This window comes from Elaeis guineensis, chromosome 10 (assembly GCF_000442705.2).
Source record: "Elaeis guineensis isolate ETL-2024a chromosome 10, EG11, whole genome shotgun sequence".
Lineage (NCBI taxonomy): Eukaryota > Viridiplantae > Streptophyta > Magnoliopsida > Arecales > Arecaceae > Elaeis > Elaeis guineensis.
In genome coordinates this window covers 30442611-30514485 of record NC_026002.2, presented here as the reverse complement: position 1 = coordinate 30514485, position 71875 = coordinate 30442611, and the positions used below count along the sequence as shown (strand labels likewise).

Genomic DNA, 71875 nt, shown 5'->3' with positions numbered 1-71875 from the left:
ATAATGATGATATGCCGCTTCATTCTATGCATTTATTAAGATTGTTGCATGACTCACAAAACGATAAAATATCTAGATACTCCTTCCTGAGACAGCAATACATACTAGGCAACTGAAAAGACAACTCGTCAGAGATATATCAAAAATCGAGGTCAAAAAAATGATGGGATTACTCTTTTCATCCAAAATGGCAAAATCATCTCGGACTCAGGAGTGGAGGGCAACTGTTGAGGTGTCTACTCGGAATCTCGACCTCAAATAGATACCGAGAAGAATTTTTGAGACCTAGCTAACATATCTTCAACTATAAAAGTTTCACAGAAACATCCCAACTACTTAAGAATCAACTAATGGCTCAGAATGGAAACATGCTATATAACTAGGTGCAAGAAACTGAAATTCATCTCAGCATCCAATCGACTAGGTACTCGAGTTCTAATCGACCTTGTTCTATAACTAATGATCCAGAAAAATAAGAATTAGGGATGCAATTATGGAATGCAAAGACATATTAACTATCCATGATGACATCATCATGGTTATATTAACTGACTATGATGACATGATCAAGAGGATATTAACTACTGACTACGATCGCTATTACATCCGTAGCTTCTATGCCCCAGGAGGCAAAATTTATGGGATAACGGTAAGAATCTGAACTTTATATCAAGAAATGTGAAAGGCGGACCAAGGATAAGTTTTTTCTAACCTACTCTTGTGATTTTCTCTTTCGATTATTTTCTAAACTCTAGCTAACTTAATCATCAAAAGATCCCCCGCTGGACATATTCGGACAAGTGGATGTTTTTTGCAAGTCCATCAGCCCTCATGAATAGCTTGAATCCTTTACGATGCCTATTTAATCTCCAGACATATCATCTCTTAGGATTTAACAGCAACAGATTGGTGCACCAAGTAGGAGGGCAATGTGCCTCCGATGGACTATGATGCACCTCCCATAATTTTGCCCAGAGTCTCCCTTGATTAGGAGGTATGTTGTAATATAGGAAGGAGGGCATCATTAATCTCACAATGGTTGGGAGTCAAGAAAAATTTTGGCTTATATGGGATGAAACTTTCTCTCCTCTATGAAACGTCTTTTAAAGGACAAAACCGTGAGGCCCCATGCCATAACGTTCAAAGGCTAAAACAGACAATACCTCATGTACTCAGGAGCAAAGAGCGACTCGCCAAGGTATCAGTTGTTAGCCTAGCAAAACTTATATGATACCGATCTGAGTCCGATTAACTTCCTTGGCACAATTTTAGTTTTTTTTCTATTTATTGCATCTATTCTTCTTGCATTTTCTGACTAACCTTTTTGCTCTGCTTTTGCACTCATGAAGCCTACCACCGAGATGATTTGGAACATGGAGAAGAAGAGATTGGGGTCTTCCTAAGGAGATTCTTCTCGAGAGACTTCAATCTCTAAGAAGCAAAGTCAAGAATCCTTTAGCACAGAGGACAACTCCTGAACCAACAAGAGCTGCTCCACCTCCACCAATCTTGAGGTCTGAGACTTCAAGCTCAGCCCACATTAGTGTCGAGGATGACCTCATGGTCATCAAAGCAGTTCCATCAAAACAACTTCACCAGCATCTTCAGAGCTAAGCTCATCTCGAGCTCTTGCTTCACCTCTTCGGTGCTTGTCTATACCAGAGTCTTCTATTGCACCAACAGGATTGACGTCGAGCGCAAACTAAGGAAAGGCACCCTAATTCTCTTCGAAGCTTGCCGATCATCCTCTTCTAGATCTATCTGAGGAGGGCTTCATTGTCCTGGGGATGAGAGTCCGTGCCGACAACTCTGCTCTCCACAACCATCAGCTTGTCCAGGGGCTAATGAAGATGACCTTATTACTTGCTGACTAGTCAAAAAGAGAAGCTGATCCTTTGGATGAGATTATGTCTACTTGTTATACATCACTTCTTAGGGTAAGTCTGCTTCACTTTTCCTCTTTTGTTTTATCAGTATTCTAATCTCTTAACTTAGTTGCTTCTTTTATTCTTTTGTAATTGATGCATGACATAATTGTTATGCATGAGGGACTAACCAGTTTCAGCTGTGTAGTCACTCATTGGAATAAAGGGCCTAGCTCTTAAAGCTTGAGCCAAAGTTGCCGAAGAACTCCTCAGAGCTATTGAGCAAGAGAAGAAGAATGAAGAAGAAAGGGCTTGACTTGATGTCGAGCTCAATGCTAGTTGGGAGAAAGTGGCTGCTCAAGACTCAGCTAACGAAAGAGAAGAAGACCATCACCGAGCTCGAGAAAGAGTTCGATCTCTATGAGCAACTATCATGGCTTTGGAGGAAAAACAGATCATCGCTAAGAAGGCTGCTAAGGCTGTCTAAGATAGGACATCTGCTGCTGAGGACTTTGCTTAAGATGTTGCTGCTTGAACGATCGCCGATTTCAAAAATTCTCAGGACTTTGTAGAAGAAGTCGTCGAGGGATCGATAGAGGCTTATTAGCTCGGCTTTGAAAACTATAAGGCTCAAGTTGCTCAGTTGTTACCTAAAGTCGATTTGAGCAAAATTGGAGTTGCAAATAAAGCTGAAGAAAAACTAGGAGTAGCCTCGGAGTAGCTGTAGGCAGAGTCCGAGATCACCAAGGATGCCACCAAGCACATTGTCGATGAAGTCGTAGAACCCTCAACTGACCCACATGCCGAGGTGGTCGTTGATGCCTCTATGAAAGCTTAATCTTTTGTATTGCTTTTCTTTTGGACTTTGCAATGAAAAGAACTTATAATGAAGCCTTTGTGAATAAAAACTTTCTCTTTGGTTGAAATATTCACTTTATATTCCATGCAGCCAACCTCCTGTCCCTTCTGTGGGCACCTCATCGACTATGATCAAGTCAAAGCCTCTCTAGAGGAGAAGGTTCAAAAAGTCGATACTTGGATGAAGACTCTCGAGGAAGAGGCAATCAAGAAAATAAAAAAGACAATGAAAGAAGAAAAAAAGGCCACTGAGGAGATAGCTCGGCTCAAGACCGAGGTTCTTACTACTATAGAAAACATAACCTCCTTTGAGCATACAATTGAACTGGAGAGGTCGGTGGTGAAGGAGCTCAGGAAGAAGATTAAGCTGCACAAGGAGCATGCCGCCGCTAAGAAGGTCAAGGCCGTAGTTGAGGCTATAAAGATCTCTCTGTGGGCTTTTGACCTCGATTTTGATGAATGCGAGACCATGGTCCGACAGTTTTATTCCATGGCCAATGCCGATCTTCTGACCCCTTAAACCCCAGCGAGGACAGCTGATTCCTAAGGTAGCTCCTCCACAAGTTGATGATGTTGGCACTCGCAAAATCTAAGTTCACCTTTTTTGTTGTTCTTGTTTTTGCTTCTTATTCTCGAAATTTCTCCATACTTGCAAGGATAGCTTTCTTAGTAATAAAAGTTTCACTTTTGCTTTCGTTTGTAGCTTGCCTAAAATTTTTTCCAAGTAATGTAGTCAATATTTCATCGAGTAGCTTTTACAATTGTGGGGGACTTGTAGTCGTATAGATGTTGGAAAAAATTAATTTATAAAATATCCAAGTATTCAAATATTAAAGTTGGGTTTATCAATTTTTCATAATCAAAAGCTAACTGATTACTCCAGTCAGATATCGGCCAACTATTATTTCTAACACTATGGTCGGGTGTTAGCCGACCAAATTTGTCAGCTTTTCACCATATATTGTAGTAGATGTCATGACTTATTTGTTAAGTCATTGTTGCTAAAGCAGACAACTTTTTCTGTAGTCGATTTTTATTAGATAAAAAGTTGTGCATAAATAAAATATTTTATTATGTAATTAATTTAAAATAAAATTTACTGATAATATATTCGAAGATTTTCAACATCCTAAGTTCAAAAAATTTGAGAGTTATCAAAATTTTCAATCTTGTGTGCTCCAGATCTGAGTACATCTTTGATTCTATAAGAATCTTTTCAATTCAAAATTAATTTCTCTTATTCCACCGGTTTAAAAATTTCAACTCTTCTTAAGATAAAGTCTCCTTGATGATTCTTCGTAGTCTTCATCTTCTTGCTCTTTTTGGCGATGTTGTAATATTCTTCATCACCAACAGTGCAGTTCAACACACCAACCGACACGGCAAGAACATCAATTAACCTTTGGATGCTGGTCAGCAAGGTCTTGGTACGTTTACAACTTGGTAGACAAGTCAATAGTACCTGCACAAGTGATGCGCAACTTTGTTGCCAACCTCCGCAAATTTTATCATATTTTTTTCACATCCTAGCTCCAGGTTCCAATAACAAATCCAGGTCAAGCCTCATGTTTGAAAGAGAGGGTTTTTTTGAAATCGCCACTTCAAGTGAAGATTTCATGGTCACCTAAGCCCACCTCTTGTCCACCTGGCGAGATGAGATGGATAAAATTGAAATCACCATTTGAAGCGGTGATTTCATAAAAACGCCAGGTAAGGTAGCGATGTCTTGATTTCAATTTTCCTTCTTATTTTTGAGGGAGGGGGGGAGGGGGGGCCGAGCGGCGGAGAATGCACCGTGAGGGAGAGGGGGTGGGGAGCATGCAGGCGGTCGGTGGAAATGCAGGTGGTCAGGGGGCAGTGCGGGGGGCCGTGGGGATCAGGGGGGTGGGTAAGGATGGCGACGCAGGCAGATAGAGGTGGCTGCGAAGGGTGCATGGTGCGAGAGACGAAGGATTGGGGGGTTTTGTGTTCGTGCAGACGGTCGTTGGAACCCGAGAGGGAAGGAAGGAGGGGTGGTGGTCGCACGAAGGTGGAGGTGGACTATAGATTCAACGCAGATGGCGACGAGGCGGGGTCGCAGCAAGTGCCTTGCAAGGAGAGAGGGAGGCAGCCCATGGTGGGGCGGAACGGGCGAGAGACCCATGGCGGCCGATGCGGAGGACGGTGGCAAGGTGGGACTGTAGGGGGGGTGTGGCGAACGATGGGGGAGTGGCGGAGAATGCACCGCGAGGGAGAGGGGGTGGGGAGCAAGCGGGTGCCTTGCAAGGAGAGAGGGAGGCAGCCCACGGTGGGGCGGAACGGGCGAGAGACCCATGGCGGCCGATGCGGAGGACGGTGGCAAGGTGGGACCGTAGGGGGGGTGTGGCGAACGATGGGGGAGTGGCGGAGAATGCACCGCGAGGGAGAGGGGGTGGGGAGCATGCGGGCGGTCGGTGGAAGTGCAGGTGGTCAGGGGGCAGTGCGGGGGGCCGTGGGGATCAGGGGGGTAGGTAAGGGTGGCGACGCAGGCAGATAGAGGCAGCTGCGAAGGGTGCAGGGTGCGAGAGATGAAGGATTGGGGGGTTTTGTGTTCGTGCAGACAGTCGTTGGAACCCGAGAGGGAAGGAAGGAGGGGTGGTGGTCGCACAGAGATGGAGGTGGACGATAGATGCAACGCAGATGGCGACGAAGCGAGGTCGCAGCAGGTGCCTTACAAGGAGAGAGGGAGGCAGCCCACGGTGGGGCGGAACGGGCGAGAGACCCATGGCGGCCGATGCGGAGGATGGTGGCAAGGTGGGACCGTAGGGGGGTGTGGCGAACGATGGGGGAGCGGCGGAGAATGCACCGCAAGGGAGAGGGGGTGGGGAGTATGCGGGCGGTCGGTGGAAGTGCAGGTGGTCAGGGGGTAGTGCGGGGGGCCATGGGGATCAGGGGGGTGGGTAAGGGTGGCGACGCAGGCAGATAGAGGTGGCTGCGAAGGGTGCAGGGTGCGAGAGACGAAGGATTGGGGGGTTTTGTGTTCGTGCAGACGGTCGTTGGAACCTGAGAGGGAAGGAAGGAGGGGTGGTGGTCGCACGGAGATAGAGGTGGACGATAGATGCAACACAGATGGCGACGAGGAGGGGTCGCAGTAGGTGCCTTACAAGGAGAGAGGGAGGCAGCCCACGGTGGGGCGGAACGGACGAGAGACCCATGGCGGCCGATGCGGAAGATGGTGGCAAGGTGGGACCGTAGGTGGTGTGCCAGAGGGGGGTGGGTGTAGGTCGGCTGCCGGCAGAGGGAGGTCAATCGGAGGGGTGGGAAGAAGAGAAGAGAGAAACGAGGGGCAAAAAAAAGAAAAGATAAATATAAATATAAATTATAAATAATTTTGAAAAAAAATATTTTAAAAATTATTTTTTAAAAATTATTTTTTAAATTAATAATTTATTATTATTTTAAAATTTTATTTTGAAATATTATTATTTAATTAGTAATTAAATATTATTATTTTATTAATAAAAAAATATTATTATTTGATTAGTAAAAATATTATTTTTATTTATTATTGAAATCACCACTTGGGTGTGCGATTTCACTGAAATCGCCACTTGGGTCGGTGATTTTACTGTAAAATATTATTTTTAAAAAATAATTTTGAAAAAAATGCTTAAGGTCCGGAGATACAGTGGGTGGGGTGTCGGCACAGGGGATAGGGTGCACGAAGTCGGAGATGTGATGGGGGGAGGTGCCATAGGGGATAGGGTGCGTAGAGCAACCAAGGGTGGGAAGAAGAAGAACTGTGATTTACAGTCGATGGTGGATGCTATTATTATTGGTGAGGAGTTGATGCCACATAAGAGAGGCAAGAGTACACTAGACATCTCAGTCCATGATGAGTCTGAGTCTACTGCAGTTGCAACACAGATCAAATAGAGATGCGATGAATGGGGTGCCAATATGGGCAGATAGGGTGCACGGAACAACCGGGGGTGGGGGTGGTGTGACATGCAAGTAAAGGAGAAGGAAAAAAAATATATAAATAAATATTAATATTAATATTAAAAATAATAATAAATTATTAAAAAAAATTTAAAATATGTCGGCCCGTTAGGGGGAGGTGGTGGGGTTTAGGGGCCGACGTGCGGGGGTCAGGGGGATGCACGGAGCAGCAGCCGGCATGCGAGGGGCTAGGGGAATGCATGGAGGAGAAGGAAGAAGCCCCAAAAAAAATAAAAATAAAATAATTTTAAAAATAATAATAATAAAATATTAATTTTTGAAAATAATTCAATATTATTTTTTAAAAAATAATATTTGATTATTATTTTCATTGAAATAATTTAATATTATTTTTAAAAGTAATATTTATTATTATTTAAAAAAATTATTTTTTAAAATAAAATATTATTTTTAAAATAATTTTTAAAAAAAATATTTTTAAAAAAATTATTTTTAAAATTAATAATTTATTATTTTAAATTAGTAATAAAATATTATTTTTTAAAAAATAATTTTAAAAAAATATTTAAATATTTTTAAAATTATTTTTAAATTAATATGTTATTATTATTTTAAAAAAATTTCTTCTCCTCCTGCAACTCAATGTCGCTCCGATCTTTTTTTAAATTATCTTCTAAAATTAATATATTATTATCTTTATTATTTTTATTTTTATTTTTATTTTTATTTTTAGATCTTTTCTTTCTCCTCCGCACACCCCCCGCATGCCGATCGCTGCTCTATACACCCGTTATAATTATTTTAAAAATAATTATAAAATATTAATTTTAAAAGATAATAATTTTTCAACAATCAACTATAATATTTTTTAAAATTTTTATTTTTATTTTTATTTTTTTGGGGTTTAATAATAATAATAATAATTTTGAAAATAATTATTAATTTTAAAAAATAATTTTTAAAAAATAATTATTAATCTAAAAAATTTCAAAAAAATATTTTTTAAAAAAATAATTTTTAAAATATTTTTTCAAAATTATTTATAATTTATATTTATCTTTTTTTTTCTTCATTTTTTCCTTCTCTTCCTTCCTCCCCCATCCTTTCGTATGGCACCACTACCATCCCTCCATGCCTCCCCTCTCGCGACTGCGTCGTCCATTGCTGCGCTCTCCTCCCTCCGCAGCCTCCCAACTATCGCACCTCCGACCCCACCCCCCGGGCCACATTTCCCTCCCAACATCGCTCCCTGGCTCCTCGGCCGCACTCCCTTCCCTTCTGTTCGTCCAAAAAAAAAAAAATTCATCGACGCCAATGTGGATATGAAATCGCCGATGCAACCGATGATTTCAACGTGGACGGCAATTTTAGAAATAAAATGAGAGATGGTAATTTTAAAAATTAAAAAAAAAAAATCCTGAAAGAGAAGCCAAAAGTGCCACAAAGTAGGCAGCCAACTGGGCCAATTCCTCGTGCAAATGGCACACGTTTAGCATAAGCCTCGTACCATTAGAATCAATTAAAAAGGCCATGAGGGTCCTCTTGGTTGTCACTCCTTTTGGCATGGGATGGGCGTTTGAAGGGGTCTGAATTTGTGATAGCTAGCGTCGGTTGATTTGTACTACGTTTGACATGCATTCACCCGCATACCGCGTAGCATTTTGTCTTGCAACTTGCAGCAGCAGAACTGGCCAATTTGATGAATTTCAAATCCAAGCTCATTATTTCGGATCTCATACGAAAAAGAGGCCTCATTCTACGTAAATCAAAATTTTTTTTTTAACTCATAATTAATATAAAATTAATAATATTCTTTCTCCTACACCACAATATTTTATCTTTCAATCAAAAAAAAATCTAAATAAAATTACCAAAAGTACACTATAATTTATCGAAGATATATCAATAAATTTACATACGTAAAGGATTGTCCGCTTTAATCTCTAACCGTTATAACATGGGGCCTTATAATTTTATCTTTCAAAAAATTTCTCACAGGAGAGAGAATGTTGCATCCCATATAAGCCAAAATCCTCTTTAACTCACAATCAATATAAAATTAACGATGCTTTTCTTCCCACATCATAACATAACTCTTTTTCTAAGAATAAAATTTTTATAGTCGGACTGACCATGAAAGTGCGGGAACATCCATCAAAAGATGGGTGACCGCACGAGCTTACACGCACATGTTAAAATATTAAAAAAAATAGATAAATCCTAGAGATATTTGAATAGTTTAGATAAACATCACATAACCGTCTTTTTTTTATGGATGTCCTAATATATGTACGTAGCAGATGATGGCGGTCCGATCATAATTCCTTCTATGATCGGACCAATGACAGAATTTTTTTCCCCTTTCTAGTATGCCAATATTATAATCATGGGCTTATGGTTCGAATGAATCGATCTCCGCATACGTGAGGTATTGTCCATTTCAGTCTCTGACTATATGGTACAGAATGTCACAATTTTATCTTTCAAAAGAGGCCTCACAGCGAAAAAAATATTACATCCCATATAAATTATTTTTTTTTATTCATAATTAATATAAAATTAATGATACTCTCCTTCCTATATCATAATATTTAGTTTGATCTTGCTAATGATTTTATACTAAATCCAATACTTCCACTTTTTGGGTTGATTGCAAAATTCGGAATGCAATAAAAATATTCTTTTCATATCTTTTATTTGCCTGGAGTAAGTCTAATTTCGAAAAAAAAAAAGTTTTTTTATCAAAAAAAAAAAAAAATGGACCTCTTGGTAATGTGATCCAGCATACCTATACTTCCACGTGACGGAAAACTGATGGATAGCCTACTAAATCAATAAAAATAAAAAAAGTGAAAGCGAAATATCGCTAGCCGATTAAACTACCAAAATGCCAGAGGTACTTGCATGAACCCTAGAGGGTCCTTCCTGCGTGTGGGTCGCAGTTAAAAACAAAAAAAAAAAAAAAAGGAGTAAAAAAAAAAGAGGAAAAGGGGAGGAGGGGAGGGGGGGAGAGAGAGACAGAGGTGATGGCGTAGGAGCGTACGAGTGAGGCATGAACGTAGTTAATACGCCGGAGGCTCGTCGCTCCCTCCCCTCCACGCAGTTGCGCTCAGAGACATTAAATACGGGGAGTTGGGTTGGGGGGCCTCCTAGGAAAATGGAACGCAGGAATAGGGCTCAGGCTCATTTAATATGGGGGGTTGGGGATTCTCAAGAGGCAAACAGGAATCCCAAGCAACCACACCCTACCTTCCATTCAAATGGCTCGACTCCCATATGGTTTCCAGCTAGCTAAAACCGCGTTTGCCCCAACCAAAACCCTGGACAAACTAACGTGGTCTTTTTTTTCCTTTTTTTTTTTTTTTTTTTTTCTTATGGGGAAGAGTCCTCTTCTATTTGTTAGTGGTGGATATTCTGAGTTCTGATTTGTGGGTGATTATAAGATAACTATTTGTTTTTTTGAAAAATTTTTGTGTTTGTTTGGCACTCTTATACCCCAATAGAGGTTTGCCAAACTAATAGAGATCTTTACTTTCATTAAAACTAAATAAAATTACTACATTAATCCTCCATTTATACGAATAAAATTTATAGTTGCACATTCAGGTTGGATTGCCCTTCTTCTCAGAAGAATTGCAACTTTTTCTTGATAGCCGTGGCTAGTAAAAATGATTATGAAAAATTAAATTTTTTTTAGAGCTAAATAAAACTTTTACTTTGATTGATTTGTTCCGAAATGCAAAAATCATGGTAAAATTATGTCCATTGCATGCAATAAACCCATTAGTACGCATGAAAAGCTCTGTTTTGGCTACTGGCATGGTGCCATGCCGAAAATGGACATTATTATGATAAATTTATGACTTTCAAAAGTCATGGTTGGCGGCTAGTGCTGGATACGGTGGATCTTCTAATTTTTTTCTAAACTTAGTCAAAATTAAGTTTAGTGAATATCCTAGATCACTATCAAAATACAATACAGAACTCAAATGGTTTAAGATAATGCGATTCTATTTTATTATTTTATCCAAATAATAATTTTTTTAAAAAAACTCCCAAACAACAACAACTACAACAGCAACAATGACAATTTTGAGAGCATTGTAATAATATCACAGCATCTCGTCCCTATAATGGTATATAATAGCCTACCACCAATGACTGTTATGATTTAACATGATCACTATATTATTTTGCTGTTATGAGTTGTTATATGCCATCATAATTCATACTTGCTATTATAATGTTGCACTCAAGTAATTTAAAATATTGTTTTGATTATATTTTGCCAAATTATCTCTGCTATAGAAATATAAAAGACCTTTGACTACGGATTTACAATGACCTTAAATGGTAGCTTCTCACGTACGTGTGTTGATGCTTTGCAGTTTACTCATTGATTTGATAATAATTGTTACTAATATACTACAAATCCTAATAGCAACTATACAGTCATGAGTTGTTATTTCACTTGCAATTTATTTCAATACTTTTTACTAAACAACTCTCTATTTGTAACGTTATTCAAGATTAAAGTATATGTTTGAGAAAATGGCTCAAAAAATCTACTAAGTTGAAGGAGATTATTTTTTCTTTTATCTATGCTACTTGTTTCAACAATAAAATATATAACTGCAATTCATACATAGTCCAGTTTTAGTGTGAATTCATAGTTGATCCCTTCATTAACCAGAATATAACTTTTAGTCTTTGTTATTAAGACTCCTACTCGAACAAAAATCATATGGGGTGGGCACTATAAAATATCATATGAGATGGGCTTCACAATATGACATGTGTCTCTTAATACTAATCTTAAAGAATAAGTTTAAAAGTTAAAGACTTTATCTACTAACGGAGTTAGTAGTTTCATGATTAAAGCATTTTTTTTCTCATTTTCAAGACATAGCGATACATACTATATGATCATATGATACACACTAAATAGACAATCAGGTGATACATATTGTAAGCTTTTTTGATATACATTTAGAAATAACCCAATATACATCTATAGCTAAATTGATATATAGTTTACCAAACTTAATATTCACCAATATATAGTATATGACTAGTTGATACATATCTAATAAAATATTCATCCAACATTCTATTACACATCTCTAAGTAAAGTAATACACAGTTTTCAAAATATAGCATTCATCAGCATACAGCATATGAACAAATGATACATACTAGATGACTTATTGATGTATACTATAAGCTTTTTTAATACACACCCAGTAATAATTCAATACACATCTCGAGGTTCTTTCTTCTCTTTTAAATTTTTTTATAAGATTTTTGCATCTAAAAATTTACAAAAACTATGTATCATTTTATCCAGAAGTATGTATTGGGACATCGGATGAATATTGTGCTAGATATGTATCAACTGACTATATACTGTGTACAAGTAAATAGTAAGTTCGATAAACTATGAATCAATTTATCTATAGATATAATTAGATCATTACTGGGTGTATATCAAAAAAACTTACACTATATATCAATAAGTTATCTAATGTGTATCATTTATTCATGTGCTATATATTGATAAATATAATATTTTAAAAATTATGTATCGCTTTATGTAAAGATGTGTTTTGAGATATTGGATGAATATTTTACTATGTGTGTATCAACTAGTTATATATCCTGTACTGATGAAACTAAGTTCGATAAAATATGAATCAATGTAATTAATATTTATTGGATCATTACTTGGTATATACTAAAAAAATTTATAGTATATATCATTTGGTTATATATTTAATATATATCATATAATCATATAGTATGTATCGCTATGTGCTAAAAATGAGGAAGAAAGAGAATACCTTAATTATGGGACTAATAACTCCATTAATAGAAAAAAATTTTGACTTTTAAACTTATTCTTTAATATTAGTATTAAAAGATACGTGGCACACTATTAAGACCACCCCATATGATATTTTATAGTGCCCATCCCATATGATTTTTATTCCTCCTACCCTAAGTTTCAAAGTTTCTTTAGTTTTCCATTCTTGATGGCTATACACATCTATAGCCTACTGTACAGTTGCAAATAATTGTGCATACACATATATAAGTGTGCCCAAAGATAATAAAAATGTGTGCAATTAATCACAATATAACCATATAACATTCTCAAATATATACAATATAAGGATAATATAAATGTGTGCAATGACAATATAAGGACATAACAAGCTTAGATATATACAATATAAGTATAAATACCATAAAACTGTGTGCAAGACTAAAACTTAAATGCTAGTGGTCAAGAGACCGCTATTAGAGTCCAGTTGCTAATTTTATTTGGCGTTTGGACGGGTAGGGGTTGCAAAAGTAGTATGAAAATCATGATTAAAGTTAACCTTACGACAGAAGGCCAACTTTATTTGAACCTTATCTATAAAAACTTGATTGCGATTATTAATTAACTTTGTTAGAAGAAGAACATTTTGTTTTTTTTTTAATATACACAAATAGAATGATGTATTTAGTAACTAATTGACATACCCTAGTTTCTGAAATGTATGAATAACGTTTAGCATCAATTGGGCCAAGGGCTCCATCTATGGCAACTCATATACAGAAAATTAAATTGTAATCATTCGAAGCATAATTAATTATATCTTAGAATCATGTGTCTCTTTTCTTTATAAATGAACCATGCACTTCCTAAATATGGTTCTTACTTGCCCTTCAAATACAATCCAAATTATATCAAATGGAGCTTTTCTTGCTCCCATCTTAGACGTGCATGGTATCCAAATTTGTCTCTCTTTTAATCAACAATGTTTTTGCCACAAAATATACTTGAAAATAATACTAACAAGTATAACGGGATGGAATGTTCTATAAAAGTGCCTTATTTTTCTTTATAATTATTATCAGGAACCCGATGACAATTACCACAATAGGGTAAATAAATACTTCAGTTGTATCCACATGTATATTTATGTGTACACAGTTCGTATCTTCATCAAGAACCATGTGAATACTTCCTAACAGGTGACAAAAAAAAAGTAGAGCTTCTCTGCAACTCGGTATACTTTGGAGTACGTAGCCATCATCCCTTTCACTACCCATCTTGTGGAAAATTTTAAAGCAAATACTCTCTCTCTCCCTCTCACTCTCTCTCTCTCTCTCTCTCTCTGGATGAAGCAATTACACCACTCTCTCTCAATAAATGCAATTGCACCCTCTCAATACGCACTGCAATAATTCCTCCTCACCACATCCTCTCCGCCTGTTCCCCTTTCTCCTTTCTCTTCCTTCTCTCTTTCCCTTTACCCTTTTCCACTTCCCCTCACCTTCTTTCACCCTTCTAATGGCTTCTTTCGTGGTGCCTTCTCCTCAAAAACCTATCTAGTCTCTTCCTTGCATGCACTAAATCCTTTTTTTTTCCCCTTATTTTTTCCCAAAAAGAAAGCCCGAGAGAGAAAGAGTCATAGAGCTCAAGTGAGATTTGTCGTTTATTTTCTTCCCTTTATCTTGGTTATGTCTAGTCATCCGGTGTCAAAGGCTCTATGCATCTCTCCTCTCTTCTCCCTCCTTCTATGCCCAGTGAATACCTTGGAAACCAAAGGCTCTCAACATGTAATTAAGCCACTGATCAGCTCTGCCCACGAGCCGAAGCCCATTTGAAAGGAAAAGAAGTCGGAAAAGAGCAACAGAGGTAGAGATACACAGAAAGAGAAGGTGAGGGGTATTAGAATTAGGGTTTGGTGGACAGAAATATGCCTGCAGGTATCATGATTCCGGCAAGAAACGTGCCGTCGATGATCGGAAGGAATACCGGTGCTGGCTATGGGTCCTCATCAGCACTGTCCCTTGGCCAGGTCTGCATGTGAAAATTTTTCTGAGTTCTTCTTTAGATTTTTTTTTTTTTTCCCCAAAGTGTGGTGTGGATGGTCTCTACGTAGAGAGAATATGCAGCGTGTGTGAGGCTTGTATCGGTGCTTGTAATTGGGACTCTCTATATTCCTCGTCGTTTTGCTTGGCTTCTGGGCTTTTTCTATTTATCTTTTGGGTTTTAGAGGTGTGCTGGTTGTTATTAGCTGGGTGTTTTGAGCCATTTGACGTTAAATCCTCCTCGGTTTCTGAGAAGCAAAGTGAGAGGTGAATCGTCTGATACTGCTCTTTATACAGAACAAGAGGCTAGCCCTTTCATACCCTTCAAACCTGTTATATTTCCCACTTCTCTATACATAGATCTCAATAGTAATATAAAGGGCAGTCTTTTTTTTGAATCCAAAAAAAAAAAAAAAAAAAGGACAGTCTTCTTTCATTCTTCTCTCCACTCCCCACTTCATACATGTACTCATAGAGGAAGACAGAAAGACTTGTACTCTCTTATCTTCCTTATTTTCTTCTTGATCTCTTGTGTGTGCGCACCAGCGAAAGAGAGGTCGGGGGCGGAGCTTTCTTGGTATGACATAGATCTCGATTAGTAATATAAAAGTATAGTTTCCTCTTCTCCACTCCATTCTTGACTTCATAGATTGACTTTCAAAATTTATTGTGAAACCGTCAAACTTCTGGAGCTTTCTTTGTAGATCTAAGCTGTTTTGGTAGGAGATTTATCTTTCTCCTTCCATCTTCTTTTTCAAATTTACCTATTCCTTCAAGAGGTGGGCATTAAAAGACCATTAGAAATAGTAATATTCTTTCCTTTGGATGCTTCTAAACATGTGCTTTTATCTGTATTTTCTTTCTTTCTTCCATGTTTTCTTTCTGTCTTTCGAAGGGAAGCTGATAACTGGGCGGAAAAAAATGGAAGTTTTATTTATTTATTCTTTTTTTTTTTTGCAAATATTTGCAGCCAAACATTTTGGAGGGGCAGCAACTGCCACTCCAACACCAGCATCAGCTTGTGGAGATCCCGCAGGCAACCACGGCGGAGAGCGAGATGATGAGGGCTCGGGAGGAGGACTTCGAGAGCAAGTCGGGAAGTGAGAATATAGAGGGGGCATCCGGTGATGACCAGGATGCCAACCAGCGGCCGCGAAAGAAGCGTTACCATCGCCATACCCAACATCAGATCCAAGAGATGGAAGCGTAATTTTCTGACTCCAATTCCTCTGGCCGAAGAAATCAGAGGAAAAAATGATGTTTATTCCTAATATCCCATCGTTTTACTCTCCAAAATCTCATTTTCGTTTTGCTTTTACACCAAACAAATTGAACTAAAAAATTACTTCTATTTAGTATTGCACGCCCCACAACTCCATCATTTCTTACTCTTTAACTCACGTTTTTCCTTGGACTTGATGTCATTTTTTTCTGAACATATATAGAACTATCATCAAAGGAGAAACTTCTTCTCGTTTTTCCTTTTTAGCTTTAAATTTCCACTTTTCTTGTTGGAAAAGAGAGAAATAGAAAACAAGAGAAATCCAATTCCAGTTTTATTTCGATTTTTTCTCTTCTAGCAATCTATATTCTCTTGGCTTGTGAATTATTCTGCAGTTTTCTCAACACAACCAAATTAGAACAAGAAGGCCTACTTTTAATTCTTCTCCTCCTCTTTTGATGGTAATCCGCCGATCTTACTCTTTATTTCCTTTCAGTTTCTTCAAGGAATGCCCCCACCCTGATGACAAGCAGCGAAAGGAGCTGAGCCGTGAGCTTGGATTAGAGCCCCTCCAAATCAAGTTCTGGTTCCAAAACAAGCGCACCCAAATGAAGGTTTAAGCCCCCATCCACATACAAAGGAACAAAAAAAAAATTCAAAGGGAGAAAGAGAAATAAATACAAAAGAATACCACCTTTTTATTTCATTGCGCTGCATATCAGCCACTGATGACAACGTTCTTGCTAAATATATTTATATTTTTAGACATCCTCTATTAGTGTATCAGTCTATCTTATGCTGGGTAGGCATTCATAGTAATAATCACTCTATCCTTCTTTTATGTCTTCCTCTAAACTCTCCTTTCCTCCTACTTCCCTCGTAGACTCAACATGAGCGACAGGAGAACGCTCATCTAAGGGCCGAGAATGAGAAGCTCCGGACTGAGAACTTGAGGTACAAGGAAGCCCTCAGCAATGCCTCATGCCCCAACTGTGGTGGCCCCGCTGCTCTTGGAGAGATGTCCTTCGACGAACACCATCTGAGAATCGAGAATGCTCGGTTAAGGGAGGAGGTAAGTGATTCATATAATCTCAATAAAAAAGCTTAAAGAGCTTCAGTGAGTTGCATTCCTTTTAACACTCTTCTTCTTGTGTTAAATAGATCGATCGCATATCTGGAATCGCTGCAAAGTACGTCGGGAAGCCAGTGGTCTCATACCCGCTACTCTCTCCTCCAATAGCTTCACGCTCGCCGCTGGATCTTGGGGTGACCGGGGGCTTTGGAGTCCAACCAGGCATTGGAAGTGAAACATTTGGTGCTGGGGAGCTACTTAGGAGTGTTTCATGCCAGCCTGAGTTCGAGAAGCCAATGGTTATAGAGCTCGCGGTGGCTGCAATGGAGGAGCTCATTCGAATGGCACAGCTTGGTGAGCCACTTTGGACCCCGGGCCTCGATAACTCTACTGAGACCCTAAATGAAGAGGAATATGTTAGGACGTTTCCGAGAGGGATTGGTCCGAAACCATTTGGGTTCAAGTCAGAGGCCTCTCGGGAGACTGCGGTGGTCATTATGAATCACATCAATCTTGTTGAGATACTTATGGATGTGGTATGATAACTATGAAGTTATTGCTTTGTTCTTTGGTTATGGACTTGTATTTAATTATCTAACCGCTTGATCTTTTATAGAATCAATGGTCCACGGTGTTTTCTAGCATTGTGTCGAGAGCTATGACTTTTGAAGTGCTGTCAACTGGAGTTGCAGGAAACTATAATGGAGCACTGCAAGTGGTCTCTCTCTCTCTCTCTCTCTCTCTCTCTCTCTCTCTGTAGGATCTTTTATTTTGAAGTTATTGTAACATTAATAACTTCATAATCCTTGAAGTAGTACATGGTCTGGCAAGATACAATATTCCTTTTTTTTCCCCCTTAGAGACATAGTTATTATTTTGTGCTATTCTATGTATCAATAGCTAAATATGGGGATAATTAGGAAAAAAAATCAGTCTTCAAGGCTAACATTTTACTTTAAGTGATATATATTTTGACTTGTTTTTATTCTAGTGGCTTGCTGATAACTAATTATTCTGGCTAATTTCAATACTTTAAAGGAAATAAAATGTCATTTAAATTGTAATAATTATGTAATGTGGCATGTTCTGACATGATAGAGCTTCCTAATGTTTGTGTTGTGTATCAATAGCTAATTTTCTGAAAACAGTCCTTTAAAAATATTTAGTTTTCCAAAATGTTTGTGTTCTAAATTGCATGTATCTAGGCCAACATAATAGTAAATACTATATTATATTTTTATGTTATTATATGACATTTTGTACTTATAAATGATATTTGCCAATGAATTGATATCTAAATGTGTAACGTATTACCATTGCATGACTAGTTTGCTATGATTATTGGTATGAGTAGAATTTGTATGAGTTTTTAGTAATTGTAATCGGTGAGGTATTTTAGACCGCAGTATCATGGTCATTGATGAGGGTCTAAAAAATGGAGCTTGCACAAATGAAGATGTGAGGTATGATATATATGAATTGTGAGTAGAAGTATATGTTGTATAACCTCCAAATAGATAGAATTAAACTCATAAAACCGTATCTAATAAAAAACTGCACTGGCAATAGTTGTTGCAACATAATCCACAAGGGAGGAGTTTCTGAGTTCAAATCTTGGACATGTTTGCCGCACTTATATCCTTAATAATTCTAACAAGTGGTATACTGAAAAACTTATAAAGATTCTAGAACTAAACTAAGTAAAACTTCTTAAGCATCTGATTTATGTAGAACTTCATACTAAAATTTAACCAATGTTTGAAAGTTGATAAAAGATATTGATAATTTAGATTAAATATTCATGATTTTATTTTCTTGAGAATAATGATGGGGAACAACAAATTACTTCATAGAAATGGTGGAAGAATTACTCATGCCAAACTCTTTGGGAAACAACAACATAAAAGCTCCTCCTGATGGAAGATGGTGCAACCACAAGAGGATGGCCCCGTTTAAGATGGGTTTTAAATTTCTTTTAGATGAAACTGGGTTTCGATTGTTTGAGGCTAATGATATGGAAATCTGTCCATGAGGTTGTTAAACATATAGTACATCTATGCCTGCAGTCAGGGATGCATTAATTTAGCTATTACTGATATCAATTTCTTTTTTCAAGAATTTGCATGCAGATAGTCATTGATTTAACGTTTTGCAAAACCATGCTAGTATGTACAATCTTATATATGCTCTGATATTGTTTCTTTTTGGAAAATAATGTAATTACTAGTAGTGATAGGTTCAAAGTTATTAAAGGTCATAGAGAGAGGCAAAGAAAGATAATATGAAATATATAAATGTGAAAAGATTCACCTTGAAGAACACCAGAGGGTTCTCATTGTCACAAGGTAACTCAAATAATGAGCATATAGCTTTTCCCTTTCCTTTCAGTCTATAGCCAAAGAAATAGAAATTGTACGATGGAGGAGCTATGTGAGACATCTACAATAGGAACACTAAAATCGAACAGTACAATAAATTAAAATTTGATATGAAGTTAATTTAGATAACTTTCATTTGCTCAAAAAAAATAAAATCCAGTTCATCACGTTATTGTTCACAAGACTGTTTTCTGATTTCTCACCTTTAAATTTTTTATGGCAAGTTCTTAACTCGACACCAGCAAAATCTAGTAGCCTTATAAACTCCTGTTACTTGACTCCACGCCTCTTTGATCCGTAAGTGTGAGCAGACAACACAATAATGTAAATTTATATGGATAAAACTCAAAATTAGCTTAATGTAGCCTTGGAGATTATGTACTCAAATTTATGTAGCCTCTCTACATCAGAAAGACCTCCAAAATGTTCTCTAGGAGAATACCATCTGTATCATGTATTTAAAACTTTGCTTACGACTTATTTACAGCTTCCTTTCTTCTTAAAAGAATATCTAATGTTAGTTCTTTTAACAAGTTTTTCTTCCAGTTTAACAAGTTTTTCTTCCAGTTTAACAAGAACAAAGCCTTTTAACATTCTGAACTGTCAGATGTCAGCGGAATTCCAAGTACCGTCTCCACTGGTTCCAACTCGTGAGAGTTTATTTGTGAGGTATTGCAAGCAACATGCTGATGGAACCTGGGCAGTAGTTGATGTTTCCTTGGACAGCTTGCGCCCCAGCCCTCTATTGAGATGTCGAAGAAGGCCATCAGGCTGCTTGATTCAAGAAATGCCAAATGGTTACTCAAAGGTAAATACTCACATATGAATAGATTAGTCATGTTAATTTCATATCTAGATCATAACCATATCAATCTTTTCCCAACTATCTGTAATCAGCCCGATGAGTTCTTATATTTGCCGCTTGATAATATCAAATTTACCTCTGGCTGCATTATATCATCTCTATCTTATTGATACTAATACAGCACTGTAATCAGCTCTATGAGTTTTGATTTACCACCTGATAATATGAAATTTACCTCTGGCTACATTGTATCATCTCTATCTAATATTGATATTAATACAGCACTTCTTTTTATTTTAATATTTTACAGGTGATTTGGGTTGAACATGTTGAAGTAGATGATAGGTCTGTTCACAATATATACAAGCCTTTGGTTAACTCAGGCCTAGCATTTGGTGCGAAACGGTGGGTCAGTACTCTGGATCGACAATGTGAGCGCCTAGCAAGTGTAATGGCTAGTAGCATCCCCTCTGGGGACATTGGTGGTAATAAACCATTCTTTTGTTTCAAACTGAATTCACTGATGATCTGAAGTATATTGCATGTGAAGGTATATGATTTTCTCTTAGATGGATGACTTATATATTAATATTCTTTTGTTTTGATAATTTGGCATCACAGTAATAACTACTCCAGACGGGAGGAAGAGCATGCTGAAGCTAGCTGAGAGGATGGTTATGAGCTTTTGTGGTGGTGTGACTGCCTCAACTACACATCAGTGGACTACTTTATCTGGTAGTGGGGCAGAGGATGTAAGGGTTATGACCAGAAAGAGCGTTGATGATCCTGGCAGGCCACCTGGTATCGTCCTCAATGCCGCCACTTCCTTCTGGCTTCCTGTTCCACCGAAGAGGGTCTTCGATTTCCTCCGCGATGAGAGCTCTCGTAGTGAGGTATATCGATCAGAATAATTAAATATATTCTTTGTTCTCTTCAACATGAGGATGGCATATGCTTAGATTTCATTTCAAAATTGCAGTAGAATAAGTGATGCTACTGATCCTGAGACCTAGTTCTCATTTTAATAAAGACATCTCTTTGTTAGACTAATATAATTTGCTGTTACAATTACAATACTTGTATTTTTTTTTATTGTATGTGATGTAGGATACTAATATAATAATACCTTTTTGAAGTTCTTCAAGATACCAATAGTCATATTCAGGTTTTTTAACCTTTTCTTATTAGTTTCTAAGAGCATTGCCATTAAATTCTAGTAGTCCCGCCTTCAGTCATCTGTAGCAAAATAAGCTGTCATGGTACGTCCACTATGAGTATATTTGGTGAGTTTTAAGTGTTGGGACAAAATTTTTCCATGCAGGGCTTGCTGTGTTTATAACATTACTATGTAACACATATTCGAGGTGCCATTATGTAGTAAATTCCCTCATTTCTTTCATTAGCATGATTCTTATTTATACTATTCAACCACATTATGGTGATGACGTTACGGTAGCTATCATTATGAACATCAGACGTTCATTACCTGACTATGTTCACTGAAGTTTATTTTATATATAATTCTGATTGATCCAATTCTTCATTTGGGAAGGAACCATACTTTACCCTGAGTTGGTGGTTGTCCTCTATTTTTTTTCTTTTTTGGGTACACTGCTTATTCTCTATTTGTTATAGTACTGCATGATGTCATATGATCCATCCAGTTGTATTTACCCATGCTACAAAACCTTCTAAGCAAACACTACTATAAAGCATTTGCTTGTCTTACCAAGACCACTTCTTCTACCACAATTCTTTGGAGATGATATATTTGTATGCAAAGGGGAGATAAGAAGCATAAATCTTCTCACTTCTCTCTGGATTATGGATGTATTTACAGTGGGATATCCTCTCTAATGGTGGTGTAGTTCAGGAAATGGCTCACATCGCCAATGGCCGAGATCATGGCAACTGCGTCTCCCTCCTCCGTGTCAATGTAAGCTCATAACCATCAAAAAATTGTTCAGTTTCTTGTGCTTTTCGCAACTGGATTGCACTTTCATGTCATCATGCATTCAGTCCAATTTCAGATAACCAAAATCTAGTTCATCTTTATCAACTATTTGCTTTTATGAATCTCATGTACATACTTATTTTTCACTACTCGAATTAAATATGCTAAACATAACTTATTCAATGATATGATCTTAGAGCGCAAACTCAAACCAGAGTAACATGCTGATACTACAAGAGAGCTGCACCGACCCGACGGGCTCCTATGTGATCTATGCACCAGTAGATTTTGTTGCAATGAATGTGGTTCTAAATGGTGGTGACCCCAACTATGTTGCACTTCTGCCATCAGGCTTTGCCATCCTCCCTGATGGTCCTACTGGGAGTATAGGAGAGGTCGGTTCTGGTGGATCTCTCCTGACCGTTGCGTTCCAAATCCTGGTTGACTCAGTCCCAACTGCCAAACTCTCGCTTGGTTCAGTAGCAACCGTCAACAGCCTCATTGCATGTACTGTTGAAAGAATCAAGGCTGCAGTCTCGGGTGAAAATGCCCAGCAAGCCTAAAGACTATTATATAAAGGTGAGTTACTGTTTTCATAACTTGGGAATCTTAAGGTAGTTTTCTTTCCCACCTCAAAAGAGGTTTACTTCTTTTGAAATTAGGTTCTTCTATTGGTATTAAAGATAGGAGCAGTGGGTTCCAATGCAGAGTTCATAACATGAGAATTTTGAAGGTTTTTGGAGATCGAATGCAAATGGAAGTGGCTGGAGGGTGTAGAAGCTTAATTGTTCATATGGTTTTTTGGTTTGAAATTATTATGTTCCTGAATCTTTATTGCGTTCTATATTGGAAATTAAAAGCTTAAGAAACTTAAGTACCATGGTTGGGATATTTTAAAAATATGGATATGGATTTTTAGGAAGTGGCGTAGGGACTTGAACATGTTCTGTTTCTTAATCTGATTTTCTTTGCAAAATTTACTTATATAAGGCCTGAAGTTTTCTTAGGATTGTGAAATTTTAACATTTGTCATGTTAATTTTTCTAGTCTTCCTTTCTGAAAATTTTGCTGTCTCACAAAAACAAGTTGATGGTAAGTAATTTTTTCTAAAGTTTGTATTAATCCTAAAACCATTTGCATCATCTGGTTTTGCTAGTTATATTTACTGTCCATTCAAAATCTCTTTTTCTTGATGGCTTGCACTGCTCTCCTGGTAATTTGCATCTCCATTAGTTAATAATTTAGTCTGTCCAGCCTCTGACCAATGTTTTCCTGATGAGCAGGAGAAGGAGAGGAGTATGGAGCTTTATTTGTGGCAAGTCAAGAGCGCACCTCAGATTCTCCTTGCCATGTGGTGCTGGTTGTTCTGTTTGTTGTTCAATTCAATTACAAGCACTATCCCACCACCACTATGCAAGGGGGGTTGGTTCGGGTATTGACTTCCCTTTGGTTGATCACTAGTACCTCTCTCAGTTTTGCAGCACCTTAAGTTTTCTTTGTAATGCTCTCATTTCAAGTGTTTTCCCCCTCCATTTGTGAACAAACATGATGCACTTCGTGCCTCTCTGTAACTTTCTTCAGTCAATTTCATCCCTCTTTATTGTGTTGGTGGTCTGCAGGAGAGCTGCACCTAATCCACCAAGTGACCTTGCTTCCTTTTCTATTATAAAAGTTTCTGTAGACCATGTTGGTATGATATTTAATCTCTCTTTGTGCCCTTGAAATGATGGCTGAGATGGGTTGTTTCCCGTTCCTCCACCCCAAGAAAATAATATTTAGGAGGTGCTTGATTCATGACCGGAATCAAAATTGATTGGATTAAGAATCAGAATGATCAAATCCCCAAAATTAGAATCGAAATAAAAATTTGAATCCATAGAAGAGGGTGGAGATTGAGTTTTAGATAGATTGAGACATTCTTATTTCATTCCGAAATCAAAATCGGAATAGAACTCTCCCCAATCAAACAGCTGGAATGAGTGTCACTCATTCCAATTCTCATTCCAGACCTCTATCCCCCCAACCTAGTACCTCCTAATGATAGTTCCACATGATTTACTTTCACTAGTCCAGTGGTGCCATCAAAATGTGATCGGGGAGTTGATGGATTGGTGTTGCACCTAGCCCTCATTATTGTTGGCTATGGAGGTCTGCTAACCATAAACTGGAGTTCTTTCTACCGACCATGTTACTCGTACCTTGTCATGTCTCAATCTTGAGATCAATGTCATTGGCATTTTGAGCCTTCAATTTGAACTTTGAACAAGCACCATTTCTGAGTTCGCTTATTATTACAATGAAGACCATGCTGTCATCGCCGTGGTCCCAGCATGCTTCAGATGAGGAAAATGTGAAGAAGTCACCACCTAGATGTGCTCGAAAGGTTGGGATGAAATTTGAAGGTACAAACAAGCTTGAACTAAAATTTCTTATCAAGAATGCGAGGATCTGGGAGAAAATTATCACCCTCACCAACGATAGCATTGATTCGTAGAGATGCACCGGTATGAAAGAATGATTTGATACATCTTAAAACAAAGAGAGATAGAGGCAGACCGAAGAAGATGAAACATTAAGGAAAGATTTCACATTCAAATAATGCCCAAATGGTGTACCCGCAACTCATTTTACTGAGACTCGGGATGGTGTACATACATTAGGTAGACCCTAACCGAGCGGGTTGATGGTTTGCACTCCCAAAGAGTAGCAAATATAGAGATCATTAGAATTCGGATTCATCAATTGGAAAAGGGCAACAAAAACACATATCGACGTTAAGTCGTCAACATGAAAATATAACTAAACCAACCTGGACATAACTTTTGGAAGATTTATTTGTTCAAAGCGGACAAAGGCTCTGAATTACCCACTGTATTGTATTTAATTTCTCTTTTTTTTTTTTTTTTTTTTTTTGGTAAGAAGACGTTATGTATTTAACTTGTTAAAATCAGCTTACAAGCACTATCACAGACTATCATACCCATCACCAATTCAAGGATCTCATTCTCATCTAATTTACGTACACTAACCAGAATCAACATCTGCTCCAGAGGTTATCGGAACTGGACACTTCAAGATTGTGGCCGAATTTCTCTGTCACACCACACAATCAAGTGCAATCATAGCGTAAAACTAAAAATGAGTTGCTACGATCCATGGTGAAAACCTTCAACATGAATCACAGGCTGTTATCACAACATCATGAAAGGTTGCATCTGATTGTATCACCTCATCCTTCAGACCAGACACAATCTGAATTGGTCGAGCTGAAACTCCGGACTCCAACCAACATTACAATCCGGGAGAGACTAAATCACTATAACACAGGCAATAAGCCCATCGCCTGCAAAGATTTCCATCTATCACTGGCTTTGACAGATCGTGATCCCGCGGTGCGCTACAGCATGGTCATCACACAGTGCATGATCCTTTTAGGCCCCAAAGGCCTTCCACTGAATGTTGGCTGATATTAAAATGGGAAACATACAGTTTATTAACACTCGTCAAGACAGTACATAGGGAAGGATACTGTCAGTTTATGTGAACATAGAATACAGCAAATTGAAAGAGCAAACTAATCCACCCTTCTCATAGACCACCCACAATAAAGTATTTGCCATCCTAACAAGAGTTAAAACATTGTTGCAACACAAAATGAAGAGGGAAGCCAATAACCGAGAAAATAGCAAAAGAGAGAAGAAAAAAGGGCACATTAGAAAAGTTACATGGCGGCTACTGCTGGCATGGCTGCATATGCATTTCCTGTTCTTCAAAGCATCTGTGCTCACCAAATCAATGATTGACAGGGCACTGAAAGGCTATCTGCTCAAAAAATTATTGATTCCCCTGCAAATTACTGTAATAAAAGGGGAAAAAGGAGCAGCAGTAAACCTCCCTAAATAGAGAGGATTGATAGCAGGTAACGACTTCCTATGATGCATGGTATCTTTAAACCTAACGGCTGAAAAATCAAATGACTGCAGGAATGACCAAAGCTCGCAGGATCGCTGATGTAAAAGCAAAATGTATGGGAGGAAAAGTAGATGCATGAAATTTACAGACTTTGACAACAGAGAAATTTACAGAAAGCCAATTTACATGTACAATATTTAACATGATGCTATGGTACACAGGCTTCATTATTCGGGGAAAAAAGATAAAGCTGTGCATACCATAACGGCCTGCAATGCTCCAAGTAATTTACAGGTTAATTTAAGCCGCAATTCTTTAAGCCAACCACACTTGTCATTAGTTTCCCTGCAGACAGTAAGAAACAAAAATACATTTACACCTGGACAATAGACAACTGACCACCATATGACTGACAACACATTAGACAGGCTCTCAAACTGAAGCATGATTCAGCTCAAACTAGGAACAGTTTGTGTTATCCAGAGTCCGCTAGAAACAGTAGTGCATACTGAAGAGAGAATATAGAAACCTTTTAACACTTGAAAAAAAATGATCCATATGGGTATTTCTAAGAGTATAGTTTACCTTTGAAATGCACTTAGGGGACAGAAAACCACAAAGTTGGACGTTCAATCACAAAAGCAACATCATGGTGAATCCAGTGCAACACTCCATTATTATGCCACATTAAAAATTAACTACCACGTAGCTTCAATAAAATAATATAACCACCATCAGAGAGTAGTCAACCATGGCAAAATACTAATATCTTGACTTTCTTAATGGGTCTAATATATGATTTCTATAAAAAAAAGATCTACAGAACGCACTGTCAGATGCCCTCTCTGTCCATGGAAAATTGCTTTTTTTTTTTCAGAATCTATGATAATAACATACTAACATGACTAACATTAAGGGCGACTCTTATAGCATTTTTTAATTTAACCGTTGTGCATCTCTAGAACCCTGTCAATTTTTGAAAGCAATGAAACAGCAATTGCAGCAATTTTTTGGTACACTGAAACAATGCATGTCTAAGACAACTGATGATTTGTTTAGAGGTATTAAAATTATTATTTAAAAGCTCAGAATCAGTCAACCTGCTACTACAAAACAAATGAAAAACAGTGCAGTTTCAGAAATTGAGTTTTCCAAATGCATCTCCTTTCAGAATATCATTAAGAAGTGTTTTTTATCTTTCTGTACTGCAAATTAAGATCCAATTTTTATTTCAAATCTTGAGAAAGAAACTAGAAATAAAATAATTATACTTATAATAAAAATCAGCATACAGGGTTGAAACAATGACCAAAAGGCATGAATTCTCAACCAAGAATGAAGCAAAACTGACCAATAGTTCAGAAGTTAAACAATAGGACAAGTCTCAATTTTCATTTCTGCAAAAGAGAGATCAAGTAGTGGTAGTATTTCCAAAAAAGAACTTAAGAGAACAAGGCCTCTTCCTTTTATAATTCAACTTTACTAAAAATAATTCCACAAAACATAATAATAACACTTGACTAAAAAGAAAAATTTCTAAACTTAGCAAGCTCATATTCCATAGAAACCATACATTGTGAGCCACCAAATCACTTTAAAAGACAAGATTAAAAAACCAAAGCTTTCCTAACTCAATGTATCCCTAAAGTAGGATCTCTGAACAATAATCCTATTTAAAACACAATAATCTGCTGATGCATGCCCTTTATGCAATGATACGGCAGTTGGATGTGTTATCTCATATTTCCCCTCATGCACTGGCATAAGCATCCATGCAGTACTGCTGTTTCACATATGACCAAGAAACCTGCCAAATAATAGCTCAAAAAATTGAGTACCAAGATTATAAGAGCCTAGAGACAAGGTGTCAGGAACCCAGCACTGCAGTACAGGGGTGCACTGCTCAGTACACACAGGTTATACGGAGTCATCACAGCCTATATCACCCATGGTGAAAAAAGTCATGCCAGCCACCACATGACGGTAAAATGTCATACCATATTTGACCCATACAATCGTCTAACTTGATGATTTGATCCTTGATACTGAATAACTTACCACGTCTCAAATAAACCCAAATTTCTAAAATCAGAAAATAAAGAACCAATTTAGGTCTTTCTTACACCCAAATATCCCACTTTCAGCTGTTAATACGTGATCCTCTCTTGACTACGTTAAATGATGCATGCATGATGTGCAATACATGAACCTTAATAGTTTATCTGGCCTCCTAGCTTCATATTGCACTATCCTTGTAACCTCCTCCTACCACCAGAAAACCTGCCACCTGATCTCATCAACAAGGCATCATCTAAGACACCAATTTGTTATCATGGAGTTCCAATCAGACCTCCCTCCAAAACAAACTCGCTCACTAGTCATCCCAATACAAAGCCCATTCAAGGTAAAGCAGGATCCTCACACCACTAAAACACCAAATCAATGACATCACAGAACTACTTGAAGCCAACCGAAAGTATGATCAACCATCAAGCCAACAGAAAATGTGATCAACCATCAATCATTAATTATCAAGATATCCAATGCCAATTAGAGGCCTTCATATCTTACCAGATATAAAAGTCTGGTATCTAAAGTGTGCCAAAGTACCACTCATACCATTCTTGTCCATTGTTTAACAAAGTTTCATAAAAATGCCACTTCTTGCCTCTTTTTTTTTTTTCCCTTCAAAGTGGAACCAGCCAATCATTTTCCCTTATTTTGTTCCTTTCTCTCTCCTTTATTTCTCCCCTATCACTATTTTATCTTAATCACTTCCACCCAAGTTTTCAATAACAATGTTTTCTGTTATAAAAGATCTTATCAAAAACATTATTGACCATTGTAAAGACCAATTTTGCCCAAACTATGTTGATTTAGAATTATTTATTATTATAATAAAAAATAGAAGAAAATAATTAAAAATAACAATGTAATATTTAAATCCTTCCTTTCCCCCAAGGTTTTAGTAACAACATTATTTCATTACGACAGACCTTACCGAAGCTTATACAGGCCATTATGTACCCCAAATTATGGGATTTAGAGTTATTTATAATTAAAATAATGGCTCTAGTAATGATCGTTATAATATTATAATGGAAAATAACTGACAATAACAGAGAAACCATGGCATTATTTTTACTGCTTCCTTTTCCCCAGGGTTAACAGCATTATTCTGTTATCATGAACCTTATTAAAATTTTTATTGATGGTAATAATGGTTGCAACGGCCATTATTTGCCTAACATATCTGATTCAGAATTATTTTTTGTTAAAATAATGACTATGATGACAGCCATTGTAGCAACATTCTAAAAGAAATCTACCATGACTCAAACCAAACCATGAGAATCAAACCAATCCCCTCTTGTCACATGGCATGCCAGCCATGGCTGTCAACTATGAAGGGTTTTGTTGGTACCAGTATTAGGTCATGTACCATTACGCATCTAAATTATTGAATTCAGAAAACATTGCCAAAGAACTTTGACAAATTCCACTTTCAATTTATCACAATATTAGAATAACAATTAGAAGTATATATATAATTAAACTATAGGATAGTTGCTCAATAATTGAGGTAATACAAGACAAATCCTTGAACGTGCATGGAACGTGCTGGATTCACTAGCGCACAAGAAAAAAGCAAGCCACAAAAATTTGCTTTCCAACAAATGCAAGATATCCGTGGCAAGTGGTGAGACCATCAATAGAAACAAATAAATTGAGAATCCTTTATTAAGCAAGCATTATTTCTACATCCATGGCCATCACCATCATCCAAAGAAGAAATGGAATTTCCTCATTCTCAAGTTGAACCATGATGGCACAATAGAAGTAGACTTCTCGCTTCCATGGACAAAGTAAAGCACAACCTCTACCATTATGATGCAATCCTTGGACATACGACATACAACTCTATGTCTCCACCCTTGCAGTGTCCCATATCCGCTGAAATTCATGTATATGTTTCCCAAAACAGAAAAGAAACAAAAAAATAAAATAAAATGCCCTATCTGCATATATCTCTACCATTGTTACAGAAACCCCTTGGTTTGGACCACCATCTTCAAGTCATCACACGCCATAATTCTATATAAAGTTCATCTTTTTACACTCTGATGGAAACAAGATAAGAGTTCAGCCAAAAGTGGGACTGTATTTATAAATATCAAAAAATAAGGAATAAATAATCAGTTCTGAATCATAGCCGTCCATTCTTCCTCTGATGTACATCCCACCATGCCCAAACACTCAAATAAAGCATGACTACCAACCCAAATGCACCAATCCCATTTTAACTTTAGTTGGGAGAAGAGGGGGGAAAGGGGCATGAAAATAAATTATTGCAAGATACAACTCTGGTTGGGAAATGAATTATGTCTAGCTCATATAGCTCCCAAGACCCCCCTAAATGTCTATTTGTCACTCTTAGATATTTAAATTCCAAATGAACAAATAATTAACTGGAGCTAGAGGCTAATTGTGTGCAGTTAGATCTAAAAATTAAATTATACAGAAAAAGTGGGCTTTCCATTAGGTTCAAAGTATGAATAAAGTGAGTTGAATGATATGGGTTCTAAAAGATCGTATGATCCATATTTGGGATCTAGATCTCATCACCAGATCTGATCCAAGCATCAAGATGGTTTAGGGCCATTTAAATATCAACTGTAAGATCCAGGTCATAAACTATATCATCCTCACATAAATTCAAATCCACCTTCCAACCAAATAGAGTTGCATATAGATTCAAAAAAAACTTTGTTTAATTAATGTTGTTTTGCCTATTCTGCTTCCTCAGATATGTGCATTAAGAACAAAACTAGAAGCAATAGTCAGGATGCTGCTACCTTTTTATTCTGCAATTGCAGCAAATTGTGCACAAAAGCTGACTTACATTTCATGATTCACAGGCTGAGTTTCTACCTAACTTTCTGCCACACTGTAAAGCCATGTGCTGAACTCAACTTGAAATAATTGAAAGTGAATCATTAGAGCTCTAGACAATTCCAAGAAATGACAAGAGCTCACAACAAGTAATTAACATGTCAACAATTCCCGTGCTCCTAAGGTTTATAAAAGACAGAAATGCAGTGCTTGAGGAAAAATAGCTATTTTTCCATTTTTCATTGTTTACAGACAAATCAATTAACATAGTACTAACGACAGAAACCTATTCCAGCTATTAAGGGGACATCACAGAAAACCTACTATCTGCCGTGTCCAAGTAACACTATGATAAAGATGGTATAGTGCTAGTAAATTTAGTTATGATTCAAAGACTTTAAAAAGTGATCACCCATATAAATGTGAGTTATAAGATTGATCATTGTTATATTTCTTTTTTCTTTTTATGGAAATACATCATCCTAATTGAACATCCAAATGTAGCTCAAGCACAAAAGTTATCAGATATTTCACAAACTTTGTAATGTCTCTGTCCTTCCGCAAACTCCAAGAATAAATGAAGCCATTCCAATTATCATGAGATTTTTGTAAGAGCTACATTTGACTCGGTCTTGAAAAAGCTGTCTCTATTGGTCCTACCTAACCACAATCGAACAATCTGATGCATACTGAAAGTATCTAATGTGTATCCAACTTGTAGATATGTGTTCGCATGAATTTTCCAAGATGGACATGAGCATCCAGGTAATCTTGCCAACTACCCTGAAAGGTTGTGCAAATATAAAGTAAAAGGATATAACATTTCAAAAAGGTTAACCAAAAGCCAACAAAAAAAAAATGTTGGCAGTAATATATATATATATTCTTTAAAACTCATAGACTGTCATGGATGTTATTTTTGTTCTAGAAAAAAAAAAGGATAAAATTCTGCAGATTTACAGAGAGTGAATTCCCATGTGAGTTCATCCAAAATCAAAGAAACAGATACCCATAAGTCAGTGACTCTAAAGCACTTTAAATAATTTTCATTTCTCAAACTAGTAATTACATAACTTACGTATGCTCTTTGGATTTTTTTTTTTTTTAAAAAAATAATCCATGAGATAGAAGATTCCCACAAGTCCATTTTGAATCCATGAAGAAATCAGCAATGAGCATAATCATAACCATAATCAACATGCCAAATCACAGATCAGTTTTAAGAATCCATTCTCATAATATTTCTACCAAGGATTTTCAATGAGGAAATAAGCAATAAGCATAATCATAACCATAATCAACATGCCAAATCCCAGATCAGTTTGAAGAATCCATACTCATTATGTATTTCTACCAAGGATTTCTAGCTATGCCAGCTTAATCCTAACGGTCCATCTAACATGATAGTTAAAAATGAAAATCGTTTACCCCTTAAGCTTGTCCAGATCCTTCCGTAGACTCAGATCTGCACTTGGCATGGACAATGGGGCCCAACTGTGACCTGTCTAAACCTTCACTATATCCCTCTGGAGCATTCAAATATACTGCCCCTTTGTACATCCACTCCTCAGTATCATCACTATAAAAATCCTCAAAAGGCTCCCCACATAATGCACACACTGTCTGATTTTCATCTGCAGGGACTGCCATTTCTTTATCTTCCTTCTTCTCTGTAACAGCTTCGGTGGGCAAAAAGCCAGGAACAACATCATTTCCAAGTGCTTCTGCCCCACTAAGCCATTCCTTTGCACTTACAAACCATCTGCGCGATGGCTTTTGCTTGCGATACTTAGATATTCTGTTTTTAGTCACATGCCAATCCATGTGACTGCTGTGCTCTTCTTGGCGCTTGAAACGTAAGCCACATGTTGTGCATTGCCTTGGAAGATCAGTATACAAAGCATTAATTGCCGACTCCCGCCGCACCTTAAGAAGTTCAGCATTAAATTCTACCCCCACACAATCCTGTACAGTTAGATTTTATGGTTAAAAAACCTACCAGTTATTTACCCTAAATTAGGGAAAATCATGCAAAGACATAAAATAAAGAAGTTAAGTCACAAATTGCAGCACCTGTGATGGGGCTGGTGGATTCAGCGATATCAAACCCTGTGCCATAAGACTACTGATCAGACCAGAAAATGCACTAGCAGGTGAGCTAGATACCACAGAGCCCGCATTTTGAGAAACAGGTCCCATCTGTGATGAGGCAGGAGGTGGTCCTGGAGGCAAAGGAGGTAAAATGCTAGCATCCACAAGTAAAGAGGTATCAGGCATATTGTTCATTGCCACAGAAGAAGGTAACCGAGATAATGGATTAGGCAAAACTGAAACCATGGCAACACCCTGTCCTGATGATTGTACATGATTTAAGGGCTGAGCCACTAGATGAGATGAAAGCTGAGCTGGTGCAGATGGAATTAAGCCTCTGTGAGCCTCCTGAGCTTGTATTTGCATGGTAGTGCCTCGTTCATGGCTCTGACGATTCTCAAGAGCTAAGCCAGGCTGTTGATATGGTACTTGAAGCAACTTATTTGAGTTCAAATTTTTTCTATCAGCAGTGTCATTCTGATGCTGAGAAAAATAGAAAGATGATTCTGGGCCTTGGTTCAGTAAAGGCTTGTTAGCTTCTAGAAAGTCAAAAGGACTTTTACACTGCTTTTGATTTGGAGGAACAGGTAGTAGAGGCAGCGGCTGAGATTTATGAACTGGAGGCCATACAGTTGGAGCATGAGGGGGTGAATGTGGTCTTTGTGGCAAATACCTCTCCAATGTGGATGTGTCCACATTAAAAGGGTCAGAATGAGAGCTTGATAATGTCTGAAATGCCACTTCCATATCTGGTGTATTTTCGTAAAGATTGGGCAATTTATTACCAATTGAAGGTGTTATTCCACTTGCTGCAACAGGCATCTGAGAAGCCCTTCCTCGCAACCGTGGACTAAGGCTCTGTTGTGAAGATTGTGGGAACATGTAAGGCAACTTCCGAGGTTCATGCGTGTGGTGAGAACCCTGACTGTCTGCCAACAACTTGTGCTGATTTACTATGCCATCCAGATACTTCCTATTCATTGATCCATGAGCATTCTGCAAGAAAATGTTACCTCCAAAACTGTCAGTCCAATCATTCAGGATGGCTTATTAATATAACTAAATCAGTCAAAGGCGTCAAGAAAGAACTAAGTCTGAACTTACAACCAATATGATATTTTGAGTGGAAAAAAAGGGGGGAAAAAATTATAACATTCAATCACAAAATTATGATGCTTAGGATGAGATTAAAAAGCCCCAGAATGTCCAAGAATGATGGTAACATTCTAAACTGTCACTGCATAAACCAAAAAAAAAAAAAGGAATAAAAGGAGGCACACAGCATCCCTCATAAGTCAAATATCTGGCACGACCAACGCATGCCTAACCCTAAAAGATGAATACAGATATGATTCTGCAGAAGTTCACAGAATTTGTCAATAAAGAAAATCAGCATTTTGGCCATGGTCAAACCATTAACAACCCCCCCCAACCCCCACCCCCCCTCCCCCAAAAAAAAAAAGGCAAGTCCTGTCACACAATTGAAATTGCATTAGAGTCTTTTCCAATCAACAGAAGAATATTTATGTGCTGCAGATATACCAAGTCACCATGCAATCTGACCATATTAAAGATGTACATCTGTAATTGTTTATCTACTATTATTAAATCTCAAAATTTTTAATGATGGGCAGGCTTAAATACACAGTTACAGCTAAAGGCCTAAACACTTATTTTAATGGCAGCAATACCAACTAACAATACAGAAGAGAAGGCAAAGAATCATACACCAAAGAAATGTATCCTATCTTCAACAGTATAAGCAGGATCATCAATTGCAGGCAGCTGAGCTTGGCCAGGCCAACTGTGCCTTCCAAAATCATGTTCCAGCAGTGAAGCATCTGGTCTAGTTAAACCACCCCTTATGCTTAAGTTTCCAGTACTGGGCCCTAAGGGTGGCTGGCTTTTTCTTCTACTTCGGTCCGATAAAGTTGGGCTCATATCCTCCCAAACATACTCTTCTTCCTCAGAATTCTTCCATTTTCTAGTGGCTGCCTCACTAGCTATGCCATTTACATCAAGCCGTTGTACCTTTGGAAGCTTTTCAAGAGAAGTGCTTTTCCCTCTACAATTTCCATATGCATCAATTAGGTCTCTTGAGTGCTGCTTGGCATATCCACTATTAAGGCTGAATGCCATGGAAGATTTTACTTGCTCGGTAGCATCATCACAAGGCCAGCTCCTCTCAAACCGACCGTTCTGATTAGTCCCTCTGCCAGCTTCTGAATGAGATGGAGAAGTCCTTTTAAGAACCCTCCTGGGAGAAGTACGTCTTGAGAATCTGTCAGTGGGAGGTGATACTGATTTTCGTGGTCCAATTATTGGTGGAGGTGAAAACCTTGAAAACTTGCTCTTTGAATGACGGGTTGGACCTTCCACTTCAACTATAGAGGTTGCACGTGTGGCTGCAGTGAGTGGTGAACCTGTTCTTACTATCCCTCTTCGTGAAGGAAGCACCTCAGGATGATCAATATCGTACTCGTTGCATTGCAAGGAAGATTTCTGCCCATAAACTTGCAAACTGGAAGAAACTCCTCTAGCATGTTCAATGTCCTGCGAAGATTACAATGCCTTCACACTATATCATAGTTGCAGTGGTCTCAAAGAAGAAAACAACAAAGACCCACTTCTTTCATGCATTTCTATGTAGGACTTTAAAGAATCCAACTATGAAATATTCATAGGTTATGAATTCCACACCGAGAAAAATTCCTAACAGAAATGAACATATTAAATAATAGTTTTTAGAATTCAAAAAGGATTAAAAAAAGTTCAGTAGTTGCTTCACAAATTCCATGGCAGGTTGCATTGATGCCAAAGCTAAAACTTTTCCTCTCTTATCTGTTGCACTTGTACACCTGCTATTCATGCATACTCCACTAGGTCTTCTTTCCTCGCAGTTGCACCTCTCTAAGTCTCCCCATTTTCAGCCAAAACTTCTGGAGATTTTCTTTTTATTTAATTCAGATCATACATCAAACCTCTCTTTAAAATTAATGATGCATCACCAACCAAAAAGTGATCCTGATGAGATGAATGCAATAACAAAAGAAGTGATAAAGAAAAAAAGTTGCAAAAGGGTCTCCAGATGTCAACTGTTTTGAATGTTTCATTGCACCATCATTTATCAACAACAAATATGGGGTCAATTTAACCTTATCCTTTGAAACAAACTTCTACAGTAAGTACTAGAAGTTTCACAGAGCCACCAACCTTGTTTTCATGTAAAGCTTCACCTCTTCTATGCAGCTACCTCATTTTTATATTATAAAGCATATTTTGTGGTATCAACATGATGTGAAAGCATGTTTAAAGGAGGTTGTACCTCTATGCTGTCGAAGAAGCCATGATTTCAAGCACAATACTTCCTTCCCAAATTTACTATACTTATTGGAAATGATTTCAGTGAGACTCACTCCATTATTGAGCTTTATGATACAGAATATGAATGCATTTGTATATTACACTATTTCCACAAACTAGAAGGTAACTTGTTCCATGACTTTATGAAACCAGTCAACTATCCAACACAAGTCTTCAACAACTCCTACCATTCCCTTAGGGAAATCCACTTCCCTGAAGTTTGTGAAGGAATCAATTTCCTTCTACTACCTTCTCATTTTGCTTTGACTTTGAACTTTGCAGGGTTCTTCTGTTGCTTTATCTTGACAATGAGCAAAATAGTAGGGGCAACCCATTTCCTTCATCTATCTTCTTACTTTGCTTTAGTCATGTCCATCTTTTGCATTTCTAGAAGTGATTAAGCTGTATATCAATTATTAACACAAGAGAGAGAAAAAAAAGCATCTGCAAGGCAAAGATGACTTTGAAGCGCATGTACAGACAATAACTATAAATCATCATCAGTTCCCTTTATCATTTTGCACTTCTAGCTTAAAATGATGAATATCAAAAAACTTCAACAATTCGTCAAGGGATATGAGGAGAACTAGGAAGAGAAGGCTTGGAACTGCACATGAAATTTTGGAGAACCTCCAGACCATCCTTTGAGGCCCTCTGATGCATTTCCCTCCATTTGCTCTCCATCAAAATCAGTCATATGCGCCTTATCATGACTTTCTACCGCACGCATCTGCATCATGACAGCTTATACTCAGTCAGTTAACAAAAAATTGAATACAATGGTTGCAGATACCAAAGGAAAAAAATGCGAGAATACAAATATTTCTTGCCCTTCCATGTTAAAAGCTGGGTTCTTAGGAGTATAAAACTTTTGGATCAAACAACAAATGAACATTAAGGATGATTTTTTAGGTTACTGCTACACATCTCCACTCCATTCCCTGTTTAGCTCCCCAGTTCCATGTGAGAATCAGGGACCAGTGCAACACTCAAGGGTAGGTGAGCATCAGCTTCAATCGGGCCATTCCCAGTGCAACACTGAGGCACCAGTGCAACACATCAGCATTGACCACCCCATCAGCAGTTAGGAATGCAGCAGTGAAGTTTAGCATTTTTCTTTTTTCAATAATCATAAAAATAAGATATAGGATAGGGCTCAGAGTAAAGAATGGGTGTCACTTCATCTATAATGATTGGATCTGCATATCTTATTTCATCATCTCCTAGTTGAAGATGAGACTCTAGAGTATAGTTTTCAAATCCCATATTTTTGCTCCTACCTGTCTTTCAATCCCGGCTACTATTTTTGATAGGGTCTAAAGCTCTACATGTAACATGTTAAATCACTTATAAGACCTTGCATGATCACCTTTTTATCCCCTTGACCTTGCCTTAACTTTAACTTGACTAACCTTAATTTTGTAGCAAAATTGCAAATATTGCCAAAGCAAGCTTGATATGGAAATGCCTAAGTATTTACTTATTACTCACAGAGAATGAGAAACAGAAAAAATGGCATTAACACGAATGATGACTCCTCTTTCATTGCAGCAGACCCTACCCCATGAGGATTTGGACCTAGTATAATTCACCTTGAGTGGCCCCTTACCAGTACACTACCTACTGTTAAAGAATGAATGAAGAATCCTATGCGCAATTACTTGCTAGTTAGCTCCTTTGCACATAGATCGAAACTCATTTGTGACTACCAAAAAATTTAGATCATTTTACATCTATTTAAGCATGAGTAGACTTAGTTGATATTTCCCGAGTGCAATAGTAAACTGGATGCTGGCATGAGCAAAATTAGATCTTACCGTTGTTGAATGCTTGAACAGATGTCGTGCTTCTAGGTATTTAGGATTTACATGAATGCCATGAGATGGACGAGGAGATGGAGATTCAGACTGCCTCATACTTGTAATTCCTGATGATTGGCTGTTCTTAGAAGGAGAAAATTGGAGTTCATCCTCAATCTTGCGAAGTACTGATAAAGGGAAGACTTGGGACCAAGTCCCAAAAAGGTGGCGCATGGCAGGATACTGGCTAGGATGGACTTGATTGTATGCCTCACAAAACACCTTGCAATAGAAAAAAAAAAAAAAATCCAGAATTACACAATAAGATTCTCTTGATTCCAATCATGAGCAGGAAAAAAATCAGAAAAGTAATACAGTCAAAGTGAAAGCACAAAAAATTATGATTGAAAATAATAAATTGAGAAAATTTAGGGAATCCAGAAGTTTAATACTAAGTAGGTTTGAGGATTTTATCAATATTGAGTATAAAGAATTTTGTTTAAATATGTCGGATCAAAGAAACATACAGAATGTTATGAAAATAACCATAATGTGACATTAAAAACATGAGCCGGATTCCTTCTAGTAACTAACTTAAAAGTTCAAACTTTTAGCACACGAACAGAATGACCATGGGAAAAGGATTTCAAGTATCAGAACGATACAATACAATGCTCACCTTGGGAAGGCGAGCTGCAAAATACCTCACATATTCACGACCTATGTTCTTCACAATACTATCCAGAAGATACAAGGAGGGTAGTTTTTGATCCAGAGGAACCTACAAAAAACGCTGTCACATATTAGTAGCCATTGAAAAAAAGAGAAAGGGCAGCACCAGCTGCACTCATACTCAGAAAAAAAATACCTACATTACTCGAAATCCAAGTGTCATGGTTGCTGCAAATTACAATGCATGCTAATTTTATAATTCAGTTCAGCATTATAATCGATAACTTCATACATATGGCTAAAACGCTGAGTGTCTGGCACTACAATTACATTGCTTGTGTGCTTTGAATATCCCAATACACAAGTTTTCCATCCAATACATAAGTTCCGCGATAAACCAAAAATCTAAACTTTATGCAATACATATCGACCAATCCGACGAAATACCGTCATCATATAGTGAAAGAAACCATAAGAACAGGCAGCAATTGGTATCCAGGGCACGAAGAATTCAAAAGACAGACCTCAAGAACCCGAGCACAGATGGCGTCAGCGATCCCCTCCGCGAGCTGGGGGTGCTGGCCGGCGATGATGGTGAGCTCGGTGATGATGGGCTTCGAGTTGAAGGTGAGCTCCGAGAGGAGCTCCTCATAGAGCCGGACGATTTCCCCAGCGGTCGGGGGCGGGGGTGGGTCCTCACCGATCGCCTCCCGCAGCTCCTCGTCCCTCTCCCGGAGCATGGCACGGAACCGGTCTAGGATCGTCGGGAGTGAACGGCCCGGTGGGGGCTGCGGCTCCGCCACCGGCGCCGGCCGCGGGGGGCGGTCCCCCTGCGGGAATCTAGGGTTCCCCCGTGAGGAGGAGAGCCCCTCATCCTCCATCCAAGCCCCGATCCTTCCCGCTCTCTCGGCTTTCTCGCCCCCTTCAACTGGGATTTTGGGGGTTAGGGCTAGGGTTTGGATCGAGAGGTGCCATGGGACTAGGGAGAGGGAAGGGAAAAAAACGCGAGGTTGTGCTCGGTGTCGGGGAAACGGGCGCGTGCCCTGTTTGGAGATAATCACTTTAACGTCGTTTGATATTGCTGCTCCTGGGTTTTTTCATGTGCGCTTCCCTGAGCTATCTCTCGTTTCGGTAGTTGGCCACTGGGAGGGGAGGAAAATGGTGTGAGTACAAAAGGTGGGGGTGGATTTATATACGAAGCCCTCTGATGGTTTTACTGCATCCCCCCGTGAATTCTTTGGGCTCATAGTCCAGGGAATACTTTTGGGCTTAATTATATTGGGCTGACGAGGGACGCCCAATGGGATTCATGAGCCCTTAACCATAAACATCTTTGTATAAAACTCCAAGTACATGATAGCTGGCTATATAAAGTGCCAATTGGTCTGAGTAGATAAGGTCACTCTATATTAGACACTAGTTGTTGCGGCCAATCGCCTCGTCGCCCGATCGCCGGGAAGTATGCACCTGCAAAAGGAAGTCCGCACTGACCGGAGGCGGCTCCGGCGGGGACCCTCCGACGGTCAAGTCAGAGAGGTGACTGGGCAACAGTGAAATATAGACGGAGAGCTCGAGAGAGAGAGAGAGAGAGGGAGGAGCGAGCCTGCATTTTTGGGAGAGACGGAGCGGATCGATCCTTTGCACTGTTGCCTTCCCCGGTATATATAGTGGAGCTAGGTATGGCGCCGTCATTAATGGCGCGGACAAGTGAGGAACTGTCAACTCATTGTAGGCTGTCAGAGCCGCCGTGAAAACGTCGTGTCGCCGTGTGGCCGTCTAATCACCAGGGTTGACCCGACTCTCGGCGGGACAATGCCCCTAGGTAACTGCGCCGCATGTCCGTGTCAGAGCTGACGACGTCTGGCGGCTATACGGTGGTTGGAGGAGCCGACCGACCTAAAGTCGGTAGCCAGCCGAGTGGTGTCGGGCCCCTCCATCGGTCGGCGAGCTTCATGTAAGTCGGCCATATAACCTCGAGGTTCAGTCGATCGGGATGAATACGCCCGACATACCCCCAGTCGGCGATGGGCCGTTGGACGGCCGGTGGTTAGCCGCTGATGGCATCCGTCAGTCGGTCGCCCCGACCGACGATCGGTCGGTCTGTCCGCCAGTCGGAGTTGTCCAACGGAGGCGGTCAGGTCGTCGGCCGGTCGGGCGGTCGGGCCCTCCGGTCGGTCGGGCCCTCCGGCAGTCGGTCGGGCCCTCCGGTCGGTCGGGCCCTCCGGCAGTCGGTCGGCGGGTATCCCCCAACAGTTGCCCCCCTCCACTCCTAAGTCGGGTGGTGAGCTGGCCGAGGCTTCCATTCGGGCAGCAATCCCGGACGACTGGGAGTGGATTTGTCGCATGTGTAGATCCGACCGTACTGCCGGATGATCCGATGTCAGACGCCTCATGAATGCCTGGCGATCCGGACGTCTAGTCGATTTCAGAAGTCACGTCGGCGTCAGGTGTCAGACGCCACGTCTTGTCGTCGTCAGTCGTTACGTCGGTGTCAGAAGATCGGGCGCCGGACGATACGGCGTCAGTCGATCGGATATTCGGCGCCGATCGCGGGAGAGAGGGCCGCTGTCAGGCGTCCCATCGGGAACGCGAACCGGCGCGGGCGCGTGAATGCAGGACTGCGCCCCGCATGCCGCGTGTCAAGGTGGTTGGCCGGCGCCCCCTCCGGCATTTAATGCGGGCGGTGCGGCCGTCCCGGGGCGGGGCGCGCCGAATCCTCCGCCAATCGGTGGGCGCCACGCGTCGCGCATCTGCAGGTCTTCGGTCGGCGCGGAAGGATCTCGACCGTCGGTCGGCCCTATATATATAGGACCTCCCGGACCCTGACCCACATTTGTAACATTTCGCTGGGGAAACTTTGTCCGGACGATTTTTCAGTCGTCGCGGGCAGAGCACTTCTTCGCTTGCGGAGGATCCATCCGGTTCGTGGTCCCTCCTTCTCCTTCTTCCTTCCTTTCTTCTCTTTCTTCTCTTTCGGTCCCTGCATAATGACCAGGAAACCGACTCAGGGAGCTCGGTCGGGGAACCCGACCGACGACTCCCGATCGGCTCCGGAAGATGAGGCCTCCTCGCTTTCGGGGCCGAACGTCGATCAGCTTCGGGAGCACTATCGCATCCTGGAGCAGTTTCGGCTTTCCGCTCCAGGGGCCGGCGGTCGGGTCAACAACCCTCCGCCTGGCGATCTGGCGCTGTACGTTGAAGACCTTCGCGCGGGTCTTCGACTTCCGATTCCGGAGTTCGTCCGAAATCTGCTTGATTACTACGGACTCTGTCCGACGCAACTGGCGCCGAACTCTGTTCGGTTAATCATTTCTTTCGCGCTGTTGTGTCAGCTCTTGCCGACCAACCCCCGCGTTTCACTCTTCCGGGCCTTCTTTGTGCTCCGACCCCACCCTAAAGCCCGAGGGTGGTGGCTCTTCAACCCCCGGAAGGGTCTTGCTTTCATAACTGGTCTTCCATCGTCCATTCACGGATGGAAGAACCAGTTTTTCTTTGTTTCCTCCTCTTCTTCCTGGGGCTTTCCTTCTCGTTGGGGTATACCCCGAACAGAGGCCAACGACAACAGTCGGGTGGATGCGGACGACCGGGAGGACTTCCACCGACTGAAGGACATGTCGGTACCGAAGCAGAGGGAGCTTGTTACCGAACAAGCTCTCTATGACGCCGGCTTAAGTCTGGTCCCCCGAATAGGTATCGCCCGATCCTCCGGCTTTTCTTTTTGTTCATCTTTTGGTCGGCTTTTGGTCCAGCCTTTAACTCTCTTGTCGGTATTGCAGGGACACCACCGAGGATGAGGCCGACGGATGCCGAGATTCGGCAGTTCGTCAAGAGGAAGAGGCCAGCATCGGGGGCCGGCCCTTCGCATCCTGCAAAGAAGCCAACCCCAGCCCCGCCGATCGTCGAGTCGTCGGCAACCGACCAGTCGGAGCCGGTCATAGCTCTTGCGGCTCCGACGGTCCAAGTCGAGGAGAGGCCGACTGAGGAGGCGGCCGAAGGAGTATCGGTGTCTTCGCCTATGCGGGTGGAGCCGGATGACGTTCGGGAAACCGAACATCGTCTGGCGGCGTCCGTTGGCGCAACGGGAGGCGCTGGGTCAAATTCCAGCATCCCGTCGCTGCCAGTCCCGTCGGTTGGGGCAGCTGATCGGGGGAAGTCCCCGATGGAGCCCACGGAAGAGGATAGGTCGGGGGGCCGGTCGATGCCTCCAAGCGCCTACTACCCCGAGGGTGCGTCGGCGTTGGCCGACCACGATCTTGCGAGGAGGTTGTGCCAAGGAATCCTCCTCCCAACCGACGTGGGGTTGCTGCGAACTCGGCAGGTGACCGAGATGTTGTCTTGGTTCTACCCGGCGATGGTCGAGGTAAGCTTCGGGTCCTCTCTTCCTTAGAAATTTTCCTTAAGAATTTTTGTTTATCATGCGATTCTGACGAAGCTTCCTTCCGCCGGCAGGTGATCTTCACAATGTCCGAACTGGAGGCCGGATACCGAAGGTTCGGCGACGCTCGGGCAGCCTTCAAGGAAAAGTCGGCGGCGGCCGAGGCTGAGAGGGCAATGCTGGCCGACCAACTTCAGCAATCGGCCGACCGGGAGGCCAAGTTGGTTGACGAGGTCTCCCGACTTGGGTCCGAACTCCGGTCGGCCAAAAAGGAGGCCAAGCACAAAGGTCGGGCCGTACGTCGCCTCCGCCGTGAACGGGAGGGTGCCACCGCCGAACTCCAAGGTGAACACGAGCAACTTCGGGCTGGCCTGGAGAAACTTGCGGAAGCCGAAGAGGAATTGTCCATCACCCAGGTCGACGCCGAAATGGCTAAGGCCGAGGCGGAGTCGGCGAGGCAGGAGCTTGCCCGTGCTGAGGAGGAGGCAAGGTCGGCGAGGGAGTCGGCCGATCGGGCGGTGGAGGACTTCCGGGCCTCCGACCGATACCGGGAGGAGATGCTCGAGTCGGACTTCGCCTCATACCGGGTCGGGTTCGAGGATGGTCGGGACGCCGTCCATGCCTTGTACCCGGAGGTGGACGTCAGCCGCGTAGTCCCGCCGTTCGCCGAGGAAGGAGCCGAAGAGGAAGGAGCCGAAGAAGAAGCCGACCAGCCGTCGGGAGGCGTCATCCTAGCGGAGGAAGCTGTCCCGGAGCAGGTGCCGACCGAAGCTCCTTTGCCGACTGAAGGACATCCTTCTGCCGTTGACCCAGCGCCGCTCACGGTCGAGACGCCGATCATTCCCGATCCTCCGTCGGTTGAAGAGATCGACTAGGATGAATGATCGGCCCAGCCGACCGTCTTCCTTTTTTGTTTCTTTTTGAAAATACATGTAATCGGGCTTCGACCCTGACTTTGTAATTTCCTTTCATCAATGAATGAAATTTTTTTCTTTTCCTTCTTGTTTGTAATGCCGACCATTGCTGCGATGTGGAACCTTAGTCACTAACTTAGGCAAGTCGCCAACTTACGTAAGTCGATAGGACTTCGACAATTTGTGCAGCCCCGAAGGTAGAATGCGTCCCTAATTTAGGTCGGCTTCGGGTAGTCGAAGTTGTCAGTCGGGTCCATCCGTTGAGTCGGGAGCCGACCGAACCTGGTAAAGGTTAGGGAGTCGGACTTCCGTAGATGCGTTTAGTCGGTCTTTTGCGTCGCAATGTCGGGGAACGATAGTAAGTCGGGTCCCCACTCTCCTGCGTCGGGTCCTGTATCCTCCGACAGACGGTAGCAAGCCGAATGTCGTTCAGCCGGCCGAAAGTCGGTCGGCAAGTAGTGGGTGCGACTAAGGTCGCGTCGTGTGATAGACGGTGGTAAGCCGAATATCCCTCGACCGGCCGTAGCCTGGTCGGAAGTCGCGACAATAGTCGCATGGGCTTTTAGCCTTTCTTCGGTCGGGGCCCGATCGGCCTGTCGGCCGATGGATTCTGCCCGAAAATTCGATCGTAGAAGGAGTGTGAACTCCCGTCGCAACAGCTGCATCGGCCTTTGGGCGGATGTGTTGCCGAAAGTCGAAGGAGTGTAACTCCAGTTCATAAGAGTCCGTCGGCCCTTGTGAAGGTCCGACGAGTCGTCGAAGGAGTGTTGACTCCCGTCATTGTAGATGCATCGGTCCGTGTAAGGGCCCGGTGTATCGTCGGTGCCAGGTCCACGTCGATACGTCGGGGCTGAGCGTCGATTGCTAGTCGAAGAGTTAGAACTCCGATTTTTCAAACTGAACTTGTATTCCGACAATGGAGTTACAAAATTCACTGATAATACAGCTTCAAATTGTCGGCGTTCCAAGTTCGGGGAATGGGTTTCCCCTCAAGGGTCTCCAGCCGATAGGCTCTCGGCCCGAAGGTGTCTGCAACCTTGTAGGGTCCTTCCCAGTTGGGAGCCAGCTTCCCTTGGTCCAAGGGCTTCGACACTTCTGCCTTCCTCAAGACTAGGTCGCCAAGCCTGAAGAGCTTTGGTCTGACCTTGGCGTTATAGTACCGGACGACCCTCTGTCGGTACGAGGCCATTCGAATTTGAGCCTCGTCTCGCAGCTCGGGGAGGAGGTCTAGGTCGGCCCTCCGACTCTCGGAGTTGTCTGGCTCTTGGTACTGCTCGACCCTTGAAGAGGGTAGGCCGATCTCGAGCGGGATCATCGCCTCCGTCCCGTAGGCCAAGCTGAACGGCGACTCCCCGGTCGGGACGCGGGGGGTCGTTCGGTAAGCCCACAGAACGGAGCCCAGCTCGTCGACCCAGGGACCTTTGGCTTCGTTCAGTCGGGTTTTGAGTCCATGGAGCAAGGTTCGGTTGGTCACCTCAACCTCACCGTTGGACTGTGGGTGCCCGACTGAAGTTAGTCGGTGGCGGATGTGGAACCTGGTGCAGAAGTCTCTGAAGTCTTGGTTGTCGAATTGCCGTCCGTTATCGGTGATGATGGTGTGTGGCAATCCGAACCTGAAGATGACGGACTTTTGGATGAAGTCCTCCATCTTCCGCTCGGTGATCTGCGCCAAGGATTCGGCTTCGACCCACTTCGTGAAGTAGTCGATGGCGACAACGATGAACTTCCTCTGGCCCGACGCCGGTGGGAATGGGCCGAGAATATCGACTCCCCACTGAGCGAAGGGCCACGGAGCGACAATGGGAGCGATTTGGCTGGCCGGTTGGTGCTGAATATTGGCATACTTTTGGCATGGCTCGCACCTTCGGACCAGCTCTGCCGCATCCCTCTTCATGGTCGGCCAGTAGTAGCCTTGTCGCAAGACCTTGAAGGCTAAGGACTTGCCCCCCAAGTGATTCCCACAAATTCCTTCGTGAACCTCTCGGAGAGCGTAGTCGGCGTCGGTTGGCCCCAAGCACCTGAGCAGAGGGAGGGAGAACGACCTTTTGTAGAGTCGGCCGTCCATGATCACATATTGCGACGCCGACCATCGGAGTCGCTTGGCCTCCGCGGGATCTTCGGGACTGGTCCCGTCGGTCAGGTACTAGACGATCGGGTCCATCCAACTTGGTTCGGACGTTAGCTGCTGCACCTCTTCGACCCGATCGATGCTCGGCTGCTGGAGATTTTCGACGAACGTCCGACCCAAAGAGTCATAGGCCGACGTTGCCAATCTGGAGAGAGCATCGGTGCGGGCATTCTCCGTCCTGGGGATGTGGGAGATCTCGAAATACTCGAGGCGTGCCACGAGGTCCTTCACCTTCTGAAGATACTTGATCATGGTCGGATCTCGCGCCTCGAAGTCGCCCTTGACCTGCCCCACGATCAGCTGAGAGTCGGAGAATGCCCGGAGGCTGTCGATGCCCAGCTCCTTCGCCATCCTCAAGCCCGCGAGGAGTGCCTCGTATTCGGCTTGATTGTTGGAGGCCTTGAAGTCGAACCGGAGGGCGTATTCGGTGACTACCCCATCCGAATTCGTGAGCAGGAGCCCGGCCCCGCTTCCCTGAGCGTTGGAGGCTCCGTCGATGTGGAGTACCCAGGTGGAGATCGGGTCTGGCTCAGAGATCGAATCTCATCCCGGGCCTTCAGCTCCCGACCCTCGGTCGGTCGTCGGGCATTCGGCGATGAAGTCGGCCAAGACCTGGGCCTTCAAGGCAGGCCTTGGCCGGTACTGAATGTCGAACTCGCTAAGCTTCATCGCCCACTTAGCGAGTCGTCCGGATGTGTCGGGTCGGCGCAGTATGGCCCTCAGGGGCTGGTTGGTGAGTACCACGATGGCGTGGGCCTGGAAGTATGGTCGAAGCCGTTGCGCGGAGACGGTCAGGGCGAAAATCATCTTTTCAGTCTCCGAGTATCTGGCTTCGGCACCGTGGAGCACTTTGCTGGTGTAGTAGACGGGCTGATGAGTCCGGCACTCATTTTCCCGAACAAGCACCGAACTGATCGCCTCGGAAGATGTGGCCAAGTAGAGATACAAGGTCTCCCCGACTTGCGGCTTTACGAGCAGCGGCGGGGAAGCCAAGTACCTTTTCAGGTCTTCGAAGGCCTGTTCGCACTCATCCGACCAAGAGAAGCCGTTCACCTGACGCAGAGTCTTGAAGAACGGGAGGCACCTTTCAGCCGACCGTGAAATGAATCGGCTAAGAGCGACGATTCTTCCGTTCAGCTGTTGGACCTCCTTCTTGGTGTTCGGATGACGCATGTCGAGGATTGCCTTTATCTTCTCAGGGTTGGCCTCGATCCCTCTCTGAGAAACGAGGAATCCGAGGAACTTCCCTGAGGTCACCCCGAAAGCACATTTGGTCGGGTTGAGCTTCATTCGGTGTCGTCGAAGGGTGCAGAAGGTCTCCTCGAGATCCTGAACATGGTCCGGGATCTGCGTGCTCTTTACCAGCATGTCGTCCACGTACACTTTCATGTTACGCCCGATCTGGTCTTTAAAGACCTTATTGACGAGTCGCTGGTAGGTGGCGCCGGCGTTCTTCAATCCAAAGGGCATCACCCGATAACAGTAGAGGCCCTTGGGAGTTACGAACGCGGTGTGCTCCTCGTCCTCAGGTGCCATCCGAATCTGGTTGTACCCGGCGAAGGCATCCATGAAGCTGAGCAGTCGAAATTCGGATGTCGCATCCACCAGCTGGTCGATCTTCGGAAGTGGGAAGCTATCCTTCGGGCAGGCTCGGTTGAGGTCGGTATAGTCGATGCAGATCCTCCACTTCTCGTTGGCTTTCTTGACCATGACGACATTGGCGAGCCAGTCGGGATACGTAGATTCCCGAATGAAGCCCGCTTCGAGTAGCTTGTCCACTTCTTCGTCGATGGCCTTCTGCCTTTCTGGGGCGAAGGACCTTTTCTTCTGCCTCACCGGCTTCATTGTCGGGTCGATGTTGAGTCGGTGAGTAATTATTTCTGGAGGGATGCCCGACATGTCTGCTGCCGACCAAGCAAATATGTCGGCATTGACCGTCAGCAGCTCCGTCAGTCGATGACGTTCGGTGTCGGGCAATTGAGACCCGACCCAAACTTTTCTGTCGGGATTTTCTCCAATCGGGATTGCCTCGAGCTGCTCGGCGGGCGAACCCCGTTCTTCCTCCTCCCTTTGGTCCAGTTTGTCGATTGTCAGAGGGTCCTTCGTCCCGTCGCTTTGAGCGGAGATTTGGAAGCATCGGCGAGCGAGCTGTTGATCTCCGCGCATCTCCCCGACTCCGTTTTTGGTCGGGAATCGAACAAAGAGATGGTACGTCGAGACGATCGCCTTGAGGGCGTTCAATCCGGGTCGTCCGAGTATGGCGTTGTAGGCCGAAAGAACTTGGGCGACCGCGAAAGTGAGGGAGACCGTGCTTTGCCGTGGTTCGGTGCCGACCGTCACGGGCAGGGTAATATCTCCCTCTGTCGTGACGGTGTCTCCGGCAAAGCCGATCAGGGGCACAGGGATCCTCCTAAGTCGGTCAGTTGACAGTCGCATTCGGGAGAAGGTCGAGTAAAACAAAATATTTGTCGAACTTCCATTATCAACAAAAATTCGTTTTACATCATAATTGGCTATTGTCGCCGACACAACAACAGCATCGTCGTGGGGAGTCTGGATGCCCCGAACGTCGTCTTCTGTGAAGGTGATTACGTCGTCCGGGCGTGGCCTTTTCGTCGGCTCCCCCCTGCTGACGTCCCCGGTCCCAGCCGCTTGGAGATCATGTTGATGACTCCGACCGTCGGCTGGTTAGTCGGCGCCTCTTCAGTCGGCTGGGGGCGTCGTTCGGCAATCGGTTGGGTCGGCGGACCCTTCCGAAATTTGCCGAGATACCCCCGGCAGATGAGATTTTCGATCTCGTCCTTCAACTGGATGCACCACTCGGTGTCGTGGCCGTGGCTCCGATGGAACCGACAGTACTTTCGATGGTCGAGGCCCTTTGCCTTCAGAGGCGGAGGCCGTCGCAGGTATTCTTCTCCCTCGATCTTCATCAGGATCTGCGCACGGGGAGCGGAGAGAGGAGTGTAGGAGTCATACCTGGGACGCACCGGTCTCGGAGTCTGTCGTCGGGGCGACTTTTGGATCTGTCGGGGTGGAGAAAGCCGACTACTGGTCGGGGGCCTGCTTGGTTCGGCGGGCTCCCGGCCTTTTCTCCGCTTCTCCTTCGGACCCCTGGGCTCCGCCAAGCGTCGGTCGGACGCTCCTTCGTCCGCGCGCATATACTTGTATGCGCGCTCCAGTAACTCGGCATATGTTCGGGGGAGAGTCTTGTCCAGAGAATAAGTAAATCGGGACGACCTCAGGCCCCGCTTCATGGCTGAAACAGCCATATCTTCGTTGAGGTCCCGGACCTCAAGCGTGGCCGCGTTGAATCGCGCCACGAAGTGTCGGAGCGTCTCATTTTCTCCCTGCTTGAGGGAGAAAAGGCTGTCCGACGTTCGCGGTGGCTTTCGGCTGGTGCTGAAATGGGCCACGAATGAGTGCTCGAGCTGCGCGAAGGAATGGATACTGCCCGATCGGAGACCGGAGTACCAAGCCCGGGCAGCCTTGCGGAGCGTGGTGGGGAAGCCAACGCAGAAAAGAGCGTCGGTTGCCCCTTGAATCGTCATGAGAGCTTTGTACCTCTCGAGGTGGTCGACTGGGTCGGTGGAGCCGTCGTATGGCTCCACGTGCGGCATCTTGAACCGACTGGGAATCGGCTCGTCGAGGACCAGTCGGGAGAGAGGTTGGGCGGTCTGGAAGTCAACGTCGTTCGAGGACCTCTGACCGTCCATCTGCAGTTGGGCGAGTCGGCGGTCGATTTCCTCGAACCGTCGCTCGTAGTCGTCCGCTCGTCGATGCTGGGAGACCCCAGGGGTGGAGCCTCCGGAAGATTCTGAAAGAGAGGCCGACGGTGTGCGCGGCCGCTTCTCCTTCCTTGCCCGTTCCAACGGGGAAGGAGAGGGCCGCTGGGACCGTCGGTCATCGCGTCGTGGTCGTCCCTCCTCCTCTCCGTGGGAGCGCTGTTGGGAGCGCTCGCATGGAGGTGACAGGGGTCAGCGCGGCCGTCAGCGGCTGCTCCTGGAAGGCATAGGTCGAGCCGCCGGTTGCTGCTGGAGGCTTTTGACTGCGTCGGTCAGTACGGTCATCTGCCGTACGATGGCCGCGATCTGGGCCTCCGTGGTCACTGCAGGGCGCGGAGAGCTAGGCTCCGCCGCTGGTGAGGGCGGGGAGGCTTCTTCCCGGCGGGAAGAGCGCCTGGCCGACCCAGTGACTCTCGATCGTTGAGCTCTTGTCTTTGTCATGCTGGTCCCCTTCCTGGCGCGCCAATCTGTTGCGGCCAATCGCCTCGTCGCCCGATCGCCGGGAAGCGTGCACCTGCAAAAGGAAGTCCGCACTGACCGGAGGCGGCTCCGACGGGGACCCTCCGACGGTCAAGTCAGAGAGGTGACTGGGCAACAGTGAAATATAGACGGAGAGCTCGAGAGAGAGAGAGAGAGAGGGAGGAGCGAGCCTGCGTTTTTGGGAGAGACGGAGCGGATCGATCCTTTGCACTGTTGCCTTCCCCGGTATATATAGTGGAGCTAGGTATGGCGCCGTCATTAATGGCGCGGACAAGTGAGGAACTGTCAACTCACTGTAGGCTGTCAGAGCCGCCGTGAAAACGTCGTGTCGCCGTGTGGCCGTCTAATCACCAGGGTTGACCCGGCTCTCGGCGGGACAATGCCCCTAGGTAACTGCGCCGCATGTCCGTATCAGAGCTGACGACGTCTGGCGGCTGTACGGTGGTTGGAGGAGCCGACCGACCTAAAGTCGGTAGCCAGCCGAGTGGTGTCGGGCCCCTCCATCGGTCGGCGAGCTTCATGTAAGTCGGCCATATAACCTCGAGGTTCAGTCGGTCGGGATGAATACGCCCGACATACCCCCAGTCGGCGATGGGCCGTTGGACGGCCGGTGGTTAGCCGCTGATGGCATCCGTCAGTCGGTCGCCCCGACCGACGATCGGTCGGTCTGTCGGCCAGTCGGAGTCGTCCAACGGAGGCGGTCAGGCCATCGGCCGGTCGGGCGGTCGGGCCCTCCGGTCGGTCGGGCCCTCCGGCAGTCGGTCGGGCCCTCCGATCAGTCGGGCCCTCCGGCAGTCGGTCGGGCCCTCCGGCAGTCGGTCGGCGGGTATCCCCCAACACTAGTAATGTCTTCTTTTGATCTCACTACCATCCCAAGTTGAGGCTTTCTCTTGGCTTGGTTCTTGAAAACAATATATAGAGATATCTTTATGCATGTAGCATGTAGTGACACACCAAGTTGAAGCCTTGGAGAATTGCACAAGATCTCAAAAAGCATAATCCAAGACTATATGACTTGTAGATGCTGGTGATAGAATCTAGCAGCTTGAAATTTAGGAGATTCAGAGAGTTACAGTGCACTGGTTAATCTTGTTGATGGCATTCTAGTTTTGAAGGTGCAATATTTCAGAAGGAGAAAAACCATTGGCAAAGGGAGTGTTTGAGTTATCCACAAAAGCTGAAAGCAAAGCTTTAGTTAGATGTCAAATGTTTAAAATCTAAAAAGAGAGATTGTAGTAGTAGTGATTTAAAGGAATTTGAGTGCTTCCTTTCTAGAATTCAAAATTTTGTTTTGGTAGTGATTTAAAGGAATTTGAGTGCTTCCTATCCATAATTCCAATTTTTCTTAGTACAGAAGGTAAGATTTAAGGACAACAGGAGTGGAAAGGTGAGAGAGATACATGACCTATGTGCATGTGGTATTGAAGAAAAACTCAAAATTTTTCTATAATATTTTTTTAAATATTTTAATTTTATTATTTAAATATTTTAAATTTTTATTATCTTGATTTTAATTTCTGACCGTTGGGCTCCAATTTACCAACGATCATGTACGTTTAATTTTATTTTATTTTATGACCATTAAACTATGTATTAAAGATTTTGACCGTTGGACTTCTTATTAAAGATCTTGATGGGTCATTAAAATTCCCAACAGTCATAACGGTTACAAACGATCATATTGGATGGCTATAAAAAGACTATCTTGAGATCTAATTTTGGATATCCTATTTAAATCTCTCCCTCTCTTTCTTCTAATATCTTCTCTTTAATTATTTTTTTCTTTTTGATTATTTTTCTAGATGCCGAAAGAGTCTTAATTAATCTCTTTCACGATCATGCTCATAAGCGAAGAATGCCGATCGTATCTTGGGATAGTTCTCCCAAATATTTCTATACGAGAATCGAGAATATGTTTTAGGACAGTGTCCAACACACCTTCGAACTTGATTAATTTTATGTTTTGATGTTATGTAAGTTATTTACAATTTTTATAAACAAAACTCTTATTAGTTTTCTTAAATCATATCTGATTTTCAATTATTGTTCCAATAATTTAAGGCATAATTCTTTTTTTTTTATTTCGTATTTCAAAGCTACTAATACAGAAAATATTGCCATAATTGGAAGTTTATAATATAGAAAATTTGCCTTTCTCATATATAATTGTCATCGGCTTTTTTTCTAAGGTAGTTGTTCTTTCGGCAATACGTTAGTCAATAAAGCCTTATTATGCTTGAAACATGACTTGAGGGAATTACTAAACTTGCAAAAGCCCATCTGTTTTGACCTTAGGACTACTATAGCAGTAGCCATCGTTTATGATATTTTAGCCCTTGATGGGAACAAATGACAAAGAAGATTCACAAAGCTGTAACCATATCGGATGCCGAATTGCTCATAGGATATCAAGCAGTGGCAGTATCAGGTGTGCAGAGTAAACTTTGCTGTTGGTAGGCAGTGTTGTTCTCAGGTTCATAAGTCTTTTTTATTGAAAGCCAAATTGGTTTCCCATCTTTCATTTTGATGCTTCGTAGCTCTTTCTAATGAGACCGGCTGCATAATGATTTGCATTAGAAAAAAAAAATTTGCCTGCTAACATGGTAGGGAAAAAAAAAATCGATGTAGAACAGGATGACAAATCATGCTTCCCAGCATACAACATTTTGGACTTCTTTTACAATATAAAGTATCAAAATACTTTTAATTATTGTTTGACACTTATGTTCATTTTTCTCTACATCATGTTAATAAAATTTTTAAAAAAAAGTCTTATTCTAATATGGACACTTTATGAGTTCAGGAAGAAGCTTCTGCATAATTGCCGGCACTTTCCTGAAGCCATATATCTGCACTTCCAGGCCTTTCAGATGTTAACATTACAAATATCTTTCAACATTGTGTTCTTTTGTTTACATATCAAATGCATTATCCTTACTCTTGCTTTCTGAAGTTTGGCCACTCATGCCTCCACATTACCATCTATTTAGGTACTAAACTGCATATAGCAACATTGCTCTGAACTCATGGCTGATTACCTGTTTCGGTACGCATCATTTTGATCTTCATATTGTTGTTGTTGTTGTTTTTGTTTTTCTCCATTTATTGCACATACTCCTGCGTTGCTATTTATCATTGTTATTTTTCAGTGCATTGTTTCTTCATAAAATGTCTTCTGTTTTTATCTTTTAACCAAGTGTCTGCACTTGTTATGGCATTTCAGTTATTTGGTACAAATGACACAGCACCCGGTACTGGTATGGTTTGTTACTCGTCAGTGTTTTTAGTTTCTCACCATGTTAATTCGTATGATTCTTGTTTGCACTATTTATGGTGTTAGCGTATAAAATCAGTCTCAAAACATGTGGCATCATCATATAAAATCAAATCTTAAAGTGCCTAATACCAATATACTAATTCACTTGTAAAGTGAATTCAGATCGGTATTTTATCGATCTAAACAAAAGACGTCCTTATATTTTTCGGATTTCTACTGGCAAAAATATTCAAATCGAATATATACCGACCTGAACCCTTCTCGATCCTAGAATATTACAGTATCCTTATTTCATCCCGATTTTCTATCGAACTGAGCTACTTTTACGACAGATTTGACTATTGACTTGGCTATTCTGCAAACGCCTACAGTGGTTTCCTCAACCATATCACAGCTAGCCACGATTTCATGTGCAGCTCATATGCACAGCTGTATGTCAGCTCACTTATAGGTGGCTCTCTAACCATCTAACAGACTCTCCTAACAGCCTAACAAATTGTGGAATGGCCTCATCATCTCTTCTATAAATAGAGGGTCAGAGATCTTCCATCGGTAAGTTCAGCTCATGAAAACTGGGAGAAACTCTACTAGTAGAAAGTTAAGCCAGGCTCTTGACTTCTACTAAGTTATCTTTCAGTTCTGTTCGATTTCTCTTGCTTTTCCACTCTTTCCACCTCTGTTCTCAAGGCTCGGACTGACTTAAGCGTCGGAGGATCAAAAATCGAAAGATCCCCATCCAATTTTTTGACTGATTTTGCAGGTCAGAGGAGCCTTCGCCAAATCGCAAGGATTACGCCATCCCTATCTCGTCTAAGTCGATTCACTCTACTCTAAATTTCGAGTCCTGAAACAACAGCTTGATGCTAGAGGAAGGATCTTTGATTTCTTTTGTAGGAAAGATAGTCAAAGCAAGAGCTCAGCATCCTTCTCCTTCCACTCCAGAAGGAGTACCAGAAGCGCCACCACAATAGCCAATTACTGTTGATCCTCAGCAATTCAGTTTCCTTATCCAGCAAATCCAAACCCTGATGGCAGTTATTCAACAGCTTCAAAAGAGAAAGGAGCAGCCATCGAAAGAAGCTCCTCCCATAAATACCTTATTCCAACATAGCCCTCAATCGATCTATCAAGATGAACACCACATTGATGAGGCTGACAGCGAATTGCCCTTAGTACTCTGAAAGTTTGAAAAGGGGGTGACCTAAAGCACAAGATCCTGAATCTTGAAAGGCATATGATGGAGCTCCAAATAGGAGGTCGATCTCAGAATAGTGATAGTTTCAATCTTCGATCTCCTTTTTCTTACAAAATTTTGAGTGAACCTATTTCGAAGCAATTCAAGATACCCGCCATCGAATTATTTGATGGCTTCGGTGATCCAATGGATCATATTGAAGGCTACAGGGCCCTCATGACTTTACAAGGGGCTTCTGATTCCCTATTATGCATTGCTTTTCTTACAACCCTCAAGAAAGCAATGAGGATTTGGTTTTATGGACTTCCACAGGGGTCCATTTCTTTTTTGAGCAACTCGAAAGGTTGTTTGTCACTTATTTTGGCACCAACAGACCTCATTCGAGACATATGGATAGTCTCTTCTCTGTTCAGTAGTAGAAAGGAGAAAATCTTCAAAAATATGTGGCTTGTTTCAACGCAGCCACTCTTGAGGTGAAAATTTTTAATGAATTAGTTGCCATGTCTGCTTTGAAAAGAAGACTCTGGAGCAACCATTTGATTTTTTTTTTGAATAATTTTTTTTTAAATAATTATGATGAGATGTTCGACCGGGTATGTAAATATGCCCAGATCGAAGAAGAAGAGGCTATCTTAAGACAGGTGAAGAAGGATAAGAATGGAAACAAATGGCTAAGGGAGAGTGATGATCAGGCTGAGAATTCAAATCAACCTCAAAAAAATCTGAGGTCAAGGAGCTCACCTCGACGTTTTAATTCATATCCCTCTCTGTCTGCTCTCCGAGCTCAAATTCTGATAAAAATTGAAAGAGAGAGATATCTTTGAAGATCTGATCCTTTGAGGGCCCCATCAGAAAAAAGAGACAAACGAAGTATTGTCGCTTCCACATAGATCATGATCACGACATCAAGAAATGCAGACAGTTGCGAGACGAGATAGATACCCTGATATGTCGGGGTTACCTAGGTAAATATGTCAGGCTGGCTAAATTCGAAAAATATAGACCTCCAACAGAAGAAACTTCTGATGATCACAACCGACCAACTACCGGTGTTATTAATATGATATTCGGCATCTCGTCTGACACTGATGACCTGTCCCCCAAGAGGTAGAAAATCGAAGATGTTATTTTTTTTTTAGAAATAATGTAAAGGAGATCCAAATCCCTCATAATGATGCTATCGTCGTCTCTATGAATATAGCAAAATATGATGTAAAAAGAGTTCTTATTGATAATAGAAATTCTGTCGATGTATTGTTCTATGATATTTTTTCTAAAATGAATATGGTCGGACAACTTAGGTAGATCAGTACTCTTCTTGTCGGGTTCTCAGAAAATCTGATAGCAGCTGAAGGAGAAATTACTTTACCAATTACGACAAGACAAGAGCTAAGACAATCAACAGTACAGCTCATTTTTCTGATAGTCTGAGACCTCTTTGCTTATAATGCCATCCTCGATCGATCTGGTCTTAATGCTCTCAAGGCCATTATCTCCACTTATCATCTGCTGATACATTTTTCGACTAAGAAAGGAGTTGGTGAGATGCATGGTGATCAGACGGCAACTCGATAATATTTTATGATTTCTGCTAAAATGAACCAAAAAGTGGAGAGGGTACTAGTAGATGTATCAAATATATTGGATGAGGTTAAAAAAATCTGAGGTGAACTGATGGAAAAGCTTGAAGCCATTCTTTTGGGAGATGATTTGGAAAAAATGATCCAAATCTATGTGAATCTTAGACCTAGCTTAAGAAAGAGACTAATTAAGTTTCTACGAGCTAATGCTGATGTCTTTGCTTGATCGACTTCTGATATACCTGACATCCCAACCGAGTCGATTATTCATAAACTAAATGTAGATCCAAACTTCAAACCGATTCAACAGAAAAAAAAAAAAGTTTCGTCCTGAAAGGTAAAAAGTCATTGATGAAGAAGCTGATAAGCTTTTAAAAGCTAGAATCATCAGGAAAGCTCATTATCCGAAGTGAATAGCCAATATTGTTGTGGTTAAAAAAGCCAATGGCAAATAGAGGATATGCATTACAAAGATCTCAACAAAGCTTGTCCGAAAGATAGTTTTTCTCTATCAAAAATTGATCAACTTGTAGATGCTATCTCTGATCATAAACTCCTCAGCTTCATGGATGCTTTCTTCGGCTATAATAAAATTCAAATGACTCCAGAAAATGAAAAAAATACTGTCTTCATTATCGAAAGAGATTTGTATTATTATAAAATGATATCTTTTGATCTTAAAAATGTAGATGCTACATTCCAGCACCTCGTCAATAAGATTTTCAAGCAATAAATCAGTCAGAATATGAAGATCTATATTAACGATATGACAATAAAAAGCGTCGAGGAGGATCGGCATGTTATCGACCTGTAGGAAGTATTTGGAGAACTAAGAAAGCATAAGATGAAACTCAATCCCAACAAATATACTTTTGGAGTTGGCTCAGGTAAGTTCCTCGGCTTTCTCATTAATCAAAGAAGAATAGAAGCTAACTCCAAAAAGATTAGAGCTTTATTAGAAATGAAACATCCGGCTTCTATTAAAGAAATCCAACAGCTCACCAGACGAGTGGTAGCCCTCAGTCAATTCATTTTCAGGTCAGTAGAAAGATACCTTCCATTCTTTAAAGTATTAAGAAATATCAAAAATTTTAACTGGACAGAAGAATGTCAGACTGCTTTTAAATATCTGAAGAAGTATCTTGGTTCTCCACCTCTTCGTTCTAAGCCAGTCGAAGGTGAAGAACTGTGTATGTATATCTCTATCTCACCTTTTACAGTTAGCTCGATTCTTATCCGAAAGGGAAGATGAATTTAGAGACCTATCTACTACACCAGTAAATTATTACGGAACGGAGAGATCTGGTATAAAAAGATTAAAAAATAATATATGCTTTGATCATGATGGCTCGGAGACTCAAACCTTATTTCTAAACTCATACTGTAGCAGTATTGATAGATCAGCCACTCAGATCGATTCTACAAAGAGTTGATACCTTAGATTGGATCGCCAAATGGGTCATTGAACTCAGTAAATTTGACATCCAATATTGACCTCGAATTATAGTTAAAGGCTAGGTAATAGCTAATTTTATTATGGAATATACTATCCCAGATGATGGGTTGATCCCAGTAGGCTTTGAAAGTGATAATTCATTCTAGATTCTTCATGTAGATGGAGTATCAAACTTTCAATGAAGTGGTGTCGGTTTGATTGTGGCTAGTTCTGAAGGGTTCATAATTGAGTAGGCCTTGAGGTTCAATTTTAACACCTCTAATAATGATGCTGAATATGAAGTCCTAACAATGGATCTCAAAATAGCAAAAGAGCTTGGAGTCAGAAAATTAAAAATTTTCACAGACTCATAACTTGTGGTCGGCCAAGTTTGAGGTCAGTTTGAAGTCAAAGATTCCACGATAGTCCGTTTTCTACAGAATATCAGAAAGCTATTCAAAAATTTTGAAGAGCTTGAAGCGCTTCAAATCCCTAGATCAAAAAACATCCAGGCTAAAACTCTATCACATCTCACCACTTTTAGTTTTTTTGAACCAAATCAAAAAGTATTGGTTGAGTAGTTGGACAGACCTAGTATTGAAGTACTATCCATATTTTAGGTCGGTCATGAGCCGAGTTAGATTGATCTCCTCATAAATTATATATCTAAAAGTATCTTGCCTGATGAACCGACCAAAGCTATAAGTATTAAAAGATAAGCTCCATGGTATGTTCTCCAAGAAGATCATTTTTATAAAAAATCTTATTCTCTTCCTCTGCTCCGATGCTTAACACCATATGAAGCTGACTACGCACTTCGAGAGATGCATGAAGATATATGTAGAAATCATTTGGGAGGCAGATCACTTGCTTATAAAGTAATCCGACAAGGCTATTACTGGCTAACTATTCAAAAGGATATAGCTGATCTAGTTAATAAATGCGATCAATGTCAAAGGTATGCTAATATCCAACATCAACTTGCCGCTAAACTTATCTCTATTATCGTCACTTGATCTTTTATAATTTGAAAAATAGATATGTTGGGACCTTTTCCAGTGGCAGCAAGTCAGAAAAAATTTCTAATGGTGATTATTGATTATTTCATAAAATGGGTAGAAGCAGAACCACTAGCCCCAATCATAAAGAAAAAGATGTAAGATTTTATCTGAAAATTTATAATCTGTTGGTTTGGTTTATCTCGGATCATTATCACTGATAATGATCGATAATTCGATAACCTCAAGTTTAAAGAATTCTCCTTCAAATTTCATATTGATCACTGACTCACTTCTGTTGAATATCCACAGTCGAATGGTGAGGCTAAAGTAATCAATAGAATTATTCTTCATGGTTTGAAGACAAGGCTCATTGATGCTAAAGGTTTGTAGGCTGAAGAACTACAGAGTGTACTATGGGCATATCGAACCATACATCAGATTCCGACAGCAGAAACTTCTTTCAGGCTTACTTATGGGACTAAAGCTGTGATCCCGATGGAGATTAGTTTATTATCTAACAGAGTTAAAAAATTTTATAAGACAACCAATTTTGATCGATTGAGGATCAATCTAGATCTTCTTGATGAGGTAAGGGAACAAGTCCATATCAGAATGACAACCTATAAGCAAAGAATCGCTAAGTATTACAATGTCTGGATAAAGTCGAAGTCATTTCAGAAGGACGACCTCATTCTGAGATGAGCTAAAGTTTCAAAGTCTATTGAGCAAAATAAATTAGCTCCTAATTGGGAATGACTTTATCGAGTCATTGATTAAATTCGCTTAGGGACTTATAGAATTGAAAATTTAGATGGAATTGTTATTTTCTGTATTTAGAATTCTAAAAATCTTAAAAAAATATTATCAATAAAAATATTCTCATAAGCTCTATTTTGAACATCATATCCTCTCATATATCTAAATTTGATTCTTTAAAGCTCCATAGGGCATCATATCTTAATCTGAATTTCAGTCCAGTAAAGCCTCATAGGGCATGACATCTTAATCCAGATTTTAGTCCGATAAAATCCCATAGGGCACAACATCTTAATCCAAATTTTAATCTGATAAAGCCCCATAGGACATGATATTTTAATCTGGATTCCGATCTGGTAAAGCCCCGTAGGACACAATATCTTAATTCGAATTTCAATTCGATAAAGTCCTGTAGGACACAACGTCTTAATCTAGATTTTAATCCAATAAAGCATCGTAGGGCAGGACATCTTAATCTGGATTCTAGTCCGATAAAGCTCCGTAGGACACGACATCTTAATCTGGATCTCAATCTGATAAAGTTCCGTAGGGCACAACATCTTAATCCGAACTCCAATCTGGTAAAGCCCTGTAGGGCATGATGTTTTAATCTAGATTTCAATCCGATAAGGACCCAAATGGTATATGCATTCCCCGTGTTCCTCCGAATCTTGATGTAGAAAAGTCTCAGAAGACTTTATTCCCCTAACGATCGATGATTTATGCCAGATACAAAATCAGAGGAGTTTTACATCGATTTCTTACCAAGGTTACATCAATATCTAGAATGAGATCATCTTTGGGTTCTCTTGAAAACTCTGACTTTCGAATTGAATTTTAATGCTTGATCCATCTGCGGTCATGTAAATAAAGGTACGTCCAGTTCATTTTTAATTAATCGACGGTGGGTGAACTTAAAGCTATAAGTCTTCAATTCTGTTGAATTATTTAATCAATTTTCGATTCTATCGAGTTACAAAGATACATATAATTATTTCATCTTGGCAAGCGATAAGGTTTGTTAGATTACATGACTCAGATACGCTTAAGAAAATATCCTTTGCATTGATATGTAAAGAAATTATAAAGACAAGGACCGATATCGGGTTTACACATTTCAGAAAAGGAGAACCAAAAAGACTTGTATTAGGCCGGTACATCCTAAGAAGTGTCCGCAATGGCAGGTTCCATAGTTGGGGTAGGTTCCGATTTCCTACCGACCTCGAGGTTTTCAGTCTCTGTCGAAGGTACCACAGATATGGACTCCACAGTGATGGCTTTTGTTACGTTCACCTCGATAGTTGGCCGATCCGATTACTTTGCTGGCTCCTCTGCTGCTTCGAGGGACAATTCAAGATCCTCTTTCACATCCATCTCAACAGCTACCTTTAGAATGACTTTGGAGATGTCTGTCTTGGGATATAACTTCTTGATCAGATTACAACATTGGCTGAAGCCGTAGTCATACGCACCCTCAGAGCTCTCGAACACTTCATCTTCGAACTTCTCGAAAGTCTTGTACAGTTCTACTGCCTTCACTGCCTTGTCTTGCTCCTTCTTTATTTGTCTCTTCAAGACCTCGATGGCCTTCTCGAGCTTCATTGGCTTTTTCTGCCTCTTTAAATCTTGGCTCTAATTCTTTACTTTTTTCAACAACAGTATGCAGGTCGAAGATCTTCTTCTCCTACTCGTTTATTTTTTATTCTTTTCCTTCAAAGCCTTCAGCTTCTTTTCGAGTTGGTATTTAAGTCCGACAATAGGTTCAAACTCCTTCTTCTCTTCTTGGAGGATGATTAAATTGATGTCCATGGCCTTTTTATTCTTCAGCAAATAGGCCATGTTCTCACATGACTTTAAAATCTACAACGATTTGCAAGACAAGAAATTCAGATCAGTCATACACCGAAGTAATAAAAAAAAAGGGATACTCACATGCATGAGGTGTTCAAACCTGTGATTGGTGATCTCCTCGGGTTTATTCTTCTGATGCGCCTTTAGATCGACGGTCGACATGACGAATTCGAGAAGATCTCGATCTAGTTGGGGTCGCTCTAAGAGTGTCATCCTTGTGACGGCATCCCGTTCGATCAAACTTGATGGTGCTCCAGAAAGTGTGGATGCTTTTTGCCCAAACTCCTTGGAGGATGGTACAGGCCAAGCACTATTATTCTTAATCCTCACCACAGTGGATTGACGAGGCAGTTCCAATGATAATACCCGAAAAGGATTCTACGGTCCCTAGGAAGCTTCACTTCTCCTCGAGGTGATCGGGGAGGGAGTTGTTGAGGACGATCGGGACGGCTCTGAGGCAGGAAGAGAGTCCGCACCTTTAACTCTTTTTGGTGCAGGAGCAGTAGCAGACGATTTCGACTGATCCTTCCTCTTCCTCTCCTCCATCTTTGTTGGATTGAATCTCATCTCTACATCAAATATATGTTTCAGAATGTTGAAGACAAAAGGAAAAAGTAAAAACAAAACAGTCCGATCTTACCCCGAGGAGAATACAGACTAATTCCAGCATCATATAATACCTGATCATTTATCAAAGTGGAAAGCTTGGGTGCTCTGGTGGTGATCAGGATGGAGTAAGCCACCTCACACCCGAGAAGAATTTCATCATGAGAATTATGTTTGATGTTCGGACACTCCTATGAAATCCTAAAACCCCATGAGATAGGAGCTCGAACAAAGAAAAAATGGGCTTTCCAGTCGTGCATAGAAGAATGCAAGCTGGATTTGAATTTACAACCCTTCCGAGATAAGAAGTACCATCAGTCCTTCTCATTCGAATGCCTTTTTAAGAGGACTAAAGATTTAAACAAGAAGATTCTAAAGTTTATGTGAAGAAAGTCATATATGATGATGAATACTATGATCATTCTAATGACATTTGGAGTTATTTAAGTGGGATGACTCTATAGAAATCAAAAATATTACAGAAAAAAAGATGTAAGTCTCTTCCTCTTTTTCTTCTAATATCTCCTCTTCAATTATTTTTTTCTTTCTGATTATTTTTCTGGATGCTGAAAGAATCTTCATCAACCTCTTCTACGATCATGCTTGCAGACGGAGGATCCCAATCATATATTGGAGTGATTTTTCTAGTTATTTCTGCACGAGGATTAGAAATACACCTTACAATAGTATCCAACATATTTTTAGATTTGATTAATTTTATATCTTGATGTTATATAAATTATTTATAATTTTTATAAATAAAACTCTTATTAGTTTTCTTAAATCATATCCGATTTTTAAATATTGTTCCAACATGTGGCAACCCAAACTTACCTAACCTAATAAACTGATATTTTGAATTAGATTCTCATGCCAATTGAACCCAATTAAGGGTTTTGTTAGGCTAGGTCAGACTGAATCACACTGCTTTGGGTAACATGTTCAATCAGATATGGCTTAAAATCATGTTAGGTTGATTAGTCTCTGCCATGGGGACTTAAGATAGATCATGATGTACTATCATAAAATAATTATCGAGACAAGCATGATGAATGAAATCAATACGCAAGCATGCAGTGATTGACCCACAATAATATATTCTAGTGATCGATAGTGTGCACCAACATAACCAGTGAGCATGCAATATTTTTGGAGGGGGTGGGGGAGGAGAGGTTGTGCGATAAGCCTAATGTCTAGTGGAGATAAAATGGATATTGATTTATTTTAATTTTAATTTAAAAAAAATTAAATAATAGATAAATCCAACCATGAATCCATCTATAAAATAATTTGTTCATTTCAATTTCTCTACTTCTTATGTGCGATAACAACACTTCTATGTGGCCGAATAAGTTTTTTATTTTATTGGTACATTAATAAATATTTTGCCATTCTTCGTCACATATTTTTATATTTTTTTAAAAATTATTCTAGTTTAAATTATAACAAATGCTCTTGTCGCTATAAATTATAAAAAAAAAAAAAAAAAAAAAAAAAGCTGCATCATCTAACAGGCAGAAGATCGGCTATACAATATTTCCGTACATGCATCTTTCATATTTTCAAAAAATATTATAAAATTAAAATGTTAATAAAGACAAAGTATAAGAATTTATTTTATTATATAGCAAATAAGTTATGCGCATATGCTGATGATAGATCCATCCAGGGGCATCTCGGTGCTCACCTCCTGGGTTGGTAAAGAGCCGCGAGATCTGTCATGCCCCTAATTTCCCAGAAAGGCCATCCAGGGGCATTCCGGGAATAAAATGGTCAAATTCCGTGAGAAACTTTTCTCTCTCTCTTTCGCTCACCAACCCACCTTCCCGTCTACTCCGGAAACTTCTCTCTTCCCCATCTTTCCATGCCCAGATCTCCAGTCTCCCAGATTTTTAGGATAGGGCTTGATAAAATCCTAGAGTTGGGTTTATAGGCGCTCCTATCCACTTGCCTCGTCCTAGGATTTTTTTTTTCTCCATGTTGAGCTTCGTTGATTGAGGAGTATCGCTCGATCATTTTCGATCTCTTTTCTTGGCGCCTCTGCTCGGAAAACCAGAGAAAGCCGCGCTTTTTCTGGGGTTTTCTCGGGACTTTAGGCGCCGGAACGAGGAAAAGAGGGATCTTTTTGGGTTCCTTGGTTACCTTTGTTCTCATCGCCCGGAGAAAGCTCGATCGAATCGCCTTTTTTTAAGTCTTCCATTGGTTTGTCCGCCTGTGGGAACCCTAAAGTTCGGTTCTTGATCTCTTCCTCATTCGAACCGATCGATCGGAAACATGATCTCCTCTTTGAAGCAACCCGCGGGGGCCTTGGGCGTCACCGATCTCGTCCGGTCTAAATCGGCAGTTCCAGGACCTAAGCTCGCGATCCTTCCTTCCATCACGGCAGTCAAAAACCCTAATCTTTCTCTTTCCTCGCGGAAACCCCTGTACCTCGCATCCCCGGAGGGCTTTGGCTTCTCTTCCCGCGATGGATTCCTCTCCGCCGCGAAGCCCCGGGGGCTCGGGTTCAAGCGCGAGGCATACGAGGCCGATAGTTCGGAGAACGTGGAGATTTCCCAACAGGAGACTCCTTCAGCCGCTGCCCAGAAGGTAAAGATCGGGATCTACTTCGCCACCTGGTGGGCTCTCAACGTGGTGTTCAACATCTATAACAAGAAGGTCCTCAATGCCTTCCCTTACCCTTGGCTCACGTCCACCCTCTCCCTCGCCACCGGCTCCCTCATGATGTTGATCTCCTGGGCCACCAGGATCGCCGAGGCACCAAAGACCGACTTCAACTTCTGGAAAGCCCTCTTCCCGGTAATAAAAATCGAGTCTTTCGTTGGATTTTGGGGTTTGTATTGCTGCTTATTGTCGTTCTTAGAGATTGGTTTTCTTTGCACCAGGTGGCAGTGGCTCATACTATTGGGCATGTGGCGGCGACGGTGAGCATGTCGAAGGTGGCGGTGTCGTTTACTCATATAATTAAGAGTGGGGAGCCAGCATTCAGCGTGTTGGTGTCGAGATTTCTGCTGGGAGAGACATTTCCGGTGCCGGTTTATCTGTCTCTTCTGCCAATTATAGGCGGCTGTGCTCTTGCCGCGGTCACGGAGCTCAATTTTAACATGACTGGTATGAAGAGGAACTGCAAAAATTTTCTTTAAAAAAGTTCCTGCAGTTTGTGTTTGTTTGATTTTAAATTGCTGTTTCAATATTCTTACGAATCTTAAGATATGACGTTATATGCAAATCAGGTTGTTAATACACTTGGTTTTGTCTCGTGGATTAGTATTCACTGGCCTAAAGCTCGTAAACCAATTGAAAAATAAATTTAATGTATTTGATGATAAAAGTAACCTAGATAACCTTTTCTTTATTTGATTTATTGAAGAATTGACTTGGACATTTCAACTCTTTTATCTGTTCTGAAACTTTATATCTAGTCAAAATATTGAAGCGGCAAAAAGGAAAGTTGGAAAATTTGTTTAGTTGATGATTTTGTCTTTCAAATACACCCCCCCCATTTTCTTTTTATGGCCCTTTCACTTTCAGAGCTCCTTTATTGCCTTCCAAACCACTTTAGCTGCACTGGGTCCATTGCTACTTACCTTTCAAACCAATATTGTTGAATTGGCAGAGTTCAAGGGCAATTTGAGTACTTCAAAATTTGAGGGCTATTGTGGGAACTTCTGAAAGTTGCAATCTTTTTCGATCTATTTCATATGGTGAGTTTGTTGGTGAGGTGTCAGTGGACGTTTGTTGTGATTTCAGGTTTCATGGGTGCTATGATATCCAACCTGGCATTTGTGTTCCGGAACATCTTCTCCAAGAGGGGGATGAAGGGGCAGTCGGTTAGCGGGATGAACTACTACGCTTGTCTCTCGATGCTGTCGTTCTTGATACTCACACCTTTTGCTGTTGCAATTGAAGGACCCCAGATGTGGTCTGCTGGCTGGGAGACGGCACTTTCACAGATTGGTCCCCAGTTCATCTGGTAAGCACAACCCTGTTTCTAGGCCTCTCTTTTTCAAACTCTTTTTGGTCACCAATACAGTAATTTAGAGTGCTGATTATGACCATTTATCTGTTTTACCTGTGCTATTGTTACCGGAAGTTGAAAGGACTTGTATTTTCCAAATGGTCGTTGTCAGGATGGGAGATGATTAAATTAGTTAACTGTCATGCGGTCCTAAAAGTGCACAGTAATCTATTGTAATTGGAAGATTTAATTTTGTGTGCTTGCAGTAAATGTTTCATGTTATTCACTTGATGAGTGAAGGTTCTTGTGATTCTTTGGTTTTCTAATTTAATTTCTAAGTCTTCATATCTGTATTTTTCTAATTTGTCGTATATTTATTAGTTAGAAGGTTCATATTGAATTACACCATTGACCAATTTTCATTTACCTTTTTTTTTTTTCCTTTGACTTTCTGATTCTATATGGGCAAAATTTTGTTTATTGTTGCACTTGACATGTAGAACATGCTTCATTGAAGCCAATTTTGAACTTACTACCACCATATTAGGTGTACATTTTCTTTAATATGTTTTGGTTAATTATGAAAATTATGTGGCTTTGAAACCACAAATGGCAGGTGGGTTGCAGCCCAGAGCATCTTCTACCACTTGTACAACCAGGTTTCCTACATGTCCTTGGATGAGATCTCTCCCTTGACATTTAGTGTTGGTAACACCATGAAGCGGATATCTGTCATTGTCTCTTCCATCATAATCTTCCATACACCTGTCCAACCCATCAATGCGCTTGGAGCTGCCATCGCCATCCTTGGGACTTTCTTATACTCTCAGGTATTCCTTTTTTATATTTATTGAAAATAGGATATGGTCGCATTATTTTTTTGAGAATGACAGAAAAGCCCTTACTTGGACTTAATTCACAATGAAATCATGAGCTGGAAACTTGTGCATCCTGTTGAATGGTCCAAACTACAAAAGTGCATTTTTTGTACATATTTGTTTGTTGATTGTCTGTATGCATCACTTCTAAAAATAAAATTGAACTGCTGATGTTTTATAAAGTATTACAGTACGAACCAAGAGACAGATTGCACAAATCAATGAAAAATCTGAACGAGTCGAGCGTTAATGTTGCATGTTTAATTCAATGCTTGAATGAGAAGTAGTAATAAATATAATTGGTCCTCAAGTCAATATCCTCTATGTTGTGGAGTTATGTGGGTCCATTTGGTTGGCAAGTGTTCTGGAAGCAGGTCTGTACAAAACATTGGAATAAATGAGTTGGACTATATCATTGTTTCGTTGTTTTCATGATTTCATTTTGAATTAAGTCTCAACCAATGAATGCAGAAAATTAATTCATAAATCTTTTTATGTGGAAAATTTGTTTTTCAGGATATTAATTTCTGTGATATCTATATTATAAAACAATCAACCAGAAAAGTGCATTTAAAGATTCATGATTACATTCTAAGAACCTTATTCCTAGAAATTGCAAAAGAAGAAAAAACATTAGGATATTACACTACTTGAGAAACATTTCTAGGGTTCAGGAATTAGATGCAATAATATTTTATAACAGCCACTACATTTGCCCCCATCACATGCCATTAATTTAGGCCCACATTTGACTGATCTTTTGACCATCTGTAATCAGCCTTTGTGCAAAAATTTTGAATGCGTGGAACATTTCTTTTTCCTAATAATGACAGAATGACATCATATACAGATGCCTTGTATGAGTTTTACCATCCCAGCCCCGTCAACTGTTGAATTTAGGAGCCCCCTCCTCCCAAGTCCCTTGTCTGGCAGGAAATCATGGTCATGATGCAAGTCAGATATTATACTTTGGTTAAAGAATTTATGAAGAGCCAATGATTTGTAAGTGACAACTGTTGCTGATGGCGTGTGGTTCTCTGGGGCTAAAGTTAATTTAGCATGATTTCTATATATGCTAGGTTTGCAAGGATGATTGCAAGTTAGACATTATACATATGTTAAAAGAATTCCGGGAGGACCAATAATTCATGGTGCAACTATTAGTGGTGGCTTGTAATATCTCAGGGACAAGTATATTTTAGTATAATATCTCTGCATTGTTGATTCATTAATTTTGTAAAAGACTTCATAATTATAGTGCTTACTATTAGATATCATAGACATGAGTGGTGCTAATGGTAGCCAGTGTCGTAACTCTAACAAATTTTGGTCTTGTGATGCAGGCAAAGCAATAAGGTTCAAAGGTATTGGAGGATCCTGTAACAAGATCGGTTTTATATATGCACAGCCGTGCAACATGATGGTGGTGGCTGACTCGATTTTGGGCAGGGTTCAGCAGCAGCTTGTTGTGGATATAGTTTATATGGTTAATAATTACGGATTGAAGATCTGTGCTGTTTTTCCCCAAGAGTCGTTGGTATGATTATCATACGCAAACCTCTTTTTTTCCTTTTGAGCCACAAACAAGTGTAGTTTGAAATAATGGCTGGAAATTATCTGACAATGTTTCTCCGGTGAGGCAAACCAATATATGTAACTGCTTTGCTTGCACAATTATCTTATTCTTCCTTCCATGTGGATACTGCTTTCTGTGCCCTAGCTTTTCTGAAGAGCAGGAAGTGCAAAGGGGCTGAGTGGTTTACTAAGGATGAGCTGTTTGTTCCCCTAATTTGGATAGAATCAATTATTCGTTCCATGGCAGGTACATCACAGCACAGAGGAGAAACTTTTGAACTTCCGGTGCTGGGGCCTTGCCATCTCCAGTCATGATAAGCTGCAAGGCTCCTATAAGATGGGTTAGGTTGGGTTATCAGAAAAAAAAAAAAAAAAAAAGAGTGACACTTGCAAATTAGATTATATTACAGGTCATACAGGTCAAATGGGTTATCAAGGTCTGGATATATATATATATATATATATATATATATATTGGAGTGGTCTCGACCTAAATTTTTGTTTGTTCAGGTATGGGTCAATGTTTTGTATGTTGATGTCCTATATTGACCTCTCAATCAATTGCCACCCCTATATAGGGGCACAATGGTACTTACCCATGCTAGTTGGTTAGCTCAAGGGTTCGACCTTTGTGTCGTGTTGAGCTGGCAACATACGAGCCCATGGAGGTTGAATTCCACCACGAGATTTGGTGGTCCATGTCATGAGATTTAGCATGAAAAGCAAATGGGACCTGCCACTATCTATAAGTTACAATGGAAGATTTGGTGATGCATGTGCACTTAAAAAGTTACTCTACCTGCAATAATCCAAAAATTTTAGAGGACCTCAGAGTACAAGGAACCAATCAGTTGGTCAAGCATTGGGCTGGTGGAACTAATGTAATCCAATGTTTCCTAAGAACATGCTTGATGCTGCTGGAAGAAAGCAATTGCTGCAATTTTTAAAGTAAAATTGTATTGTTTTTAGAAAAATAAATACTTGATAGCACACTGTGACATGTCGGAGGACAAAAGAAAACTTCTAGCTTCTTTAGAAATTTTTTTTTTTGAAAAAAACGCAGAAGACAAATCATATACATCATTAGAGTAGAGAAAAGGTCCATACCGAGTGGATGACAGTTCCAAGATGTCCTTCGACCAAAAAGTGGGAGGTCTTACACGTTGAGCTTCCTGGATGGAGCTTCAAAGTTTTATTAGGAGTTGGCTGTAACAGTGAGGTTCGTTAGAGACACCAAAATTTGGTCTATCAAACGAAACAAAAATCCAGGGTTTGTAATTGAAATAGACAAAGCATGGTGCTGCAGATGGCCCTATAATTTGTTTCTCTTGTGCACAGAAAGTAATGCACTTATGGCATTGATTAACAACTGAATCTTGATGTTTGTTTAGAGCTGTAGCTCGTTTTATTTGTAGGAAGAATTTTTTTCATTGAAATATTTTTTTAAGAAGTTGATTCCTATGAGTACGAGTCTGAAAAAATAATTTGGGCATGTCCAGTTGATCATAAGACAACATGTTACAAAATGACTTATGTTTGATTACATATTTATTTTTTTCAACAAAATTATATAAATATCTATTATACTTTTAATAAAATAAAAAATTTTATTCCATTCTATTTATGATTTTAAGAGTATTTAAAAAAAAAAAAAACTCCAACTCCCATCCGTAAGAAAACCTAAAAAACCTATATTCCATGAAAAAAGAGAATTTTTTCTCATTGACCATACCCCCGAACCAAAATGAACCTTATGCTCACGAAAATAAAATGACAAGTTCCTCTTTAACTCCATGATTAGGCACACCACCGATTTAATTAACAAGGTAGGTGTAGGTATTAGTTTATGTGAAAATTAACAAGGCTAGGTTCCTGAAATGATGAAAAACATTTTAATCAACAACTTTTAATCTGGACCAAGGGAGAACAATTTCAGTAGTTTATTGTTCACCCCTCATTTATCATTTAACTCCATCTCCTGAACTACTACCTTTATTTACCCAAAAAAAGGGGAAAAAAAAGGAATAAAAGACCTGCTAGCTTCGGTGACACTGCATATTTCCAATAATGAGAACAATAAGCAACCACAGATGACACCTCAGAAATGATGGACAAAGAACCTGCTCCCTTGAATGGGGTGCAGCCACTTAACTATTAGCTATATCCCCCTCTTTGCTTCTGTCTATTAAATTGTAAAATGTTGTCATCTCTTTATTGCTAGCGGAGTCCCTATTTTTTATCATACAAGCTCAATTTTAACCAGCGGTTGGCATCCTTTTGTCATTATCAAAAAAAAAAAAAAAAAAACCATGGCACTCTTAAATGCCATGTAAAAACACAACAATGCAAAGGTTTTATTGATCATTCATTCATTCAGAACAAGGTACACATAACAACACTGTTCAAGTAAATAAATAAATCTTGTATTTTTCTCCTGCTATCCGCCACATGAAGAATGGAAGGCTCTGATCATCTTTCAGAGCTCAAGGTATTTCGCAGCAGTTTGGACATCCTTGTCTCCTCTGCCGCTGCAGTTCACTACCACCTTTGTGCCGTTGGGTAGCGTTGGGCATAGTTTTTCCAAATAGGCCAATGCATGCGAAGTCTCTAGGGCTGGGATGATGCCCTCCAACTGAGATAGACGCTTAAAAGCTGCGGACAATGAATCGGTATGAAAAAGGAAATTAAGAAAAATGACATATAATATGATTTTATGGTAATAATAATTATCACTCCTTTGACAGTAAAGGGCCTCTTATATTCTCATTCCACAAGAAAAAGAGGGTCAGGTAAGCATCCAAAAGCACTAGTAAAGGGAAGAAAGGAAGTTGAGAAGAAGACATCCCCACAAGCACGGATGCACATGGGCGCGCGCGCGCAGAGACAGAGAGGCCATGTTTATCAATGTCTATAATAGATGACCATTTGAGACTATCATATTTGATGGAAGAACATTCCGAAAATTTTGAGATATTAAAAATTATTGGGGAAAAGAGGAACTGATCATGAACCATATATGGATGCAGGCTTCACAATTTTTTCTTGCAATTGATGCTTAACCACAGAGGGAAGGTGACATTAGCCAAGTTAGTTTTCAGTCATGAATGCACACAAAGTTGAGAGGATCTAACAATTATTTACTGAATAAACTAAATGTAGTGACCATATTATATAGCTAGGTATTCTTCTTCAACGAGTGACATGAGTTTTATCCCCATAACGTATTCTTCAAAGAGAACACCACGATATTTCTTTCATTCTTTCTTCCTTTGTCAAATACTAATGACTACAATAGGATGATTAAGGAATACCATCACTATTGCACCTTTACTGGAACAATATTTAGGTTCTACAACTACATGTACTATGAGCATCTGCTTCTGGCTGTGTAATTAAAATTTTCTGCCATGATT

The 71875-nt window shown here is 41.1% G+C and overlaps 3 protein-coding genes across 8 annotated transcripts; 2 read left to right on the top strand and 1 right to left on the bottom strand.

Moving 5' to 3' along the window:
* Nucleotides 1–13869: 13869 nt before the first annotated feature.
* LOC105052639 (homeobox-leucine zipper protein ROC2) lies at nt 13870–23637 on the top strand. Its single transcript, XM_010933518.4, has 12 exons — nt 13870–14497; nt 15481–15716; nt 16229–16346; nt 16616–16804; nt 16894–17340; nt 17421–17522; nt 19790–19990; nt 20298–20472; nt 20609–20880; nt 21828–21923; nt 22139–22520; nt 23225–23637. The coding sequence occupies exons 1-11, from the start codon at nt 14396–14398 to the stop codon at nt 22502–22504; spliced, it is 2304 nt and encodes a 767-aa protein (XP_010931820.1). The 5' UTR covers nt 13870–14395; the 3' UTR covers nt 22505–22520; nt 23225–23637.
* A 1395-nt stretch (nt 23638–25032) lies between these two features.
* On the bottom strand, nt 25033–39715 carry LOC105052638 (polyadenylation and cleavage factor homolog 4). 6 transcript variants are annotated; one of them, XR_012134940.1, is made up of 10 exons: nt 39196–39715; nt 38679–38780; nt 38018–38281; nt 36814–36930; nt 34566–35390; nt 32820–33833; nt 32175–32711; nt 26114–26198; nt 25667–25763; nt 25033–25404 (listed from the first exon to the last, which is right to left on the bottom strand). XR_012134940.1 is itself a non-coding variant. In XM_010933515.4 (8 exons), exons 1-7 carry the CDS (start codon nt 39550–39552, stop codon nt 32178–32180), a joined length of 3213 nt encoding a protein of 1070 aa, XP_010931817.2. In that variant the 5' UTR covers nt 39553–39715; the 3' UTR covers nt 25411–26198; nt 32175–32177. The 6 variants fall into 6 exon arrangements, 3 of the variants coding, with proteins under 3 accessions (XP_010931817.2, XP_073100809.1, XP_073100807.1); XR_012134938.1 differs by lacking the exon at nt 25033–25404 and having other exon boundaries at nt 25411–25797; XR_012134939.1 differs by lacking the exon at nt 25033–25404 and having other exon boundaries at nt 25411–25763.
* Nucleotides 39716–63730: 24015 nt separating this feature from the next.
* On the top strand, nt 63731–68561 carry LOC105052637 (glucose-6-phosphate/phosphate translocator 2, chloroplastic). The gene is made up of 5 exons (XM_010933513.4): nt 63731–64850; nt 64937–65162; nt 65802–66024; nt 66626–66839; nt 68231–68561. The coding sequence occupies exons 1-5, from the start codon at nt 64326–64328 to the stop codon at nt 68240–68242; spliced, it is 1200 nt and encodes a 399-aa protein (XP_010931815.1). The 5' UTR covers nt 63731–64325; the 3' UTR covers nt 68243–68561.
* Nucleotides 68562–71875: the final 3314 nt, after the last annotated feature.

Excerpts from the sequence above, each read along its gene's own strand:
- LOC105052639 (XM_010933518.4), top strand. The coding sequence starts at position 14,396 with ATGCCTGCAGGTATCATGATTCCGGCAAGAAACGTGCCGTCGATGATC. Across the intron at positions 20,473-20,608 it reads CCCCTCTGGGGACATTGGTG|TAATAACTACTCCAGACGGG; the intron begins GTAATAAACCAT and ends TTGGCATCACAG. Across the intron at positions 20,881-21,827 it reads ATGAGAGCTCTCGTAGTGAG|TGGGATATCCTCTCTAATGG; the intron begins GTATATCGATCA and ends ATGTATTTACAG.
- LOC105052638 (XM_010933515.4), bottom strand. The coding sequence starts at position 39,552 with ATGGAGGATGAGGGGCTCTCCTCCTCACGGGGGAACCCTAGATTCCCG. Across the intron at positions 38,282-38,678 it reads TTGCAGCTCGCCTTCCCAAG|GTGTTTTGTGAGGCATACAA; the intron begins GTGAGCATTGTA and ends TTCTATTGCAAG. Across the intron at positions 36,931-38,017 it reads TGTTCAAGCATTCAACAACG|ATGCGTGCGGTAGAAAGTCA; the intron begins GTAAGATCTAAT and ends GTCATGATGCAG.
- LOC105052637 (XM_010933513.4), top strand. The coding sequence starts at position 64,326 with ATGATCTCCTCTTTGAAGCAACCCGCGGGGGCCTTGGGCGTCACCGAT. Across the intron at positions 64,851-64,936 it reads TCTGGAAAGCCCTCTTCCCG|GTGGCAGTGGCTCATACTAT; the intron begins GTAATAAAAATC and ends TCTTTGCACCAG. Across the intron at positions 65,163-65,801 it reads GCTCAATTTTAACATGACTG|GTTTCATGGGTGCTATGATA; the intron begins GTATGAAGAGGA and ends TTGTGATTTCAG.